Raw genomic sequence first — 72,089 nt, 5'->3', positions numbered from 1 at the left:
TGTATCTCACTTATTTTCATTTTTCTGTGTTTTTATAAGGTGTAGAATGTTGAGGTCCAAAACAGATGTTGAAAAGGGACAATCCTGAACGAGCCCCGGATAAAGTTAGGCTGACCAGGAGCAGGGAAATTTTTACTTCATAAAAGGGCTAACTGCCAACTACACAAAGAGCCTTTTGAATATCCCTAATAAGCCAATGGCAATCAGCTGTTTAGAGCTAGCCAATAGCTAACAGCTGCATCTGCTTCTGTTCAAAGCTTGCTTACATACCCCTATATAAGGACATAGCCGCCAGGGCTCGGCTCTCATCTGCAGCTCTCCTGAGCATAGTGTCCTCGGACACTCAGAGAGCTCGCCCCTGCACAGGTAAAACTTGGCCAATAAAGTAACATCTTGAAAATTCTGAAAGTCTTCGAACCTCTGTTTCTCGTGACGGCGGATGCAACATAGAAGTACAATCTCTTATAACATTTCATAAATGAACCAAAGGCAGAAGTCCCCTATTCTTCTTGTAACTATTTAGTTCTTTTTAAAAATTTATTTTTACTTTTGTATTTCACATTGATTTTATAATTTAATACAGTTACAACTAAGAAGATAGTACATTACACTATACTCTTTCTTTTGGCCAAAAAAAATGTGCATTACACTTCTTAAGTTGTGTCAGAAGAGAACTCTAGTATTTAGTACAGTACTGTTTTATCTTGTATAGTGCAAAATGTTAAAAAAAAAAACTTTGGATACTGTATGATTTGATTATGAGACAGTAACATTTTAGGTTATTTTAGACCACAAAGAAAACACATCTTCTAATATATTTAAATGCATGTATGCAATGCAATAATAAAATAGTTAAAGTTGTGAAAGATTCTGAATTTTTTTATGCTGTTGGTAGGAATGCAGACTGGAGCAGCCACTGTGGAAAACAGTATTTTACTAGTGAAAACTGCCACATGTACCACATTGAAATGACCATGGTGTCTTCTTGGGGCCAAAAAACATTCAGGTTCACAAAATGCCATAGGTCATGTTTGGCAGTAGGTTCACTTAGAAGAATTTAGGTCAGAAAGTGCAATTTTCCAGCAGGGAGGTGAAGCATATTCTACTCTCTGTTTGTCCTTGAAATACTCTGTATAGCGTCTTTGGTTCTTCAGATGACGGGTCATGGATGAGGGAACAAAAAGAGACACACTGGGGAGGTGTGGAAGTCACCTAAGACTTATACCCTGCAGGAACTAATATCTCTTGTAACAATTCTCCATCATTAGATCACGTGTTATGTATTGCTGAATTAGGACACCCTAATTCAAAGTTTAATCCTCATAAATACTTACCCCATCTGTATTTCAGCAATACTACTGAGACTCAATCAATGTCCATTACTGCAGTAAGCAACAAACTCTTATTTGCTGGATCGGCTGGTTATTTTGGTGTACTCTTTAGGAAGTCAACAGTTAGGAAAATGATGATAATACTAATAGTAACCTTTATGTTTTGTATAATAATTTATTTTCACTAGCCATTTGCAGATTTAATGGTTAAATTTTTTACCTTCCATTTTTACATCATAAATTGGGAGTTTTCATTTTATAGATTAAAAAACAACATGTTTCTTGAAGTTAATATCTTGAAGTTAATATCATGTAAATAAATGGCTGAGTTGAACCAAAATTCCTCTTTTTTACATTTTTTATCTAGTGCTGTATCTGTTTTGTTTTTTCTCATTATCTGTCCTCTGTCATAGGATATTTTCTATAGTCATTAATCATTAACCTTTTAAAAATAGTTAATGATTTAAAAGAATGAGATCAAAAAACCTGAAGACCACATAAAGCCATTTTAGACTTGGCAATATTATTTGAGCCTAGCAAATATGTGAAGCTATCACCAATTTGTAAGCCAACATAGTCACAGATATAAATTTAATTTATTCCCTTTATTCCTACAACATAAAAGCACTTCAAAATTTTGTCAGGGGAATGGGTCTTGGGGACCTCAAACTCTACCACTCAAAGCTTCACTGGTGATTCACTTTCACAAAATATTCCTTTTTTTCACAATTCTTGTTAAAAGAATATAGTTGTCTTTGTCAAGTACTCGAAAGAAACTTCATTCATAATAAGTATACCTAAAAAAGTTCACTTGCTTGTTATGTAAAAACTTTATATATGAAGAGTAGAAAACTTGTTATGCAAGACGCAAGGGTTACAAAGCGTTAAGGTGTTCTTGAAAGAACTAGTTACTCTGCACATATAAATATGAGAAGGTAATAAAATGTAGGACTATCCTCTTAAAAATGTACAGACATGCAGTTTCTGCTAAAATGTCTGCGTTGTTATAACCTCAATTACTGAGTAATTATTAGCCATGTAGAAAAAAGCATGCCAAATTTTGTCACGTAGTTTCCATGATAAAGCAACTAATGCATTTTACAAATTTTAATTAAAAATAATTGGCTCTATTTGTAGTATTTTTTCTGGTTCTTACAATAATTAATTCACCTGTATATGTAACTATCATAATTTGGGTCATGAATGAACTAAAATGAAGTGCTGAACTCTTCCACAATAACCCTTGTAGGAGAATGTTTAATGATGTAATGATTAAATAAAACATTTTACAGTAATGGTCAAATGTCAGTCCATTACCAGTTCATACTGTGAGGCAAGAAGAGAGCTTTTAATACACTTCTTTCTAACACTGCAGGATGAGAGAACTCAGCCATCTAAGAAGAAAATTGCAGATTTGGATGAAAAAATTAATAGGAATAATGCTCTGACTAGTTGAGAGTTGCAGATTTGGGTAGTTATTTCTGAGCTGTAGTTAACAAGGACAGTGGAAGAATTCCACAGAGCATTTCAAAATGGCAAGTGCCTAATCAAAGGCAGTCTTCTTAATACAATGCAATAAAGGTGGCAACCACCAGCCTAAGCAATCATCTCAACCCAAATCAGTTCCTTGAAAATAAGGAAGCACTTCAGGTTGTATTTGCAAAGATCCTAATCCTCACCTCACCTCTACCACCTCTGTGAGTCAGTAGTAGCATAAATCCTTTACTGAGACAGAATTGAAGTCGCACAACTAAAATTCACTATTCATGTATATTAATACTTATATATAAACTATATGTTCACATTATAGAAATTAAATTACTTATCAAATTAAAGTTTTGTCATGATAAATCTCTTACTCTAATTTTTCTTCATACAAAACAACAAAACCATGAACTGATATCTATGTCCTGCCCATTAGAAGTAAATTTCTAGTCCAAGAAAAACCAGAGAATTATCTTGTGGGATTCCTACATGAAGAGACTTATATTTTGCCTGCACATGGTATGAATTATAATGTAACTCTCAGATACATACTTACCACCTTAAAATAGTTTGTAACTATTACTGAATGATTTCATCATTAGCATTTTCACATTTGAAACTGTTTTATCCTCCAAAGTAAAATTTACCATTTTTTTCTGTATAAGCTTGCCATTTTTCTGTATAAGCTTGTCATTTTTTTCTGAAATTCAAGGGACTTTCAACAAATTCATGTCCTGCTATGAATACAACAGGTTGTTTTTTTTTACTGTATTTTATTCATTATACCATTACAGTTGCCCCATTTGTTAATCTCCTTTATTCCCTTCTTCCCTATACCCCTCCTCCCATCATTATCCACCACTCCTTAGTTCATGTACATGGGTCATACATGTAAGTTTTTTGGCTTCTCCATTTCCCATACTATTCTTAACTTCCTCCTGTCTATTTTGTACCTACAATTTAAGCTTCTTATTCCCTGTACCTTTTCCACCATTTACTCCCCACCCACTCCTGCTGGATAACCCTCCATGTGATCTCTATTTCTGTGAAAATGTTCCTGTTCTAGTTGTTTGCTTAGTTTGTTTTCATTTTTCTTTTTTAGATTCAGTTGTTGATGGCTGTGAGTTTGTTGTAATTTTACTGTTCATAGTTTTGATCTTATTTTTTTTTCCTGAATACGTCCCTTTAACATTTCATATAAGGGCTTGGTGATGAACTCCTTTAACTTGACCTTTTCTGGGAAGCAGTTTTTCTGCCCTTCCGTTCTAAATGAGAGTTTTGCTGGAGAGAGTAATTTTGGATATAGGTCCTGGCCTTTCATGACTTTGAATATGTCTTCCCAGCTCCTTCTTGTCTGCAAGGTTTCTTCTGAGAAATCAGGTGATAGCCTTATGGGCACTCTTTTGCAGGTAACTATCTCCTTTTGCCTTGCTGTTTTTAAGATTCCTTCCTTATCTTTAATCTTGGGTAATGTAATTATGATATGCCTTGGAGTGTGATTTCTTGGATCCAACTTTTTTGCAGGTCTATGACCTTCTGGGACTTCCTGGAGGTCTATTTCCTTTGCCAGATTGGGAAAGTTCTTCTTCATTATGTTTTCAAAGAAGTTTTCCATTTCTTGCTCTTCCTCTTCTCCTTCTGACTCCCCTATGATTTGGATGTTGGAATGTTTAAAGTTGTCCTGAAGGTTCTTAAGCCCCTCCTCATTTTTTTGAATTCTCGTTTCTTCATTGTGTTCTGGTCAAATGTTTATTTCTTCTTTCTGCTCCAAACCATTCATTTGAGTCCCCATTTTCTTCCCTTCACTCTTTGTTCCCTGTACATTTTCTCTTAATTCAGTTTTCATAGCCTTCATTCTTTCTTCTATTTTGTGTCCATACTCAACCAATTCTTTGGGCATCCTGATTACCAGTGTTTTGAACTGTGCATCTGATATGTTGGCTATCTCTTCGTCATTTAGGAATATTTTTTCTGGAGCTTTGATCTGTTCTTTCCTTTGAGCCATTTTTTGTCTCAGTGCACCTGTTACATAGTAATGGTTGGAGACTTAGGTGTTCACCAGGATGGAGCAAACCACATGGCTGCATTGTGGTGCTGTATGTGGGGGAGGGGTCCAAGAATGAATAATGCCACTTGCTTAGCTCTTGGATGGCTTTCAGTCACTTCCTCTCTGCTACCTGCAAGCAAATTGGGCCCTTCTGATGCTGATTCCTGGGTAGGCAGGTTTGTCTACATTCTAGGACTCTATGAGTCTCACCAATGAATTCTCCTGTGAGGCTGGGAGTTTTTCCCACTGCTTCAATACCCACAGGTTTTTTCAGCCAGAGGTTTTGAGGCTTTATTTCCCCACACTGGAACCCTGGGTTCTGCGTTCTGCCTCACTCCCCATTTGTTCCTCTTGCTTTATCACACACAAATGTGGAACTGGCTGCTTCTCCAGCTGCCACCTTTCCTACCCTGGTCCTCCAGCCACCACCTTGCTGTGAGTTCTTTGCACCCCAGCCGCCCCTCCTATCAGTTTGTATGAATGTTTCTTCTTTAACTCCCTGGTTGTTAGACTTCCATACATTTCAGTTTTCTGGTACTTCTGGTTATTTTTTTGTTTTTAAATTTGTTGTTGCCCTTCTTTTGGTTGTGTAAAGAGGCAAAGTGTATCTACCTATTTCTCCATCTTGGTCAGAAGACCACATGTCAGTTCTTGAAAAATGGTTTTGACTCAGTCTGCTCTCATTCCCTTTAGCCATCATAGTGTTTTATGGCCCATATTGTGTGAATTTAACTTTCTTTTGTTTTACATATTTTAAGTTCATTCTTTTCCAAAATCTCATATGTATTTCCAAGACAAGTGAATCAGTATGATTGTCATGGCTGTGTTATAATCTCTCTGCAGACATAGAATCTAGCATGTATGGAAAATAAAAATATCCTTTTAAATATTTGGATTGAGGCAAAAAATTAGCTAGGTAACCCCGGTTACCTTTCCCCTAATAACCACAGTTAATTGAAAAAGCTAAAATAGCAACAGAAGTGTATATAGTTAATGTCATACATAGTCTTGGTATCTTTCCTCTCCACACTTGAAAAAAAGATATTAAATGGTATTTAATATCTGAAGGGTTCCTTTCGCCTCTTTGTACTGGTTGATAATAGATCACTAAGTGAAAAGTACAATTGATCCATCACTACCTTCAACAGACTGGGAGGCTATATGATTTAATGCACTTAAGATGTTAACAACCTAGTGGTGGAAGCATACGGCCCCCTGATGTACAGTCAGAGTGGTGTAGGTGAAAGATGGAGAAATTGAAGCCCGAGAATGTTAAGTGACTTGATAAAATACCACCATTAATTAACAACTCAGAGAGAATAAAGTTCCATGTTTCTCCTCAATAACTACATCCAATACCAGAGACCCAAATCCGGAGGTCACCCTATGCTTTTTTCTTCAATATAATATTTCAGTAAGTCACTCTATAAACTCAGTTCCCCCAGATATGGAATCTGAGTGGAGGATTCTCATGCAAATGAAAACTTTATGGATATTCTATCAGGAGAAACTTGTGAGAAAAAATACAGAAGAGGATATATTAGTTATATACAGGTGACAGAGGATATACTGTCACCTGTAAGAAAATATCACAACTGGATGGCTTAATCAACCAAAATTTATTTTCCCACAGTCATATAGGCTAAAAATACAAGATCAAGGTGCCAGCCAATTCAGTTCCTGGTCAGACTGGCTTGCAGACAGCTGCTGTCTCCAGTGTACTCATGGAGCTTTTCCTCTGTCTGCTCAGAGAGTGAGTAATCTCTGATATCTCTTCATCCTTTTATAAGGACAGGAATTCTATCAGATTAAGGAATCACACTTATGACCTCATTCAACCTGAATTATCTCTTTCAAAGGCCCTATCTTCAAATATAATCACCTTGGGAAATAATACTTCAATATAAGAATTTCCAGGACACACAGTTCAGTTCATAACTGGAGGGAAAGGCAAACAGGGATGCAGTTTCAGGTGAAGTCTAGTCTTAGCTTGATTCAGAGGGAAGTATAAATTGCACAGAATTAATCTTGTTGAGGCTCGAGTACTAGGCTTGTGCACCAGTTCTCTCCCCACTCCTACCCCCAATAGTAACAAAGTGGTCAGTCTTATCAGTAGATTGTGGGGCAATAGACACTGCAAGATTGCGGGACTTAAGCAAGGACAGTACTTGGTAGAGTCGGCAGGTGGGAGTCACTGGCAGCCACAGAAGCAAAAGCTACCGAATGGGCAACCAGAGCAGTAAGAGGTCTCTGGGACTGTGGGCAGGGTCCAACAGGATCTGCAACGGCACTAAATCTTCATGGGCTTCACTTGTGTGAATGTCATTTCCTTAGTTCAGATCCCATCTTTTCTCATCTGTACACTATAGTAATCTCTTAATTTGTTTCCTGGCTTCTAATGTTTTCCTTCTCTATTTTATCCTTCTTGGTATTGTCAGAATTTATTTAAAACACAAATCTGACCATGTCACATCTTTCTAAAATCTTCTAGAGATATCCTTAAGGAAAACTTCAAATTCTTAATTCTACATCTAAGATTCTGTGTAACTAGTATTCCTTATTTTTCCATCTTCACACATTGCAATTTCTAGATCCACGTGTCAGGGGAAAAATATATTATTTTTTAATTCTCAGCTAACCTAAGTCTTGGGGACTATTCACATTCTATTTTTTCACTTGAATTGTGCAGTAGCACTTTTGTTCAATTGACTTTCTTGTACTTATTCTATAAACGTAGCTAAACTGTCACCTACTCCAGAATGTTATCCTTTCACCAAAACTCGGACAGGTTTAGTTGCTTGCAGGGCTATCTGAGCAACATGTACTTATTAGAGTCTTTTATGTTACATTATAATTAGTTTACATATCTAATTAGTGGTATAAATCACACGCATTAAAGCAGAAAAAAAGTATTTATGTCTGATAAAAACAAAATAAAGGGCATGTAGCTATGAGTTGATGCAGTTCTTTTTCCCCACTTTCTTTTTTTTAATATTTTAAAAAATCTTATTTATTTATTTTTAAAGAAAGGGGAAGGGAAGGAGAAAGAGTGGGAGAGAAACATCAGTGTGTGGTTGCCTCTCATGTGTCCCTTACTGGGGACCTGGCCTGCAACCCAGGCATGTGCCCTGACTGGGAATCAAACCATGATTGTTTGCTTCACAGGCCCGTGCTCAATCCACTGAGCTACACCAGCCAGGGTCTTTTTCCCCAGTTTCATTGAGCTATAATTGACAAATAGCACAATGAGTTTGGTTAATATCCATGATCTCATATAGGTACAAAAAATATTTAAAAAATTTTTTTTCTTAGCATGAGAACTTTTAGGATTTAGCTCTTAGCAACTTTCCAATATATCACATAGGCTCATGTTGGCAGAGACAGTTCTTCATCAGTCTGCTGGGCTTGATGTTATGGATGTGTAAACATATAATGTCCCTGTACAGCTGGAACTTACTGTCAGAGTCTATGTTAGGGGAACACCATTGCCCATGCTGTGAGATTGAGGCATAGACAACTGCTGGTGAGAAACACTGGGCAGGACTGCTTGCTTGGCTCCCTGCAGAAGCAAGGCTGTATTATGGGTTCTATGGTTTCTTGCCTTCTCTGGTCAGGCTCCTAGATTGAGCACTGTACTTACAGTAGTTGGAGCTATGAATTAGCTCCCCTGCTCTGGCAAGGCAGTAAAATCTGTTCAAAGCAAGAAATACTCATTTTGGGGGGAACTACATCAGGTTGCACTGTGCATTGAATTTCCTGGTCAGATAGGGCCACAGGTTTTGCCCTGCAGTTTTACTCCAGTGTCACTACAAATCAGGTTGTAGGATGGGCTACACAGCTCTTCAATGGTCAGGTGAGCTGAAGGTCATATTCAGTAGTGGGTGGGGCTATAGAATAGCTTTCCTATCTGGAGAATAGTCTCGGAGCAAGTGCCAAAGCACAAGACTCTTGTTTGGGACTATTGAGGCTTACCAGTGTATCAGTCTCTAGAGGCAGATGGAGTAGCTGGCTTGTCTCTTCAGATGGGCAGTCACCAGCTCATTTCTCTGCTTGAGGGCCACTGGCTAAGCCATTTCCCAGGTGCTTAGACTGGGCTTCCTGATCAGACCAATTGAGAAGCAAATGAATTATCCCCCCTTTCCACTCACGGTGGCAAAACTGGCTCTAAGACCATTAAGTTTCTTTAGTGTGGGAATTTGACTGAAGCAGAACCACACACCAAGCTTTCTAGACAAAATGGAGCATGTAGTTTACTCTGCTGACAGGCAGTGCTGTTGGCTGGCTCTCCATTGGGGTATAGCTGGGCTCCACAGCTTTCCACATGCTCAGGCCAGGATTCCTGGTTGGATGGGGCTGGGAGTTATGCTCAGTGGTGAGGAAGGCTATGAATTAGCTCCCCTGCCCCGGTGGCCTGGGAAGGCTGGCTCCAATTAGCTTCCTCGTTGTTCCAGTCAGGTCTTCTGGTCAGAGAGGTCTGAGAGCTATACACTCAGCGATGGGTAAGGTTGTTAATTAGCTCCCATGCCCAAGCAGAGTGGCAGAACCAGCTTCATGGTCAGCCAAACTGTTTGTGTTCCTGACACAAGCCAACTTGTGCCCCAAGCTCTCTAGCTAAAATGCGCTATTGGCTTTGCTTTGTAATTAATCAGTTGCCAGATTCTTTGCTTGAGACTTGATGGGTTAGAAATCATTTCTGGTTGGGTAGGGGTGATACTCAGCAGTGGACAGAGCTATGACTCAGCTCCCCTGCTTTTGCTGGGGGTGTAGGAGGGGTCAGGCAAACTCCAGAGTTGACAAGGCTTTTCATTTGAGATCCAAATTAAGTAGACCTGTGCCACAATCTTAGCTCAGCAGGTGAGCAGTTACTGGTTGTGACTAATACTTGAGTGCAGCAGGTAGGTCAGGTCCTCAGTGTGACAAAATCTCAGTGCCAATTGTTACAAATTCTTCCCCCCTTCTCTGTATCAATCAGATTCCCAGCAGTCAAGTCTCACAGATTACCTCATAATCCCATGGAGTAAAACTGGAGTGGGTAATCCCAAGAAGCAATCCACCAGGCTGGGGGAGCTGGATACCCATCCTGGGCTCTCTTTCTCCACTGAAACAACTGTAAACTGCCCTTCTTACCCTTGTAATGCAGTCCGTCTCAGTGGTACAGAGAAGTGCTTCAGTGTCACCCTGTTGCTCCAGGATTTTCTAAGTGGTATCCTGTCCATAATTGTTAGTTGTTCTTGTGAGCAGTAGTGAGGTCAGAAATAACTTATGTTACTAACTTGGTGGTGTCACTACTTAATGCAATTCTTAAATGCTGAGAGAACCTAGATTTAATCTGGTATGTAATAGGAAGCCAACACTGGTTATTGAGTGTTGAAAGTTTAGATATGCTTTACTTAAAGGAATTGCAAATTAAAATAATAATGAAATACCACTACACACTTATTAAGACCATAATCCAAAATACTGATGATACCAGTGCTGGTGAGGATATGGAGAAACAGGAACTCTTATTTATCCTGGTAGGAATGCAAAATGTAACCCACTTTGGGTGACAGTTTAGAAGTATCTTACAAAATAACATACTTTACCATATGATCCAGCAATGGTGTCTCTGGTACTTACCCAAATAAAATTGAAAAGTTATTTCCATATAAAACCTTTACACAGATGTGTATAACAACTTTGTTCATAATCGCCAAAACTTGGAAGGAACCAAAATGTCCATCAATAGATATATGGATAAATAAACTGATGTGTTCAGAAAATGAAAAAAGTTAAATGTATATTACTAGTAGAAGATACCAATCCGAACAGACTACCCACTGGTAATTTCAATGATATTCTGGAAAAGTACGGTGACAGTAAAAATATTAGTGGTTGCTTGTTGGTTGGCAAGCAAGGAAAGAATAAGCAGAGCCCAGAGGATTTTTACGTCACAGAAACTATTCTGTATGACACTACCATAGTGAATACATGCTCCTCTAAATCCAAACCTATAGAATGTGCAGCACTGAAAGTGAACCGAAATGCAAATTATGGACTGTGGGTGATAATGACATAGCAATGTAGATTCATCAATAGAAATGAACATAACGCTGTGGTATTGGGTGTCAGTAGCAAGGGAGAGTGTGCATGTGTGGGTACTAGAGTTATAGAAGAATTCTTTCTACTTCTCACTCAACAGTGACTCCAAACTGCTCTACACAATAAGGTTTATTGGTTATAAAAAGTTAAAAGATAAAGAGATATATATGATGCTAGCACTAATAAAGAGTTGGTATATTAAGTACAGAAAAAGTCAACTTCAAAACAAGAAAAATTATCAGCAATAAAAAAGAGGCATTCCACACTGATGATTTTCAAAAAAAAACATATCCTTGATATGTATATACCTAATCATAGAGTATTAAAACCATAGAGTATTAAAAAAAGAAAAATGTCATATCCACTCTTGGATATAACATTGATGTTTCAACTCCTCTTTTAGTACCTGAATGATCAGCAGGCAGAAATCAGTAAAAATAGATCCAACCTAAATAAGATCAGTAATCCTGACCTGATTGACATTTTTAGAACACTGCATCCAACAGCAGGAGAATAGTTTTAAGCTCCAACTGAACAGTTACCAAGATGAAACATAGTGGTCTACAAAACACTTGTTAATATATTTACCAAAAGAGAAATTTTATAAAGGATGTTCAAAGACAATAATGGAATTAAACTAGAAATCAATAAGACAAAGTATGCTCAAAATTCCCAAATATTTGAAATGTTAACATTTCTAAATAACACATAGGTCAAAGTCTCAAGAGAAATTAAAAATATATTAAACCAAATGAAAATGAAAAAAATTACTTGTGTACATTTATGGGATGCAATTGAATTTCTACTTAGAGAATAGTCGTAGCATTAAACACACATATAAAAATGACCTAAGATCAATAATCTCAGCCTTTACCTTAAGGTAACAAATAAAAAAGTAAGCCTAATTACAAAAAAGTAAGGCATACTAGAAAAACAAAAACCACTTATCAATAATTGTCATGAAAAAAGATGCAAAATGTCTCAATGAAAACGTTAGCAAGTCAAATCTAAGAATGTGTAAAAAGAATTAAACAACATGGCAAAGTGTATTTTATTACAGGTTTGCAAGGCTGGTTCAAAATTTTAAAATCAAATATAACTCAATACATCAACATATTAAAGAAAGATCATATGATCATATCAATAGATACAGAAAAAGCACTTGACAAAAATCTAATACCCATTCATGATAAAAAAAACTCTGAACAAGCTAGAAACTTCCTTAACTTAAACAACATTTCAAAAAAATGTATAGCTAAGCTTATACTTAGTTGTGAGAAACTGAACATGTTTTCCTTAAGATCTGCAAGGTTATCATTTTTAGTACTGCTATTTAAAATTGCACTGCAAGTCTAAGCTAGTGCAATAAGACAAGAAAAAGAAATAAAGGATTATAATAAGCCTGGCAGTGAAAGACAAATACCATATGATCTTACCTTTAACAGAAACCTAAACAACAAAACAAACAATCAAGCAAAATATAACCAAAGACACTGAAATACAAAACAAGCTGACAGGGACCAGAGGGAAGAGGGGAGGGAATTTCAGGGGAAAAGGGGAAGAAGGGTTTACAGGAAAAGTATAAAGGACACATGGACAAAAACTAAAGGGGATGAAAATGTGAGGGAGGTGGGGAGCACTAGAAAGGTGAGCTGGGATGGGAGTAAAAGACAGAAAACTCTACCTGAACAACAATTAAAATAAATAAATTTAAAAAATAAATAAAAGTCATTTGTATGTGCCAACAACAAAAGAAAAAAGAAAATAAAGCTATCTTTGTTAATAGATGACTTGATTCTTTATGAAGAAAATGCCAATAAGTCAACAGAAAAATTCTTCTGAGAATTATTGAGGACTTGCAAAGTTGTAGGATACAAGGATATTATATAAATTCAATTATTTTTCTGTATACCAGCAGAAAAAAACAATATGAGCCACCAAATAAAGTAGTATGGCATTGTAACCAGAAGCATAAAATAAATATTTATGAATCCATACTGATATAAGTGCATTTTTGTAAAATGGTTAGTTTGGAAGAAGAGACAAATCTCCCCTGTAGAAAAATTTCTAATAATTGGTGGAGCGTAACTCTGAAACTCTGAAGTGTAAATCATACCTAGTGACTTCCTTCTAATGAGTATAGTGTGGAAAGGAAGAAAAAAAAAAGAAATTTTAATATAGAAATCAGACAAATACTGCTCCAGTCAGGAAACCAGATCAGCATCTACAGTGTAGATGTTGTTCATATAAACTATTGATATGAAGTGATAAAATGGCATTTACTTTGGTATATTTCCTTCCCCCAAAAAACCATAATTCCATTTGATTACAAAATAAAATCAACAAATCCCAGGGCAAATCTAAAAAATATATATAAATATAATAATTTAAAAATCAATCATCCTGCCCTAGCCAGTGGAACTCTGTTAGAGCATCATCCTATAAACCACAAGGTCACAAGTTTTATTTCCAGAGAGGACACATGCCTAGGTTTCCGGTTCATCCCTGATCAGGGTGCATACAAGAGGAAACCAATCAACTGATCAATATTTCTCTCTCACAGTGATGTTTCTCTTGCTCTTTCTCTTTTTTCCTTCTCCTCTCTATAAAATCAATAAGGATATTCTTGGGTAAGGATTAAAAAAGTCAATTATCTTAATGTTTATATTTTAAAAACTCTAGTAAGTATGGATGATAAAAGTGGAAACCAAGGCTATGGGTTCCGTTGTAGACCGCTCTACCTGATTTTAGGAATTGTAGCTCTATGCCTTGTGGCTAAGGGTGAGAGACGACCTTTGGAATGCCAGCTGCAGGAGACAAAGCCTGTCTCTGATAGCAAATGCTGCCTCAGCTCCTCTCCCTGCCCCCAAAGCTTAGTCGAAAGTCAATGACAGGTAAGACCCCTCACAGCGGGGGGCAACATAAGCCAGACTCCATCACTTGGAAGGCCTTCATGGAAGGACGGGGGGGGGGGGGGGGGGTGGTGGTGGTGGTGCTGCAACAAAGAGCAATGAACTCTCACCCCCACCCCCAGCTTTGACAAAGCCCAAATCCCCATGTGCTCTGGGAGAAGTGCTTCCTGGCTCTAATCCCCTTAAGCCTGAATACCTGATGAGGAGAGGCGCAGCTCCTTGCGTGGCCAGAGCGTGCCCTGGAGAAAAATCTGGCACCACAAAGACTTGCTGATAAACCTGTGAAATCTGCTCTTCCAAGAGTGCTTTCATTCATATGATAAGAGTCTGAGAGGAAATGAGCATGTCTCCCAAAGTTTCTGCAACTCTCTTCCTGACAGACACTGACTCAGATTCTGAAGCCCTCAGATTTCTTTGAAATGTTGTCTACTGTTTGATCCTTGCTGCCTTGTATTCCTGTGTATTACAACCCAATAAAAGGCTATGGAAGAAGATTCTCAGGGCCTTTTCTTCTTGGAGAAACTGGCCACTGCTGGCCTTTCCTTGTGAAACTGGCCACAGCCCACTTCCTCCTCCCCAAACAGATCCAGCATGTCTCGATCATTATTCATTCACTCATGTCCGTGGCATTGGGGGGACTTGAGGAGAAGTCACCCCCACAGGTTCTATATTCATTTTATAAATATGTCCTTTATTATTGGAGGATTAATTGTTAAAATTTCCACAATAATCTACAATGAAAATGGACATTTTTTTCTACTCTATGCTAGTCATAATATATTTTTAAAGTTAAAAAGCTGTCAATATAGAACCCCAGTTGTAGCTATATTTTGATCGCTTAAATGCCTACACTAGAAAACTATTCCCTATAATACTATTCTCTAATAATAGAAGTATTCCCTTCAGGTTATACTTCTAGAGCATTATAATATGTTATAAGATAGTTTATGTTAAATTGAAATGGGATACAGTGCAAGACGGCCCCCAAATCTCCAAAGCCCTTGGTTGCAGGATGGGGGAGTGGACAATATAGCAGTTAAGATACTGTGCATATCTATGACAATAATAGCTGATAAATAGCTGTGCTGTCGCCTCAGGGCAAAAGGTACATAGTAACTTTCAGAATGTATCATGGCTCAAAGCCAGGGAGGCAGTTCCAGCTGAGTCACTCTTGCCCTGACTAAAGGTAGCAGCTGAGAGAATGTAAACAATATGGGAAACTGGCAGATATAGCTCGTTGTGGGAGAAGCAACATAAGAGGTCACACAGTGAGCTCCAGATCAGGATTTCAACTAAGGGCAGGCAGAGAGACAAGGCTAGCCCACCACGAACAGGAGGACCATGATGCAGCAGCCATGCCAGAGAGATTCAGCGATGCTGCCCACAGTGAGATAGAAGTCTCATGGGCTGTAGGAGCTGGTCTGCTGTAGCAGGAATGATATAGCAGCCGTGTGGGAGAGAGCCATGAGCAAACAGCTGTGCAGTTTGTAGTCAAGATTTGCTACAGGGTGCAACAAGAGGTGGACCCCAGAAAAAAGGGATTTGGAATGGCATCCAGAACTCAAGGTGTCTAGGAAATATTGGAGAGACATGTAAGATGTTCTCACCCCTTCGCCCACAGATGTGAGTTGGGGGAAGGGACACGTGGAGCCGGAACATGCAGGAATGTTTTGTACAGCCACAGCCTTGCAGTGAATCCATGGCATGGTTATATAATATATCTATAGCCTTTGGCTAGTTGTTTAAATATGTTAAATATCTGTGGAAATGCTTGGAGACGGGGGGATGGAAGTCACTCCCCCCAAGATGTAACTAGGGGGCATACAGCACCTGCATGGGAGCTTGGAGAAGATTGGCTCCATGACATGGGGCCATACCTGCCCAGACTCATGATGGCAGCCCAGTAAATTTGGAATAATATAGGGGTGCTGGCAGATGTAACTGACTGTAGGAGGATTCAGAAATGGGGGTACAGAGGAAAATTGGCACAGGGATTTAAACCCGGACACGGCAATCATTGAAGAGAATACCACGTGGCTTTGCCAGAGTGTGAACCGCTGAAGCCATGTAAGAAGAGAGAAAGCCACGCACTTCTGGTAGAGTGGGGATCCCCGCAGCTTTAGTAGAGAGAATCACCATGCGGATTTAGCAGAAAACTGCCACTCAGCGTTGCCAGAGTGGCGACCCTACCTTCTCTGCAGCTTTGTGGAGAAATCCACGCAGTTTGGCCAGAGTGCAGACCCCCACAGCTCTGGTGGAGAGAAGAACCATGTGGTTTTGGCCAGAGTGGGGACCCCTGCAGCTTTGGTAGAAGAGGACCACATGGCTTTGGGGTGTTCCCTTTGGCCGTGCAGACTGGGAAGCAGGAGAGACTTTGCATAGACTTTACCCATTTCAGGACTCTTGCCAGTAGACCATGAGAAGGTACCACACACATGGCTTTGAATTAATTAAAGATCCTGCCTGGATGGCAACACAGCTGATGGTGCCAGTGGCCTGACATATGGACATGTGCTTCTTTTCCTGAGTTATGGTACCCCGAATTAGGGCAGGGGAGAAGGAAGCACTATGGGCATCTGTGGTTATGCTAAAGGACTTTGATATTTTAATGGAGACATCGGATCACTACTTTAAGTCTGTATAGCATTAAATAAATATTTCCTTTCCTTTTCACAAATCTCTGGCATTGAGAGATGTCTTTTCTATTGGCGACAGACAATAGAGCCCAGTATGGGGTCCTTTTGGTAATAGTATATTGCCCGGGGCCATGCCGCCTGAGCTAGTCAGGAAGAACGGTGTGCTGCTGCTCTGATTGTGCCCGCTCCAGCTGACTCCAAAGCCATCAAGGACCCTGCCTTGTAAGACACTGATTCTTGGGACTTGGAACATATGGAAAGGCCACATTCTCGGGACTCGTGCCTCTCCTGTACTTCACCATGGCCCAGTGTAACACAGCACATGTATTCCTGGACTATAACATGGAGGCTGATGACAACACCCCAGATCTTGAAGGAGAGAGCTGCCGTAAGAGGATGGCAACTCTGAGACCCACAAGTGTCCTTTCCAGAGGGAATGGAGAACTGTTTGCGCAGCTGGTTTAAGCACATGTAAAGATATGGGGAAGTATTAGGCTTGACTTTGGCTTTTAGCCTTCTGGGAAGCAAAGGAAGTGCTCAGACTCAAGGGAGAACAGGTCTCTGACCTTCCCCAAGGTTGAAATGTTGTAAATAAAAACCTGTTTCTTCCAAAACTAATTGTTGAGGCAGACACCAAGGTGCCAAATGAATGGGCCCCTGTTTGCTTGGTTACAAAGTTACACAGACTTTTGAAGAATTTCACTTTTGTTTGCTAGAATTTAATTAACTCTGATTGTTTGGGTGGTGATGTGGGTACATTCTTGTTTGCCAGTTCTTTCTACTACATGAAACAATTTACTACTCTATTACACTGTATTTTAATTTCCTTTGCTGTTAAAAACAATGTGATTTTTTTCAGAGTAGTAAGACTCATTTCCTTTTATGCCAACATTTTTCCCCAAACAATTTAGAATAGTATACAGATTTCTGCTTTTAGTTAAGTTGCTCAGTTTTGTCATATTGTTTGTTACCAGACAGGTAACAGTCCCCTGAGTGGGACTGCCTAAGGCCAGCCAGTAATGTGTGGGTTCTTGATTTTGTGTAGGAAAGATCTCACAACATGAGTCCAGGTGACTATGAGGGCAAAATGATTAAAGCTGGGGACAGTAAAATAAGAAAGGACTTAGCATAGAGGAAGCAACAGGAGAGCCTAGGCCGAGCTGCCTTAGCTCACTGGGAAGTCCAAGAAAAGAGTGTTCTGGAGACAGGTTCAGGAGATTAGCCTGGGATAAACTGCCACTGCCCATTCTTTGCCTTAGAGTTTAGGAGATGCCTGCCTGTGGGGAAGGAAGTGGAGGGAAGGTATGGTGCAGGCATGGGGTCCTTTGTCTTGAGGCTTTTATCTCTCTCTGGCAAGCCCGAGTCCTATGGGAGGTCTCAGGGGAGGGTTTCAATACACCATTCTTTAGTTCTCCAGGTGTGTGCTTTCAGGGTCTTGTTCTCCACTGATTGGTCTATGACAGGACAGGAGTCTTCAGTCATTACAGCTAGTCCTGGCATTGCCCACCTGGCATTGCCGATTTTCTGGGCTTAGAGATTAAATACAACTGAAGCCTAGATATTATCTCTAGGGAGGTGACATTTATCTCTGGCTGTAAATTGCTGGGCCATTGTGTTCAGCTGTCTGTCTCAGCTTCCTTATTCCATTTGCCAAAGAATTTTCCTTGTTTCTTATATCCTGTCTCAATATGCATTTCTAAGAAAAAAAATTTTAAATAGTATTTTATAAAATGTATATTCCTTTGCTACATAATTTAAATACTGTTCTAACATTCCTAGAAATTGTTCTTTCTTTAAACTTCATTCGAGTGTTTATTTATACCATGTTATCACTTTTGAAGTGATATTTATAACACATTTTATTTCTGTGAGGTGATTAAAGATTGCATTCATTACCACTATATCATATTCAATTCTACTTTTATCCATATTTACCCAGATATGCAATGCTTTTATTCAGACATAACAATTTGTTTGAAAAATAAAAACAATTTAATGGACTTAGAAAATCCATTAGAATTTATCAGTGATGGATACTACTCCCACATTTTCTTTAAATTTCTCATCTATATGTTTAAAATTCATTGCCAAGACTTTACAGAGATTAGCAATGATGCCAATGAGCATGTTTATTCATGGAGTTAGGACTGTATTGCTGGTACTGTCCTGAATTGCTTAGGGTTTGAATTTAGCACTAAGCACTCCATAGTAAGATACTTCTGAAGATCCCACTTTTACTCAATATGGTCAACAGAAAAATCAGATCTTTAGGGGCTTAATATTACTTTTTGAAACACATTGGCTTGTATTCCATTTTTAAAAAAAGATTAAGAGAAAGATCTTTGCTCTACCCACTCGAAACCTATTAAGTCAATGATTTCATTCTCTTTGCTCTAATCAAATATTTAGTGGGGTCCAGGAAATGAATTTTTTGTTTTTTCTGGCTAATCTTCCCATGCCCAAAGTTTAAAACCAATTAAGTGACACCAATAAGCCATTCAAAAAATTTTACACAGAAAGAAACTCTATGTATATATATTTTTCCAACACAGAGAGTGGAGATTTTTAACCACCATTCAAAAAATACTCAGGAGCAATTCTGCCTCAAAGATACCTTAATGCCTAACCCACCCTTCAAAAATGTCCATTTTTTAAAATTCCTGGGAGCTGTAACTCTGTCATGTCACATTGTAAAGGGACTTTGCATGTATAATTAAGTTAAAATATTTAGTTGGGAAGATTATTCTGGATTATCTAAGTCAGTCCAATATAATCACATGGATTCTTAAAAGCTGAGAATGTTTTCTGATTGTGGTCAGACACTGTGACTATGGAAGAATGGCTAGTCATATAAAATCTTGCTGACTTTGAAGACAGAGTCAGGGTATTACCAGCCATGGAATATACTTGCTCTTTTAAAATCTGGAAAGAGCAAAGAAATGAGTTCTCTGCTAGAGCCTCCAGCAAGGACATGGCCAGGCCAACACCTTGACTTTAGCCCAGTGTAACTTATGTTGAACTTCTGACTAATAAGACTTTAAGATACTAAATTTGGGCTGTATTAAGCCATTAAGTGTATGGTGATTTGCTAAATTAGAAGTAAAAACTAATACACAATCCAAAATAGAATTTCTGGTTTCATCCTTAAAGCCTTTCATTTTACACTGTTCTTTTACTTATTAAGTGTATCCCTGTATCTTTGATTTAGTTTCTCCACTATATTATAAATTTATAAAGACTATACAAACTTGCTCATCATTTTTTCACCATCTTAGCTTAGGTAAATCATACAATAATGTATGAGCCTAATATATTGCCTTATCATAACTGTGCAATATATCTTAACTGTTTAAAGGCAATGGCTTGAGAAGAAACATTTATTGGAGTTTTTCTAAAGCCTAAGATATTTGTTTACCTGTTAGGAAAATTTAATGAGGTAAGAATATGCGTTTCAGTATTTCTCTCTATTCCCTACTCCTTACTTCCAAGAATATACCCCGGACACTTGCATGTTTTACTTCAGGTAATTTTTGTGGAGCAGAAATCGTTAGCTGGAGCCTTCTTTCTGACTTTTGTAGAAGTCTAAACTTATTGAGTGGGCTCTGGGTTCCGATCGCACTATTCTTGAGGCCATGGAAGGAAGAAAGACTAATATTTTCTGAAGACTATGAAGAGTCCTGTAGTGGGGGGTTGGGGATGGAGAAGAGATACATCCGCAAATTGGTGGCACTTCTTTGGTGGGGATAGGAGTTGAAGGGGGTGACGGTGCTCTGTGCTTTCAGAAGCTGCACTATGGGCACTGAGGTCCAGAAGCTGGGCTGAGAGCAACAGAGCTAATAGCCTGGAGGATTTTACAGACTATAAAGATGGTGCGCTGTTCTTCCCTGACACCGTGGCTCTATGTAAAATACTAAGCACTAGGACCATGGGACAATTCTCAGGTAACTGATTAAATATCTCACTCCTCTGGCAGAAAAAAGGACTTGAAATGGGAATTAAGCCGTCATCAAGAAAATAAAAATATGCCTAAGAAACATGACCAATTATATTAAAATCTAACATGTTCAATTACACAAGCATTTTATATTCCCTTCGAGTGCAGGATTCAGCACTCCGCTTACACGTCTATAAATGACAACTCTGTTGCAATACACGCAAACGGTCTCATTTCCTTCAAGATCTGTGACTACAATATATCTGAGGATCCAGTAAATTAAAGAAAGAGATTGTAGAAACTATTTTATGCAGTAAGTATCAATAGTTAAAGAAATGAGAATTTGAATAAGCAGGATGCTGGAGTCAGGTAAGCTTGTGAAAGTAGCTGAGAGACGTGAAAGACATAAAACCCTTCCTAAGTGAGGGAATGACAGAGATGGTGATAGTAGTACCTGTGTCTCGGGTTCACACTTGAGGGCAGGAGTCTGGGTTAGCTGGATTGCGTTACATATTTTGAAGAAGATTTAATTGACAAGATATAAATCAAGTTCTTAGGAAGGTGGAGGAAATAAATAAAAGAGAGTTGCAGGATGAGACACTTATAGAGAAGTATTGCTACTCTCCAAAGATTTCAGAAACACTGAATTTAGGCGAGAAAAAATTTTGTGGTAGTATATATTTTATTTATTACAGGTGAAGGTAAATGACCACAGGAGAAAATATTGGGCAATTTTTATCACAGAAAAAAATGGCCACTTTTCCCAATCCATACAAGATTTTTTAAATAAAAATAGATAAAATGTCTTAAAACCAAATAGAATTAAAACAGAGAGTATTAATAAAGTACCACAAAATTCCTAAGTACATGTTAAAAGTACTTAATATGACTTTAATATAAGAAAATACATATCAGAATTTTATTTAATTATCATTTAAAAACTTTTTTATGTTGGCAGAGATCAAGAAGCTTGATAACACTTCTCTATTGAGTTTGTATAGGAAGAGTCACTCTCAAATATTATTATTTGATATATAAATTAATATGATGTCATTGTAGGGCATTTTGGAAAATCAACCCAAATTGTAACTGTAGAGTTTCTACAGTCAAGTTTCCTGGAATTTTTTTATTCTCTACTCATTATAATATTATTTATAATATCTAAAGACTGAAAGCCATATAAATGTTTCCCAACAATGGTTTAGTTACAGAAATTAGAAACTGAAATTATGAGTTATGCAAAATGAAAAAGTTTTATGTATTTGTATTACATCATTTTTTATTGCTGTTTAGGTACACTTTTCTCCATTTTCCCCTCACCACTCCCCCACACCTGACCCTTTTCCACCTCCCACCCTCAATTTTTCCTCCCTTTGTCTTTGTCCATGTGTCCTTTATATATGTTCTTTGATGACTCTTCCCCCTTTTTTCCTCCATTATCCCCTTCCTCTTCCTCTCTGGTTATTGTCAGTTTGTTCTTTATTTCAATGTCTCTAGTTATATTGTGTTTGCTTGTTTGTTTTGTTGGTTAGGTCCCACTTATAGGTGAGATCGTATGGTATTTGTCTTTCACCGCCTGGCTTATTTCACTCAGCATAATGGTCTCCAGTTCCATCCATGCTGTCAGTAAGGATAGGAGCTCCTTCTTTCTTCTGCTGCATAGTATTCCATTGTGTAAATGTACCATCATTTTTTTATACACTTATTTACGATGGTCACTTGGTTTGCTTCTAACATTTGGCTATTGTAAATTGTGCTGCTATGAACATTGGGGTGCTTAGGTTCTTTTGGATTGGTGTTTCAGGGTTCTTAGGGTACAATGCCAGCAGTCAAAAGGCAGGTTCCATTTTTAGTTTTTGAGGAAATTCCATACCATTTTCCATAGTGGCTGCACCAGTCTGCATTCCTACTGAAGAGTGCACAAGGGTTTCCTTTCAGGTATATGGCACTATAATTTTGGTAAAATAATGACAAGAGCATTAACCAGGGCAGATTTTCCTCTGATTACCTGCTCCTTAAAATGAAGTCCAGAATATACTCCAACTTTTGCTGAATATACCCTTAAGACATTCTTCCTCACAGAGCTTCATAAAATTTGCATTTAACAATGAAAATATTTGGCTGCTTCTGCATTTACTCCTTCTTTGGTTGCAAAGACAACAGTGATTGTAGTCTAATTGCTTTCATTATAAATGGTCATATGTTTCCCTATGGGCAACTGGTGACTGACAGCTTTATTAAGATAAAGTGCCTGCTCATGCCTGAGGTCTCCTGTAGAGCTTTTTGGTGAAACATCAAATCACCTAGGTGACTGAGCTTCCCTATAGCCCAGATTTGGTGCCCTGCAACTTCCGGCTTTTCCCAAAACTAAAATCACCTTTGAAAGAAAAGAGATTTCAGACGTTTAATGAGATTCAGGAAAATATGATGGGGCAGCTGATAGCAACTGGGGAGAACTAGGTAAAGTCTCAAGCTGCCTATATTGAAGGGGACTGAGGCATCATTGTCCTATCTACAATGTTTTGTGTATCTAGTATTTTGTATATCTTGTATCTTCTTCAGTAAATGTCTCTCTTTTTTTATAGCATATGGCTGGATACTTTCTAGACAAACTTCGTATTTAAGAAACCTCTGGTATTGTGATAGCATGTTTTTCATTTAATTTTGTTTGTTTAAAATATATATAATCCTAATCGTCCAGGAATAATATAAAAGATAAAATAGTTTCTTAGTAAATACAACATAATTGGAAGAAAATTAAAATATGAGTAGCATAAGTATATCAAAGACACAGAGGTAATAAAAATATTCTTAGTCAAAAAATTTGGCTAAATATATAAATACAAATGAGTATAATTTGATATTATGACACTATTCATGTTTTATGTTTACTCCATATTTTAAAATCATTAATGTTTATACAAGTCTATATCTACACTTGTCATTTTTCTATGTTCTTCAGTCTTTGGAGTTTAAAAAATGTGGACACAAGTTCTGTCTTCTTCACTCTACATTTTATTTCACTCACACTATAACATTTATGAACTTCCTATTACCAGTCACAAAGAAATGCAATAAATGTGATTCCCCTTTTAGCACACTATGGGACAGAAACGGTTTCTTTTTCTGGAGGGGCTCTCCCTGTTTAGTGCACTGAGTTTTTTAACTTTGTTTTTATTGCTGACACTATTACTGATGGCCTCCTTTCCCTGCCACCCTTTACCAACCTCTACCAAGCCTCCTCCCTCCACGACCGCACTGTGGTCTATGGGCGATGCACGGCATATATGATCTTTGACTAAGCCATTCACCTGCTGTCATCCAGTGCCCCTTCTCCAATTTGGTCCAACATTGGCTGTCGAAGATCATTTTGTTGGATTTGTGGGTGAGTATTTACATTTGAGAGCATTTGGAGAACATTATGTATTTTTAATGATACTTTATTTATTATTCTCTTAGAGTTGTCCCAGTTTTTCCCCTTTTGTCCCCCCAAACCCAGCACATCTTACTCCTTCAGGCAAGCCCTATATCTTTGTTCATGTTCCCTGGTTGTGCCTATAAGTCCTTTGGCTACTCCATTTCCTCTACTGTACTTTATATCCCCCTGGCTATTCTGTAACTACCAATTTGTACTTCTTAATCCCCTCAAGTCTTTAAACATTGTCCCAAACACCCTTTCCACCTGCTAATTGTAAAACCATTCTCCCTATGCATGATTCTGTCTCTCTTCTTCTTGTCTGCTTAGTGTAGATTCAATTATTGATAAATTTGAGTTTATTGCAATTTTATTGATTATAATTTTGATCTTCTTTTTCTTATCAAGATGGAGACATTGATAAACATAGCTCCTTACACAACCACATCAAAATTACAAGTAAACTACAGAACAACCATCACTCAGAACCATCAGAAATTGAATTGAATGAAAGTCTGACAACTATGGAAGTAAAGAAACCACATCCATCCAGACTAGTAGGAGGAGCAGAGACCTGGAATGAGCTGGTGCCACATTCACTCATGGTAGATTAAAAAATTGGAAGGATATCTCAGGAGCAAGGAGTCCTAGCTCCACACCTGGTCCCCCAGCCCAGGATTCTAGTGCCAGAAAGCAAATTCTCCATAAATTCTGACTGCAAAAACCATCAAGGATTGAATCAGTGGAAAAACTGCTGGAGTCTAAGCAGTTCCTCTTTAAAAACCTGTATACAGATTTCCTCAGACTCACTTCCTCTAAACCCCATCACTGAGGCAGCAGCTTGAAAGGCACCAGTGGTATTTGGGGAGGAACTGAAGTATCTGGCATCAAGGTCAGAGCTTGGAGACAGCTTTCTTCCAGACAGAAAGGCAGGGAAAGCCCACTGTATCTTTTCTGAGTCCTTCCCAACAGATCCAGAGAGCTGACACATATCTGAGACACTATCAATCTGGCTAACACTCCTTGCACTGTCCTGGAGGTTGCTTGAGGCTCCCCTCACCCAACTCACAGGCCCATTCAAGCTATTAACAGTGGCTTTTCCAAATGAATGACTGGTCTTGGTTCATGATTCACATCTTCCTAAATTCTCTCAAATAAGCAGCAGTCGTCCTTAGTGAACCCCTAGCCTCCATACCTCTTGTTAAGTGGTCCCAGCCCCAGCACTAGCAGCAGCCAGCCTAGGTTCACAGCTTGGTTACTTCAGGGAACCTCCAAGCCCAGCAGAATTAGCAGCCATCCACAGATTGCTTTGTAGCTCATGCACAGTGGCCCTGGGTAGAACACAGATGGGGACTTGCCCTGCCCTGCACCACTGTGAAAACCCCACAGCCTATGCACCCACTGGACAGCTACAGATCACATCAGAGCACCACCACCCTGCCCCCACACAGCTTATCCTCCATGGAAGGTGGAGGTTGGTGGTCAGTGGTTATAGCCAGTCCTTGCAGCTGACTGGCCTGACTAAATCCCTCCCATTGGCCTGCCAACAGCAGTCAGGGCTCAACTATAAGAAAAGGGTGTTATCAGCCCACATAGAGGGCACACCTCAAGTACCCAGCTTGAGTAATAATAGGGAGGCTGTACCAGTGGACCCTGCAGGACACTTACTACATTAGGCCACACTAGCAAGACAGGGAGTCACAGCATCTACCCAATACATAGACACAAACACAGGGAGCTGCTGAAATGGGTAGATAAAGAAACATGGCCCTAATGAATGAACAGATCAAAACACCAGAAAAAGAGCCAAACAAAATGGAGATAAGCAATCTGTCAGATGCAGAGTTCAAAACACTGGTTATGAGGATGCTCAAAGAAAACATTTCAAGATTATTTTAAAATTGTTTTGTTTTTGAAACTTGTAATTGTTTATTTCCAAAGATCTGTAAATAAGATAAATGTCAGTATATTCAATAATAATATACTCCATACAGACTTTATATTGTTTTTCTTGCCTTGTGTTCCCAGAGAAAATTATATTACAGGGTCAAAACATTATAAAGTTACCGTTAGCTTGATAATTTTGAATATTTTTTATTGATTTCATGTCAATTAGATAAATATCATTTTTAACTTCATAATGTAACTGGCAAAGATTCTTATCATGAGTTGAAAATTCAGCTTTACAATTTTACTTATTTTTGGTTTTGTTATTGACTCTTGCTTCCTGGTTTCCGGTCTAAGACCACACCTCTACTGTGGCTTTCCGATGGCCTATAGGCAGCAGGGACATTCACCTTTTCTTTGATTCTTTTCAGTGCTTGAAATTATTTAGACATTTCATTATTCAAACAGAGAAACAAATATATTGGAGAAAAAGCAGTTTGAACTACAAAACTAAAGCTCAAGAAACAGTTTCTCATTCAAAGATTTAGTGAGTCAACATTGTCAAAATAAAATTGTACCCTTATAATGTCATTTTTGAGACAAATTTGTATATTTTTCTGATTTTAATAGGCACAATTTTGTCTGCCAACACCTCATTTTTGCTAAGGAATGAGGGCAGCTACCTTCTTTTTCTGCTTTACTTGCTGCTGTGATGGTTTGTTTATTTAGTTGTTTGTTTTCCAGAATGAAGACCTGTGATATTCATGCCTTTGAAGTCAACCTGACTGTCAGACCACATACTAGTTCTGTAATGTAGGTAAATTCATTCAGTTTCTCCTAACTTGTTTTTTTATTCCAATCTGTTAAATGAGTATGCTCAGAGAGCATAAATTGATGTTTTAGATCAATTTCATAGAATATCTTTCAATGCACATAGTAAGTAGTAGGCATTACAAGATAAAAACTTGTTTTTCAAATACGTTATTTGCTTAGAAGCAGATCAATTTCAAAGAACCTATGCACCACAATGTTCATAGCAGCACAATTTACAATAGCCAAGAGTTGGAAGCAACCTAGGTGCCTGTCAGTAAATGAATGGATCAAAAAATTGTGGTACATATACACAATGGAATTCTATGCAGCAGAGAGAAAGAAGGAGCTACTACCCTTTGCAACATCATGGATGGAACTGGAAAGCATTATGCTGAGTGAAATAAGTCAGATGTTGAAAGACAAATACCACATGATCTCACCTTTAACAGGAAGCTAAACAACAAAACAAACAAGCAAGCAAAATATAACCAAAGACACTGAAATAGAGAACAAGGGGACAGTGACCAGAGGGGAGAGGGGAGGGAATTTAAGGGGAAAAAATGGGAGGGATTTAGAGGAATAAGTATAAAGGACACAAGGACAAGAACTAAGGGGGGTGGAAATGGGAGGGAGGTGGGGAGCACAGGGCGGGGTGGGGTGGGATGGGAGAAATAGAAAACTATACTTGAAAATAACTAAATAAAATTTTAAAAAAGAAAGATATTCTATACAATTTTTATGTGATGAATATTTTTGGAACAATAATCAACCACTAGATTTAATAATTATGATTGTTGGAAAAATGAAGTTTTAATAATAAGTATCAACAACACCAATAATATATTTTACGTGTTTTTAAAATGTATCCTCACAGCTTATGACCAATTTCCCATTATGTAGATAAAAAATAATTAATACATAGAACTTTACAAACCAATATATTATGAAATTTGAAACTGAGAGCTATACATCTACAGAAAATTAGGACTTTTTATGTAACAGGTATTCATAAATAAGGTAGTAGTATTATCAGGCTTCCTTTTATAGGTTAAATATCTCCAACTTTCATTGATAGACATAAGAAATTAATATGTATATATAGCAGTGTATATTCTCTAAAGACATCTAAGTAATATGCCGAAGCACAAACATTCAAGTTCAGTGCAGTTAACAGTACAGTAACCTCTATCTAGATCAGGAAACTAAAGTCAACAGCTGTGAACCACTTGAATGGACAGTGATTGATTTTGCTTGCTTTAGCCTATAGGGGAATGATTGATCTAAGCTTTATTTTGGAGTAGCCTTTTCTGATGCCAAGGCTAATGAGGCTTAATGGGTGAAGAGAAGATGGAAACAATAGAAATAGAGTGTGTTTGTATGGGGCCAGCCAACAACATGGTGCTGAAATAAAAATATTGATCCAGCCAGCTATTTGGTGTCTTTTAACCTATACTCTCAAATTTCCAGAAACTTTCCCCCTCAATATTAGTCTTCTTCTTATTATTTATTATTATTATTACATTTCAGTAGTTAATTTGTCTTCAGTTAAACAAATAGCTACTGAGTAACTTTTTTAAACTGGCAGGAGGGGCTTAGAAGAAATATTTTATTTCATATATTTTATAGAAATGCCATTATAATGGAAGATTCTGTTTCCAGGATATAGAATAAATATTCTTGACTTTCTGCTATAAATAACACATGATAAGAATCAATCTTGTTGAAAAATATTTGTTTTGATGGTTTTATTAAAGAGTTTAAAAGTAATTGATATGTAAAAAATCATGGAATATAGTGATTTTAAGACTTCATTTGGCTCATAGAGGCTCTCAAACCATCAGCTTATGATACATAAGATTTCAAATTTAAAACTAGATAAGTATATTTAAATAGTTTCATGGAGATGGTAGTTAAGATGTAAATAAAAGATGTTTCTTGGAAGGAAAAATATATTAAATGTAATTGGTCACAATAAAGAAAGAAAGATTTGATGTGGCTAATAAAAACTGTTGTACTTGTCTCTGGAGTGTAGTTTTATAGTCATAAATGACAGTAGTTTATTCATTCAATAAACATTTATTATGTTCCCTCTTACTTCACTTAATTAATTTGTACTCAGTCTTCAGAATTCACATTATATAACATTCCCTCAAAGCAGTTTTCCAAACCTTCAGACAACATCAGGTCCATACTGCTTTATATCCCTATAGTCCTCTTTCTCTTTTGTATTTGTCATTCCAGTAAAGATAAATACCTGTGTAGTTAGTTTTCCCATATATATGTATAGTGAATGAGGGCAAAAACAATTTTACTTTTTTACATCTATATCTTTAGCACCTAGCCTGGGCATTTTACTTAATAAACAATAAATTAAAACTATTTAATCAGTAATTGCATTAATCTGTCAATATATCTGTAGGCACTACTGTGCAAGTTAGAGAGTCTAATCAGGCCTGGAGTATGTCCTTGGAAAGACTAGTTATTAGGAAAGCACAACAAGTAAATGAACTCTTTCCTTCTTTATTGTTGTTCAAGTACAGTTGCCTTCATTTTCCCCCAACCCCGGCTATTCCCACCTCCCTTCCCTGATTTCACCCCCCTTGGTTTTCTCCATGTGTCCTTTATAGTTGTTCCTGAAAACCCTTCTTCCCTTTCCTCCCATCACCCCCGCTCACTTCCCCTTTGTTACTGTCAAATTATTCTTTTTTTTTTTAGATTTATTTATTTATTTATTTATCTTTAGAGGGGAAGGGAGGGAGAGAGGGAGAGAAACATCAATGTATGGTTGCCTTTCATGCATCCCCTGCTGGGAACTGGCCTGCAGGGAACTGGCCTGCAACCCCAGTATGTGCCCTGACTGGGAATCGAACCGCGATTGTCTGGTTTGCAGGCCCGCGCTCAATCCACTGAGCTACACCAGCCAGGGCTTCAAATTATTCTTAATTTCAATGTCTCTGGTTATATCTTGCTTGCTTGTTTGTTTTGTTGACTAGATTCCACTTAAAGGTGAGATCATATTGTATTTGCCTTTCACTGCCTGGCTTATTTCACTCAGCATAATGCTCTTCAGTTCTATTCATTGCTGTCACAAAGGGTAGGAGATCCTTCTTTCTTTCTGCTGCTTAGTATTCTATTGTGTAAATGTACCATAGTTTTCTGATCCACTCATTCACCAATGGGCATTTAAGTTACTTCCAGCACTTGGCTATTGTAAATTATGCTGCTACAAACATTGGGGTGCATAGGTTCTTATGGATTGGTGCTTCAGGGTTCTTAGAGTACAATCCCAGCAGTGGAATTGCCGGGTCAAAAGGCGGTTTTATTTTTAGTTTTCTGAGGAAATTCCATACTGTTTTCCACAGTGGCTGCAACAGTCTGCATTTCCACCAACAGTGCACTAGGGCTCCCTTTTCTCCACAACCTCTCCAACATTTTTTATTTGTTGATTTGTTTATGATGGCCATTCTGACTGGTGTGAAGTGGTATCTCATTGTGGTTTTAATTTGCCTCTCTCTGGTGGCTATTAATGCTGAGCATCTTTTCATATGTCTCTGTACCCTCTGTATGTCCTCTCTTACATGTTCAATGAGAGAAAACATGAAGGTGAAAAAAGGAGCCGTTGCACTTCAGTTTAAAAGGAAAGTCTCAGTGAACAAGATAAAACTCTATGAAAAAAGGCAGTGAGTAGGTATTCTTAGCTGAAGGACACCTTGTACAGTATAGGGCCTATGAATCTTGTAGTAGTAGGTTCCTCTGGGTAATGAAAATTGAGGGGGAGTTAAGAGTACAAACAGTCTGTTGGAGAGTTAGACTTGTGGAAGGAAAGGAGGGATTTAGGATCCAGCAGGGGGAATTGACTGCAACACCAGCCTGACAAAATCTCGGACAGCCCAACATGGAGCTCTGGAGCAAAGATTCCTAGTTAGAGAGCCCTGCATTAGGTAGAAGTGAGCAGGCCCTAGTACCATAGTCTTGCTGAGTCACCATAGGCTGCCCACACTCGTAACAGCTGGGCTGTGAGTCTTCCCTTGAAGGGATTGCCTGTTTGCTATAAGCTTTAATGGCATGGTGTATGCAGAAGCTGTCTCTGTTCCATTGGTACACAGAGCATTCCTGCTAGGACAAGAGTGAAGCACGTGGTTGGTGACAAGGCCAGAACTAGGACTTGAAAGTCCTTGTGCATCTCTCTAGGAAGTTTGAATTTTATCCCATAGGCACTGGGGACCATGGAAAGTTTTAAGTAAGGAATCAAAGGGATTAATTTGTACTCTAAATCTCCTCTACAGCATTAAACATGAAATCCTAATTCAGGTTACTGGTGGCACACTGTTAGAGAAGCCCCTGTGAAAGCATGAACAGAGAGCTTGCAATGGGAATGGGAAGACAGGTAAATTAGACTGAGAAGGAAGGCTCTTCAGGATGTGATGACTGATTAAATGTGAGGAATAAGTAAGAACCAAGAGTTGGGGCCACCTCCTAATTGTCTATGATATATAAATGTTCCATATGCTTTGAGGATAAGCTTTAAAAGAAATAATAAAAAATGAAGCTTACTGCAAACTTCTACCACTCAAAATGTAAATTGTCCAATTATTGCAGCCAGATCCTTGATCATCTCCCTATAATCTAGCTCTTGCTGTGATTACACAGCACTGTTTCTCAGGCCTGTACCCAGGTCACACAAAGAAATATCGAGTATGAAACTTGATAGGAAGCATGGGAGGATCTCAGTCTAAAAGGGAGTCTGAGACAGGCAGACAGAGAAAGTAAATGTAGAAAAGTTCATTATTAAAGATAATAAAAACAAAAGAGAAAAGCAATCTCCTCCTTCACATACACTCACATCAAACGGAGTGCTAAATGGGATATTACCTGTTTCTGATTTTGAAAGACAATAAAATGCCACATTTGTATTGGGTTATGTTGTTGTTATTTCAACTAAATATTTAATCAAATTGCATACATAAAGTATACGGCTGAATTAAATATGGCCATTGGCCATTTACGCTCTAATCCCAGGATATTTATCCAGTGTCATTATAAAAAATATGTATATTCACATCACTCCTTTTGCTTATATACTGTGGTGCCTTCTCTACTCCCCTTTGTCTTTGAATTTCTATTCATTTAACAACATCCGGCTCAAATTTCGCCTTTTCTGGGTGTTTGTCTCTCATGTTCTCCCGTGAAATGAATCAATTGCTCATTCATCTCTGCTTCCATGAACATTTACACATAAGGATATGGATGTAAATATATACACATAAGGATATGAATGTAAATATATACATATAGATATCTAAACATTTTCAAAAGATTCACAGTTGTATTTCCTGAGTCTAACAGTATGTTTAAAAATAATACTTACTGAATAATTTCAATTAAACTGATCCTTTTGAGACTGTCACTTAATCATCTTAAGTAGTATGAAAACTATGAATGAAATTGAAATGTAAGTAGAGATAGAGGAAAAAGTAAGAATATAAGAATAGAGATTTCACCATTTTTATTATCAAGTTTGGAAATTACCCCTGAATTAACATGTCTTACTAACCACTTAAAAAAAAGAAATGAAAGTAAAGTTTCTTTCCAAAGTTTTTGTAGATACTTACTTAGATTTAAATAATTATTTGAGCTTCTATATAATTTCAGTGTTCTTCCTTAATAACTATAATTTTATCTTTATTACTTATTTATATTCCTATAAATGTGTGTCTGTATATGTAAGATCTATAACATAAGTAAATTATACATGGTATGTATTAGATAAGTAAAATATAATAATTACATATGTATAAGTCTTTTAACTTATTAGATTAGACTACAAGCTCTCTGAAAGCAGGTTTCTTATAGAACTGATTCTCTTGTTCCCAGTAGCACCTAGTACAATGGGCTATGACACAAATCAGTATTATATGTTTGGTAAATAAATGCATTAATGAAATATAACATTCTCTATTCACATATGTTGTAATGTAAAATAACGTCTTAACCAAGGTTTTCCAGCCCTAGCACTGTTGACATTTCGAGCTTTGCTGAATTTCTCATCAAGCATTTGGGTGTTACTGTGGGCCATCCTGTGAGTGGCAGGATGGATGTCTGCAACACCTCTGGCCTCCCCACTAGAGCCCAGTAGCTCCGGGCTCCCTCCCCTAGTTGTGACAACCAGAAATGTCTCCATACATTGTCAAATGTCCTTTGGTTTGGAGTGGGGGTTGTCAAAATGGTTTGGAGACATTGATTAAAAAGATGAAACTTGTAGGGGGAACTCAGAGTTGCAACGTGGCTCCAGGAATAAAGGTGTTAGGAAATGTTGGATTCCCTGTTTAACCTTCTGAAACTATTTAACTCTCTGTAGCCTCCAACTTGGCTGACTACCCAAAAACCAGGACACCACCCAGAGGTTAACGTCATGCCCCCAGAAAGGAGGTTAAGGAATGTATAGAGTGTGGATAACTGCCTGATGTTGCCTGCTAACTTAGACATGCATTGTACTTTTTGATGGTCTATGGGCTACCTACCATATGGTTTTACTATTAACCCTTTATTAAGAAGGGACCCTGTCTTGCGACCTGGATGAATAATTCCTGGCTAGCCACCACTGGGAACCAGCCAGGAGTTATTTTAATTCTTATTCTTATTCGTAATGAATTAGAATAAAGCTACATGTCAGTTCTTCAGAATCCATCAAGAAGTTAGATTTTTGAAGCAAAATTATAATTGTATAATCACCTTTAACTTAGGCAATAATTACTCATTGAGCCTTGTATCCTGTAAGGGGCAGGTAGATAATGAGAGGGGTCCATGAAATTACCAGTTTGTGTTTACATAGAAAATGAAAAAAACATGAAGAAAATGGAAATTCAGAATTTGTAAACATTGCCACTGCATTCTTTTCATAATAAACATTTTTGATAGTGATATAAACTGACACAGCAAATATTTTAGGGTCAGGTGAATACTTTTGTGACAAGTTTTACTTATGTTGAAGAAAGTGAAATGTACCCCCGAACTATACAAAACCATCAGGCAATGTGAAAATACATAAGCTTAAGTACTCAGCACTAGAGCATAATATTTTGAATATGCATTGTATTTTTATATTTATACAGATATTACTAAAATGTTGGGAGTCACCACTTTGTTTTATACCTTGCTATAAAAATTGGTTGATTTTTGCTTTTAGTTATCTGCATGATTTATCCTATTTATCAAATACTTAGTAAGCAATACTTTTTTTAGAAGTTCTGTTAGTAACATACAACTGAGTGGACATAACTATAGCTTTCAAGGAACTTATATTTAGTGGGAATAAGGTAGCCTATAAAATAAAGTAACAATATAATGCAGTTGGTTCTATGATACAGATGAAAATATTGTGGAGGTATAAAAAAAGGCACTCTTAGCTCAGTCTCAGAGGCAATACAGGAGTCGCCTGATCATTTTTAAGTAGACGAGTAATATAGTTAGAAATGCTTTGGCGATAAAGCAGCAGGACTAGAGGCAAAGAAATCACTTCAAAGTATTTTACAATAACCTAGATAAGATAATGTTAAGTTGAAATAGCAAGCAGTAGAAGCCTGGAGGAAAAATACAAGACAAACTTAAGAAATACTTGAATACAAATATTATTAGAATTCCATGAATGAGGTAAAGTTTTGGGACTCAGAGGATTTAAATCGCCTCCTCAGATTCTAGCTATAGGTGACTGGGTAGGTAAGTCTACCATGGAGTTAAGAATAACAAGAGGAAATGCTTTTAGGATAATGGACCTTGGATTCCCTTGTTTTCCATTGGCAACAGTGCACATAACTGAGGCATTTAATCTGATTTGAGATTAGGAAATTTAGAAGTAGGAAAGACAAGTATTAAGACTGATTGAAGGTGTATAGATTAGCAGATATAAAAACTTTCATGGGGATGTATAAAGTACAGCATAGGGAATATATTCAATACTATTATAATAACTATGTATGGGGTACTAAATTTATCAGGGTGACCACTTCATAAATTATGTAAATGTCTAATCACTGTTGTATACCTTAAATAATAGTTATGTCCAAAAATGGAGATAATTTTTTAAAAACTTTAAAGATTGATTCCAGGTAGCATAGCTCCTTTATTTTTATTTTTTAATTTTATATTTTTTTCAAATATTTTAATCGACTTTATTTATTTATTTATTTATTTATTTATTTATTTATTTATTTTTAGACAGAGGGGAAAGGAGGGAGAAAGAGAAGGAGAGAAACATCAGTGTGTGGTTGCCTCTCATGCACCCCCTACTGGGGACCTGACCTACCCCACAACCTAGGCACGTGCCCTGACTGGGAATTGAACCAGTGACCCTTTGGTTAGCAGGCAGTGCTCAATGCACTGAGCCACACCAGCCAGGGCTTATTTTTTTATTTGTTGTTGCTCAGTTATAGTTGTCCTGCCTTTTGTCCATTGCTCACCCCTTTTTTCTTTTCTTTTCTTCTCTCTCTCTCTCAACCCCCTAAACTCCCCACCCCAGTTAGATGGGTATAGCAGAAGGGACAGAGGAGAGGTTTGAACATGATGAGTGAGATCGTGCTTGTGCTTCAGGTGGTAAATCACAGGTCTTAAGCAATCTAGAAAACTGAAATAAGAAAGTCCCTCTTATACCCTGAGAAGATAATAGGATCAATGAAATGAAGATGTACAGAATTTCATGTGGTGGTTGTATTGTATGTTATAGTATGAGAAGTCTGGATGGGAAAACAGTTTTCAGCAAGTGGGGAGCTGAAACTTAAGACTTCTGATTTATAGTCATACTAGAGGGTAACCAGGTTAGGCTTACCACCATAGGTGTAATTCGTGGAGTCAAAGTAATTAGGAAGTAGTTAGAAAATAGTGATTAGACTTCCAGCCAAGATGGAGGCATAGGTGGAAAAACTGTACCTCCTTGCACAACCAAAATGAAGGACAACAAAGATTTAGAAACGAAAACACAACCAAAACAGACAGAAAATTGAACTGTACACAAATCCGACAACCATTCAACTAGACTGGTAAGAGGGGAGGCTGGCAGACAGGGATCGCAGCAGGAAAAGGCAGTGGTTGGAGGATCCGGGAGTGCAGGTGGTGTGGGGCTGACCCTGGTCACACATTTGCATGCAGATAAACTAGGCAAAAACAGGCAGGGAGACAGACCACACAACCCAGGGCTTCAGAGCCAAGAAATAAAGCCTTAAAGCACCAATTGAAAAGGTGCAGGGAGAGGTTCCTAGCCTCATAGGAGAGTTTGTTGGAGAGACTGACAGGGTCCTAGAATGTACACAAGCCTACCCATCCGGGAACCAGCACCAATAGAGCCCAATTTGCTTGTGGGAAGCGGCAGAGAATACTGAAATCTGAGAGAGAGAGCGGAGCAAGCACCATTGTTCTCTCTCTAACTCTGCCCCCACATACAGCGTCACAATCCAGCCACTGGGTTGCCCCACCCTGGTGAACACCTAAGGTTTTGCCCCTCATATGTAACAGATGGGACCTGTCCAAAAAATTACGGCTCGAATAGAAGAAGAAAACAAAGCCCCAGAGCCAATACTTTTAAGCGACCAATAGATAGCCAACCTATCAGATGCACAGTTCAAAACACTGGTGATCAGGATGCTCCCAAAACTGGTTGAATTTGGTCAAAAATTAGATAAAAAAATGAAGGCTACACTAAGTGAAATGAAGGAAAATGCACAGGGAACCAAAAGTGATGGAAACAAAACTGGGACTAAAATCAATAGAGTGGACCAGAAGGAAGAAAGAAACAACCAAGGAGAAGAGAATGAAGAAACAAGAATTCAAAAAAATGAGGAGAGACTTAGGAACCTCCAGAACATCTTTAAATGTTCCAACATCCGAATTATAGGGGCACCAGAAGGGGAAGAGGAAGAGCAACAAATGGAAAACTTATCTGAACAAATAATAAAGGAGAACTTGCCCAATCTGGGAAAGGAAATAGACTTCCAGGAAATCCAGGAAGCTCAGAGAGTCCCAAAGAAGGTAGACTCAAAGAGGAACATACCAAGGCACATCATAATTACATTAGCCAAGATTAAAATGAAGGAGAGAATCCTAGAAGCAGCAAGAGATAAGGGGACAGTCAGCTACAAGGGAGTTCCCATCAGACTGTCAGCTGATTTCTCAAAAGAGACCTTACAGGCAAGAAGGGGCTGGAAAGAAGTATTCCAAGTCATGAAATCCAAAGACCTACAACCAAGATTGATCTATCCAGCAAAGCTTTTATTTAGAATGGAAGGGCAGATAAAGTGCTTCTCAGATAAGGTCAAGTTAAAGGAGTTCATCATCACCAAGCCCTTATTATATGAAATGTTAAAGGGACTTATCTTAGAAAAAGAAGATAACAAAGATGAACAAGCAAAGAACAGCATACTAATGGTAATTAACAACCACACCTAAGCAGACAGCTAAAACAGGAGAGGAGCCACAGAAATTGAGATCATGTGGAGGGTTAGCAACAGGGGAGTGGGAAGAGGAGAGAGGAGGAGAAGGTACAGAGAATAAGTAGCATAGACAGTGGGGAGAAAATAGACGGGGGGGGGCAAGAGTAGTGTGGGAAATGTAGAAGCTGAAGAACTTATGACACATGGACATGACCTAAAGGGAGGAAATGTGGACGTGAGGGAGTGTGCAGCATGGGGGAGAATGAAAGGGGGAAATGGGACAACTGTAATGGCATAAACAATAAAACATATTATTCAAAAAATAAAATAGTGATTAAAATAAAACATCCACATGATATTTACAGGAAGCTAATGTTATGACAGGATATAAAGAAACAATATTTAACATTAATGTTTTCAATGCCTGACAAGATCCTGAACGTTAAATAGTAGAAAAAATATGGAGATGATTTTCAAAGACAACAAGAGTTGTTTTAGACCTTGTATTCAGCACTTGGGAGGCAGTCAGGGATTATGGAAGGGAAATATATGTCTTCCTCTCAAAATAAAAAAAGACAACCTTAATCATGGGCCGAAAAAATGTGTGGGAAGAATCAAAGCTGAAATAATACTTGCTCACTGATAGGAACTAACAATGATTTTACTATTTCACATTCACTTTAATGCTCTTTGGAAGCTTCTCTATAAAAAGCTTAAGTCCAAATGTTCTTTCAAATAAGACTAAAACTTGGAGATCACTATAAAATCCAATTTGTTATGATCAAAAAACAAAACTGATTTAGAGAGAAAATTTTTCATAAACAGTAGAGAAGAGTACCCAAGTTTCATGGTACAATTTTCTCATAAAGTATTTAAGTTCCTTAAGACATATAAAAATCATCAAAACTCCATTTGAGCGGGCTTTCCTGTACAATGTTGGGATGCTTCTCTGGAAATAAATTGGCTTTAAGATCCTTGGGTCCCATACGCAGTTGAAATGTTGGAAATATTTCAAGGCATGGTAATCAACATGAAAATACTGACTAGAGGAAACATTGAAGGAATTTATTGAATGTGTGCAGAAAAGCAAGTGAGAACAGAGTATAATAGACTTTGTAACTGTTATAGTTCCCACTTACTTATAGGGAATATATCCCAAGATTTGCAGCAGATGCCTGCAACCACAGACAGCATTGAACCCTTCATACACTACACAGTTTCCTATATATACAGATACTTTATGGCTTTGGCATAGCTGAATTTCCAGCATCACCCCTCTTGCACATTGAGGCTATTATTAAGTAAAATAAGGGTCCCTTGAACGCAAGCACTGAGATACCAAGACAGTTCATCTGATAATCATGATGGCTAGTAAATAACTAATGGGAGTGTTGTGACATGAGATTTCATCAGGTTACTCAAAGTGGTGTGTGATTTAAAACTTATAAACTGTTTATTTCTGAAATACTCCATTTAATATTTTTGGACCTTGCTTGACCACAGAAAACACCATAGATAAGAAAAGTCTGCTATGTACAGAAGACTGTACTTATGACTACAAAGTGTTCTAATAACAAAAGTTATTGTTGGGTTGCTAAATGCAATTGAATTACTGCTGCTGTGAAAATATAATGCAGTGCAACATAAGGCATGTTTTACACTAATTTGCAGAGAGTGTATGATCCCGGCATATTCTCCAAAACCCAAAAATGGTGCCCCAAACCCAGTTGCTATAAATAGTCATAGCTGTTGTAGACCGCTCTGCCTGGTTCTAGGAATTGTATCTCCACCCCTTGTGGCTAAGGACGAGGGACAACCTTTGGAATGCAAGCCGCAGGAGACAATGCTTATCTCCGGTAGCAAATGCTGCTTCAGTTTCCTCTCCCTGTCCCCAAAGCTTGGTTGGAAGTCAATGACGGGTAAGACCCCTCATAGCGGGGGGCAACCTAAGTCAGACTCAATCACTTGGGAGGCCTTCATGGAAGGACTGTGGGGGGTCCTGCAACAAAGAGCAATGGGCTCTTGCCGCCCCCCGCTTTGACATAGCCTGAGTCCCCATGTTCTCTGGGAGAAGTACTTCCTGGCTCTAATCCCCTTAAGCCTGAATACCTGATGGGAAGAGGTATAGCTCCTTGCCTTGCTAGAGCGTGTTCTGGGGAAAAATCTGGCATCACAAAGATTTCCTGATAAACCTGTGAAATCTGCTCTGCTAAGAGTGTTTTCATTCATATGTTGAGGGTTCAAGCAGGAAACCCTAAAATTCTGTTCCTGATTGACTCTGACTCATACTAAGCCCTCAGACTTCTTTGAAATGTTATCTACTGTTTGATCCTTGCCTGTGTATATTCCTGTGTGCCACAACCCAATAAAAGGCCCTGGAGGAAGAAACTCAAGGCCTTTTTCTCCTCAGAGAAACTGGCTGCTGCTGGCCTTTTTCCCCTGAGAAACTGGCCACTGCTCATGGCCTTTTTCCTCTGGGAAAATGGCCACTTCTCCCCAGGCAGCTCACATCATGTCTCAGTCGTGATTACTCTCATCCATGATACTAGGGGGGACTTGTGAGGAAAGTTGCCCCCACACATAGTTTTACAACTTTCTTTTCTTTTTCTTTCTCTTCTTTACTCTTTCTTTCCTTCTCTCCCTCCTCTCTTCCTTTAATGCTGCCAAAAATCCCATAAAATAGAGCAACATTCCCATTGTATAGCATAAAAAACAAAAGTGTCAAAGAATTTCTATGCTTTTTACAAGGCTACACAATTAGAAATTCTAAAGTTTGATCCAGATGTCATTGTTTCAGATGCTTAGAGATGAATAGTTCTTTGCAGTTATCATTTTACCAGTTCAATTTTTCACTCTTCACATCCACATTATTACTATGAAGTGACAGGTAGTGATAGTGTGGCTCATCACATTAAGAACAAGGCGATGATGATTAGGAAAGTAAGCTAATAAATTCAGCTATTAAAAGAAGACCTCACTGCAGAGTAGTCTATAGATGCTTCACTCACAAAAAGGGGATATAGTTTTATTGAAGAATTCATTCAGGATTTCATAATCTCTAAGTGCTCTGTCAGGAGGACAAGGTTCTACCCTCAAAATATTTTGAAGTCTTTTTCCTTATGCAATCCATTCTTTCACTTAACAAATATTTATTGAGCACCTACTATATGCCAGATAGTAAACATGGCATTGAAGAAACAAAATTTTCTTACATTCACTTTTTAAAAGGAAATATACTTAAATAAAATGAATGAGTAAAAGGTATATTATATATGAGCTAGTGATGATGAAGGATAATAAAGGAAAAAGAATCAGCAGAGTTGAAGCGAGGCATTGCAATTTTAATAAAGACAAATCTTAATGATAATGTAGCATTTACATAAAGATCAAGAGAATTTGGGGTCATAAATCCCAAGAGTGACGAAGATTCCAGGCAAAGAAAACAGCAAACCCTAGGGTTCTGAGGAGGGTACTGTCCAGATATGTCCAGAGGAGAAGAGAACAGAATGGTGGAATTCAGTGAACAGAGAGTTGAACAGAAGGGATGACTTTGAACCAAGAGCGGTTGATTCCCGTCAGGGCACACACCTGGGTGCTGGAGAGAGAGCTTTGGGCGGGGGGGGGGGGGGGGCAATAAGCCATATCATCTAGGGCCTCATAACCAATTTTATGAATTTGGCTGAGTGAGATAAGACATCATCTGAAGGTTTTGATCTGAAGTAACATTATCTGATATATTTTTAAAAGCTTCCATGGTTTAGAATAGACTGAAGGGGACAAGGTCTGAAACAGAGAAACAGTGACAGATGGCTGCAGAATCCAAGCAAGTCATGCTGGAGTTGGGGATCAGAGTAGTGACAGTGGAGATGAAGAGCAGATGGATTCCACATTCGTTGTGAAGACAAAGTTACAGGATCGGATAAGACATGGCATTCAAGTTCTGAGAGAAAGATCAGAGTTAAATATCACTCCAAGTTTTTTGTCCTGAAGAATTATAAGGATGAAGCTACTAATAAATGAGGTAGTTAGCTGGTCTTTTTGTGTCTTGACATTTGGTTTTCTTATTGTTGTTTCAGTTCCAAGTTATATCAAACCATCTCATGTGTTATGATTATTAATCATATATATCTCCATTCTATTCACATTTCTTCAGCATGATCATATAATAAATGAATCATGATATCTTAACTCCTGTTTGTTTATGCATTTTGAAAAGGCTCAGGTCATTTTAGTCTCACCAGGGAATCAGCTCCTCTCGACGATAACTGGTCTCTTTATTTTACCCATCGATTTAGCAATTTTTAGACTACCGAAATATTAAGTTGCCAATTCTAGGTTTCCTTAACTTTCTAAGCAAAAAGATGCATAGAGTAATACAGATAGCTCTTCAGTAGGTTAAACTATATCCAACTTTTTATTTTGCATTCATAAAAGGACAATGGTAAGCATTGGAAATAAGAGATTTTTTTAATGACTCTAGTCATAAACCAGGAGGAAGCAAATGACATAAATAACCAAAGACATTGAGCTTAAGTTATCCTCTATCCAGTTAGTGAATAACTGAGTCCTTTTGTATAGTCACATATTCTAGTTGATTCTCAACTTTCATAATTATACCATGTAATTATTGTACTTTTTGAAAAATTATACAAAATATCTAAAGACACCTGAAAAATATGAAGTGCTAAACTAATGTTAGCTGAAAATTCCCACAGCTTCAAGAACCTAGACCTAACAAATGGAAAAAAATTTAGACCACTGAAAATAAAATAGATGGTGCATCCCATAGCCTCAAGTGTGAACCAATTGTAGTTTACTTCTCTTCCTTTATGCTTCTTTATTTATGTTTCGTGAAAGTTATTCACTTCTCTGTTACAAACCATTTCACTGATGTCATTTTTACATGTTTAGAGGCAAGACTCTTGCATCTACAAAGTTCAGCCCAATTATTTGGCTATGAGTGATCATAAAAATGAAGTGAATGGAAGAGAATGTTCTCTACCAATTACTCTCATTATGCTGAACAAACACAGATACTTTATTTTCACATTCTTAGTTTTTCTGACTTAATTTTTCTGTATTATAAAAATTAACTATGTAAAGAGTACAGGCAAATTGAAGAAACCACACAAATGTTTGTGCAGCACTGTACTTATAGTTTTAATGATTAAAGTTAGAACAAAAGCATTGTAGTAGATACAGTTACTGTTAAACAGAGACCACTCAGAGAATTAAATAGACTTTTATAGCTTTACCAAATCAGAGCGAAAATTGCCAATATAAAATTTAGAAAACAAATATGTTTCTATTTCAGTGACTAATTTAATATTTTAGTTTGGACAAACACAGAAATGAAATCTGTTACATCAATGTTAAGTTATAGGTAGGTGTTAGAGAACCATTTGTGAAATATGATAAAATTATTTCATTTTTCAGATTGGCCTGTATATTATTTTCTACAAAATATAGTGCTAATAGCTAAGTCATTTACATCTCAGTAACACTGCTGTTAAAAAGTTTGATAAAGCAGCCCTGGCTGGTGTAGCTCAGTGGATTGAGCGCGGGCCTGCGAAACAGGCAATCACGGTTCGATTCCCAGTCAGGGCACATGCCTGGGTTGCCAGCTGGTTCCCTGCAGGCCAGTTCCCAGCAGGGGATGCATGAAAGGCAACCATACATTAATGTTTCTCTCCCTCTCTCCTTCCCTTCCCCAATAAAGATTTAAAAAAAAAAGTTTGATAAAGCACCTTTGATAAAATCAATCCAAAAGACATTGTTGCAGGATTTTCCATTTATTTCTTTTAGCCACGAAATTTTTAGTAATAACATTAATTTTTAAATGCTCCCCCAAATACATTGCAAAATGTACATTGTTACATCAAATTTAAATCAGAAATTTAAATTTGTAATAAATCAGTAATAAATTACTCTACAACTCAAATTCTATCCCTGTTAGTTTTGAAAATTGGACAAAAATTTAACTTAACTTTGAAATCTATGTAATCATTATCAAATTTTGTTAACAATAAATATGAATACAAATATTCAAGAAAGATCAATTATTACTCATTTATCCTGTTTGTGCTCATTTTTTCACAGCAAAAATGATTTAAATGACACACAGACATCTTTTCTCCAAAACTACATTCTTCACAAACAATCAGAATGCCTTCACAATCCAACATTTAATTCATGTTTTAGGTTAGCGGCTATTTGTTATTAAAAGGCAAAATATACCTTGGTGAAATGATACACTGCTATTACTGATTTACATATTTGGACAACTCAGTTAATTTTTTTCACTTTTAACTCACCATGTCATTAAAAACAAATTATTTTAAATAGAAAATGAAATACAGAGAACATGAGAGACCTGCACAGTAATAAGTACAGAAAGATTCTTAAGAGGAAAATGAGCAAACATGAAAGACAAATTCTTCTATTTTAAAACTTTGCCTGGATATAGCTGTGCCTTTTTCCCTTCTAACATCAGAGGGATTTGCAATCATATGTTTTCTTTCCTAGATACCCCTATCACAATGTCTAAGACAAAAGCATGTTTGTAAAGAAATGTGGGGCTGGAGGAGGGACACAGAGAAGAAGCTAATGCATGGTTCATTATCGAGTTAGCCATCATGATCTATGTGACTAATTCTCAGTACTGCTGGGGCCTGCTCAGGAGCATTAGGAAAAGTATCTCAGAACCATGCCCTCCAAAGATGGGGAAGGGAAACATTTATTTGTCTCTCTCTCCCTTCATGGAATAAAAGATTGTTCCGTTAGACATCAGCTCTTTAAGACTTTCAAATTGAACACATGTGACAAGCATGAGGTTCCTACAAGTTCTCATGTCAAAGGATCCAAGACAAAATATGGCAAAAATCAGAGGTGCAGAGTATGTGCTAGACGTGAGAAACTCTCAGGTATATTACCCACAGTTATGCCAGTATATTAGATGAAGCCAAAAAGATTTGAAATGTTTTCCTTTATTTTTAATAATTTTTAAATTAACTTTGAATATAGTTGTCTACATTTTCTCACCACCACTTTCCCCAGTCCCACCCACCCCCACATCCCACCCTCAATCCTACCCACCTTTTGGCTTTGTCCATGAGTCCTTTATACATGTTCCTTGATGACTCTTTCCTTTCTTTCCCCATTATTCCCCTTTCCCACCCCTCTGGTTCCTGTCAGTTTGTTCTTTATTTCAGTATCTCTGGTTATATTTTGCTTGCTTATTCATTTTGTTGATTAAGTTCTAGTTAAAAATGAGATCATATGGTATTTGTCTTTCACTGCCTGGCTTATTTCACTTAGCATAATGTTTCCAGGTTCATCCATGCTGTCCCAAAGGGTAAGAGTTCCTTCTTTATTTTGGTGCAGTATTCCACTGTGTAAATGTACCAGTTTTTCATCCACTCATTTACTGATGGGCTTTAAAGAAGTATTCTACATAATTCATCTGAGCCCCACTCAGATATAGAGATATATGTATATTTGTCATTAACTCTAATCTATACTATAGTTCCCTCCAGCTTGATCCAAAATGTATGGTTTCATAAAAGATAATTATTAAGACTAATTATAGTTCCTGCTCCTCCATCTTACCCTGAGTAGTTAACTGATATTTACCATTTTCTTCCTATCTTTCCCTACCATGCATTCCAGATTTCTTGATCCCCTATTGTATGGTCATGTTTTTTTTTGTTTTGTTTTTGTCTGGTGTTGTAACTGAAAATGTCACCCTGCAAGCATTCCCTCAATTTCCTTGCCCTTTGGGGGCTACAGTTGTTGTAAGTGTGGGTCAATAGAAGTCAGGATTTATGGGGCCCATCTTACTCCCACTTCTTGGTTCCCAGCTGAGCAGAGATGGTTCCCAACATCTCTGCCATATCTTGGATAATAGAACTCCAGCCCTCAGTAGTAGTCTCTGAGCTGGCACCTTAGCTGAAACTTTAAAGAAAAATCTATTGCTCCATTGGTTTAGAGTTTCTGAATGGCAAGATATGTGGGAAAACTAGTAGGTCCTGTAGTCTTGTGTATATTATAGACCCTCTTTTATTATAATTTAGACACCTGTTTTAGAATTATGTAAACTCTCATATGGTGGTGCTGTCATACTAATTACTTAAAATTAGTAATATGCCCCTGTTGGCAGATAACTAATAAGTAACACAGCCCCCATATTCTATCTTGTGAGTATGCTTTCTAGGGCTACTTACTGTACAAACTCTCTCACCAAAAGCAGAGCCTAAAACCAAGATCTAGAATCAGGTAATTTATTTTGGAATGCCAAGGAGTTTGAGTGAGGAAAAGAGCAAAAACTAATATAAGGGTGGTTTTGACAATGGCTACAGCTGGGAATGACTCAGCACTCAATGCACCAAACTTTTCTGAGAAACGTTATAAAATGTACATCCGAATTATTCACCCAGGGGACAAATAAAGAAAGCATTTATCTGTTGGCCTCTATTTCCCATAAAGTGTTGCTCGGTGGAGCATTAACTCTCTCACACTTCCAAGTGGCGCATTCATAAGAATCAAGGGATTCCTGCTGGCTTCCCAGCTGGCTCCCTGTGCTGTGTCTTCAGAGAAGCCCTGGGACATGAAGTGAAAGGTGCAGGGATGAAATTCAGGCAAGGTGCATTCAGTTTATTCTGTGCAAAGCTTGCTGAAAACTGCACAGAACCAAAGCAGCATGACTGAATTAGGGAATAAGAGAAAGAGACCATGACCTTGGCCCAAGAGCTCTCTAGAGGTGATTATTAAGGTGGAAACAGTAAAAATGAATTCTCATTCTGTAGTTACTCTATTAATATTTCTTTTTATTCCTCCAAGGTGGATCAAGTTGTCTCCAATATATTACCCTATATATATGTATATATCCAGAATTGTATAGCTACAATCTAATAAGGCATGAACTGAAATACTACTTTGAGAAGATAAATAGCAATTACAATAGATGTCTGTAACATATTAATTTTGAATTATTTCTTTAGCCAATGTGAGGATTTGTTTCAATAAAAGTTAGATAAGATACATCCCATAAAAATAATATTAACTAAGCCATGAAAATTGGGTATTCTCCCACATGAATACGTTAGGGAGAGTTTCAAAGCAAACAATAGGGGGTTGGCAACTCACTTAAAGGAAATTTATATCTTCCAATGCTTTTGCATCAGTGGTTTGATGAAACAATTGTTATTCTTATTGTTTTCTCTTTCAGAAGAAAATTAGATAAATTAAAGACACTAATGATTACACTATTTTGATTTCATAGAATTTTTGCCATAATTATTGGGTGAGCTAAAACAATTTCAAACTAGTTACTTGATTTTTGCTATCCCATAGGCTTTTTCTTTATCCTGATGTAGTCAAGACACCAGGTGGCTATATTTCATTTATTATAAAGAGATGTTGTTCACTCTTCCATGATGTACCTAGAGCACTGAGCTTTGGAATAAGGTTTGTGAACTGAATTAAGTCACAATAAAACTTTTCTCCAGTACACCTTATTAAGAGTATTATAATTTATTTTCAAGGCTAAAAGTGCTGCTACTCTATCACCACTTTTATCCCATTAATAAGTCTTTGCATATTTAAAAATAAATATAACTTCTGTAAAAATATGGATTTTTATAGTCATATAGATTATAAACTAGTTTTCTATGTTGAATATACCACATTCTGGAAATATGAGGCTATGATGGGGTATAGAAGTACTTCCCCAAGACCACATTTTGGTCGATCAGCTTGGTCCTGAGGGATTTATCTTGAGAGATAACAACTGATAGGCAACATTTTGTTTTTTAGTCCAGAAAAGGTTTTCTTTATCCTAGCACTGGTTCTCTCCTCCACTAAAAGTTGAGGACTAACTTTACATATTCTGTGAGCCTAAAATCCTTTGAATTCAGGCCCAGCAGAGTTCCTCTGTCTCGCCCTTGCCTGCAGCCAATTTAAAAAATTATTTGATAAGTGCATTATTAAAAACTGCACAGTCTGTACATAACTTCATATAAAAGGCTAAATAAAGCCATCTAGTATATAAAAACTATACATAAACTAAATTCAGTATAACAAAAACTATAATAAAGTAATCAGATTAAATGGAGAATTGTTGGGGACCACTCTGCGTGGTTTCAGAGACTGTAGCCCCAAGCGAGCAGACCTTGAAAGAGGCAGGGAAGTCGCACTGGAAAATCAGGAAATGCAGGTGGCAGGCACGACCTGATACTGACATTGAGGGTTCCCGTGGAAAATCAAACCTGATAAATACATTGTACCCTTTGAAGCTTGTTTTACTTTGTATAACCCTGTTGATAAACTGGATGTTTAAGTTCAAGGCATAAGGAGTAAACTCCTTATCTCATGAAACATCTTAAAGACCATCTGGCATCAACACGTCTCACAGACCCTGACCTAGGACAAATCTCTGTGTTCCTTCAATTGTTATCTATAGATAACATGTGTTTTTGAATGACTATAGCCTTTTAACATTGGTTGATAAGCTATGCCTGTATGCAGTATACACCTCCACATACTATTCCCAATAAAGGCTGTTTGGGAGAAGGGCTCAGGGCATTCCCCACTAGAGGGAATCACCACCCCCTTTCCTGCCAGAACAGCAAGATTGTGTCTGGGATGATTTGTTCTCATCCATGGTGGCTGGGAGAGCTCTGCGGGATGGAGTTCTCCCACAGAGAATAACTGTTGAAACCTCGACATATGTTTATCTCTCAAACCTAGGATAAGCTGTAGAAATATTATGCATAAGTGTTAGCATAGTAGTTAGGTATTAACAAAAGAGAAGGGAGCTAAACTGCCTGTGCCTGATTAATTCTGGAAGCTACAGCTTCATAGCCACTTGAGGGGACAGCCACATCCTCTGCCCAAGGGACACTAATCCCCAAGCAGGCACAAAAGACCACCTTTCCAATAACCAGCCAGCTCCCCCAGATTAACAGTGGGGAGGGGAGAAATAAAGAGTGAAGGGGAAATTCCTCTGCTGCAGCACAGGCAGTAGAAAACAGGTGATGAGGCCAACTGTTGAGGCATTTGCAATGAAAGCCAAAATGGCAACCATAAGGGGGAGGAGTCTAGCCTGGGAAAATCTGGGAAAAGGATGGATAGGATAAAGACATAGAACTGCCCAGAAGATCCAGGAAAGTAACTAGATAAATGGATGGCCCTGCACAAACCTGTGAAAAATTAGGAAGATTGGTTAGTCTGAAAAAAAAAACCTTACCCCTTCACAAACCCAGGGAGATGTAATCGAAGCTTAATAAATGCCCCAGGACTGTTTTCTCCGTAGGAGATGCAGGTCTGGGAATGGCAGCTGGTGGGCTACAGTGCAGCACTGAAAGTGCTCAGGAGGGGAACAGAGGCCAAGCTAGACTACTGAAGCTTCGGATGCTGATACCGTAGTAATAATAGCACACCATCTGTGGGCCTGGGCCCTGGCCCTCACCCTCCTCCTCAGCTTGGTGGGGACAAGTGCAGACCTGTGGTCCCAGATGTCGCTGGACATCTTCAGCGAGTCGGAGCCAATAGATGTGGCTGTGGATGAGGCAGTGTGGCAGCTTCTGCAGAAGCATCTGTGCCCTGCACATCCCTCCAATAAATCTGGCCACTATGCCTCAAATCTTCCTATAGTGAGTCCCCAAAAGTCTTTTTTTAAATAATATTTTAAAGATTTATTTATTTATTTTTAGAGAGAGAACGAGAGGGAGAGAAACATCAATGTGTGATTGCCTCTCATGCACCCCCAACAGGGGATCTAGCCCATAACCCAGGTATGTGCCCTGACTGGTAATTGAACCAGTGACCCTTTGGTTCACAGGACCGAGCTCAATCCACTGAGCCAGACCAGCCAGGGCAAGTCCCAAAAATTCTTTTCTCACAACTTTACAAGAACCCATTTCAGACCAGTCTGGAAGACCCATCTTTGTCCCAGTCTATGTCCAACAATATAACTATTTGGGAAAATTAATTCTCTGAATTATTTTATGTGTAATTAATTTCAATCAGTTTCTTATTTTATACTAATCATTTCTGTTATGATTTCTCAATCATTTTTATTGTGATGAAATTTGGGTTATGTAAGGTAGTAATACTTATCTTCCAGGTCATTATCAGATTCATTGTGATGCTTTAAACATTTTTACAAGACTAGATAATCTAATGAACAGTCTCTACAACACCAAACAAATGCATACAGATAAAAGGATAAAAATAACCTTTATGCTGGGTGCTAAAAATAAATATAAGAATATTTGATGAGTGAATTATTAAAGAACTACACGGTATGTACATAACTATATAACAAGCTAATACTATTAACTCTTCATTTCTCTCCACCAAAAAGTTACATATTTTCTGTAACTGTTTTCTCTGAGACAACAGTACACATGATAATTTTAACATAGGACATCTTAAAATTTTTGTCATCTAGATGGGATTTCTGAACACAAATTTCCTGGTTAATAGTTTGAAAGAAACAAAGATTCCTTAAAAGAAATTAAATAAGCAGCTACAAAATGTAAGTATAAAAGAGGTTGACATGCCTTTTCATTCATGAATCTGTCAAGAAGCCTGTCTGTCCCATTATAGTTGTTTAGTTTTTCTCACTCTGTATATGTACAAAGCCACATCTTTACATTTATGAAATAGAATTTTAAAATTAAAAATGCTGGCAATTTAACAGCATCCAGAAAATAAGGCTTGAAATATTATCTTTGATCCCTTCCTATGACCAATTGTTTAAACTTATATATTTCTTTGTAGTTCTGCTCAAGGTTGCTCATGCAATATTGCTTGCAGATAAAGGCAGGCAGAGAAAATGCAAAGTAGATGGAACTGCATCAATGCAACTATAGGAAAAACATAGCTATGTATGTATATATACACACTGGTCCTGTCACGTATATTTCAGATACAGTTCACTAGTTACCATTAGTCCTGGCAGATATTTATTCAAGGTATTTGAAAAGCCTATTTTTTTTTTAAAGAATAAGAATCAGAAGTTCAAGTCATGTCAGATTAAAAGGCAAAATGACCCAAAAGACTCTTCAGCTCTCTCTGTGGGTGGTTGGAAGTCAATCATATGTTGGGTTAGTAAGGTCAACTCAGATTGGTATAGAACATTAAATAGCAACCAGCCAAAAAAGCAGATATCTGGGTAAGCATGACTGTCAGCATTTACAGCAGATAAGAGTCAGCTGGAAGACTGACCAGGAAAAAGCAGGGCAAGCACAGATGTAATAGAAATTCTAAAAATAGAAAGATGATGCCACATAGGAGGATTAAGCACCAGGGTTGTCCATGACAATGACTGATGGGACAGGAATGTCTAAAGGATGTGAAGAGACACATAAAAGACATGCGAGCATATGAATATCAAGTACGCATGATTCCACGAGGCAGTTTTCTGCTTCCTGCTCCCACTCAATGGTCATAAGAACCGCTAGGATATGACCAGCCAACAATGTAATCCAGATGAAAAGGACCAGGTGAAGTTTGAAAGGTCTATTTAAGTTGTACTTGCCTTAGCTGAATGCTTGATTAATTCATTAAAATGTGTATTTAATTAAACAATGTTAATTCTCTTTGATACTAATGTGGTTGATATAAATAAGAGTAATCTTGGCTCTTTAGTATTTTAATTACTTAACCAAAAATTTTAAAAATAGATTTTATATGTTCCTATACTTAGTAGAAATATTTCTTTGTTCAGTGCTGCAGAGGGTATGCCAGCTTCTCACTGAGCCGATGTGGCCATTCTTCTCTTTTTCCTACGCACGTAGCAAGATCACATAGCTTAGCTTTCTTTCAATTTGATATGTCCAGGTTACTGAGCCCCAGGCAATCAATTGCAAGTGTAATTTATGTGTGTCTTTTCCAGATCAAGGCTTTTATAAGTGGCTATGTGTCCTACAGATTCTCTTGCTCCCTCTTCCACCAAGATGCAGAGAGCAACAACAGGACTTCAGATTTACACTCTCCAATATAATAGCTACTACCAGTACATGGTTATTTATATTTTAATTAAAGTTAAATACAATTAGAATTCAATTACTCATCCAGACTAGCCACATTGCAGGTGCTCAAATGCTGCATAACTGTAGGCAACTACCATTATAAAATATATCTATCATTACAGAAAGTTTTGTAGTAAAGTGTTGCCCTAGACAATAGCAAAGTAAAAGTCCAGAGATAGACTGAGTTCCTGAGTCAGCACAAGGAAAACCATGCAAAATCTGCCACCATTCACCTGTGACTATTATGTGAGTGGAAACGAAACTTGCACTGTTTGGAGTGTTCTATACTTTGGAGTCTATATTGTTATAGCAGCTAGTTACTCTAACTAGTATTGTACAATCAGTATGAAATATTCACAAAAATGAAGTTCCAGTTAACTCAAAAGATGGTACATTACCAGCCAAGTTTAGATTAGCATCAGGTAATTAAGATAGTATTTTATTTCTATGTCAGACAATATATGATACTTAGGTAATACTTAGGTAAAGTCCTTTGTAACCAGTGCAATTTCATCATCCATGTGGGGCATATATGATTAAGTCAAGACAATTCCAAGTTTAAGTGCATGTGGAAAATGGGCTTATTTTCTAACCAACCTCATTCCCATTACACAATACAAGAGATTCTCATAACTAACCATGGGAAATGGCTGGTTCATACAGCTGGTCTACTCAAGGACAGGAAGGAACCGAGGCTATGCAAAGTCTTCAAGACAGCAAGCAATAGCAGATTTACCCTCACACATCTTGGAAAGGTTAAAGAAAGGAAATCTAAACATTCACTTAGAATAAAAACAACATTAAATTGATGAAAGGACTTAGAAAAAGGTCTTGATTTTTTATGAGGAAATCTCTATGACCTTTATAAAGGGAGCACATTTTATGTTGTCATTCTTTGTCTAGCATTGTGAAAGCTGATTGTTGTACATGAAGTAAAAATACACAGAGAAAAAGTACCCCTTATTTCTATTCTTACAAAAAAATTGTGCCTAGAAAAACAGTTAAGAGAATGTTGTGAGATAAAAAGTGCATCTTTTCTCCTGTACTGAAAGAAAAAAATTCACTTGAAGTATAAATCTTCAGATGATAAAAAATAACAGATTCCATTCAAAGTGAAGTTTGTTTCTTTTATTTCCTAGAGTTTACTGCAAAAAAGTAATAAACAATGTGAAAAAGCTTTCAGGTGATCCTATAAAGTAGTAAAAACTATTATCACTCTTGAACAACTATGCAGTGTTATGTAGTAGAGTAATGGACTCTATCAGCCTTTTACTTAGGGCCAGCAGGTACACTTGTGATAACTGCTTAATTTTAACCTCAGGATTTTACAGGGCATGAACTTATCATTGGCATTAAGGAACAACATAGGCAAGGTAAAATATTAATCAACCTAGACATCCTGGGTTTTTCAGAAAAATTAATGTGTTTTCTGGATGAGACTTTATTACAGTGCCTTGAGGATTAACTGCTCTAATGGTGAGTCTTGATTGATTGAGAAAAATTAAAAAAATGTTTTGTATGTGATGGTATGAGAAATTACCACACTATATCAAGTCATCTCCAAATTCCATTATGTTTTGTTTTTCCCCATTATCATCCCTTAAGCAGTGAGTAATGAATAAGACTGTAGATTGGCAATAGAAATTAGAAACTTTGGGGAAAAATCCAGTTCATTAGCAAAGTAATTAACTGTTTCTTAACACAGATAATACTGTAATGAAGTGTAATTAATGGTGTTATACTTATTGCAACCAAGAAATATAATTTTCTGAAAATAATACATATGCTAAGAATCTAATCTCATTCTTTCTTATGGAGGAGCTACCTATAATGGGTAGCCACTCTATCACTAACCCTGATTGCCCATGTCCGAGTAAAGATTAGATACAGGACATTAGATCAGCAGTTCATTATGTAATAACCTCAGTACCAAATAAGCATAACTGTTTGGCAAAGTCAATGAGTAGCAGAAATTGAGCAGCTTTTGCCCTTCTATGGTCATATATCTTTCTATACCATGTGCCTGACAATGTGACTATATTTTTGCTATGAATGCTGAAGAAACAGAATTGGACTGCAGCTATAAGCCTGTGGAAATACTAAATGATCCGTGTTACATAACTATACTTTTAAATAGAATTCTTCCCTCTAGCCATAAAGGTGCAGCGACACTCAATGATTCATGTCACCCAGAATCTTAGCCAGTTTGGGCTGCTATAAAAATTACCGAAGCTTATAAACAACAGAAATTTATATCTTACAGTTCTGGAGGCTAGATGTCCAAGATCTGTGCTGCTGAGGTCAGGGTCTAGTGAGAACCCTCTTCCAGTTCATGGACTCCCACCTTCTCCTTGTACCCTCACAGGGCAGGAAAAGTGCTGGAAAGCTCTCTGAGGCCTCTTTTACAAAAGACACTAATCCCATCCATGAGGGGCCAACCCTCATAGCCTAATCACCTCCCAAAGGCCCCACCTCCTAGTATTATTGCACTGGGAGTTAGGATTTCAAAATATGCACTTTCAAAGATGCAAATCTTCAGTCCATAGTGCTCTGCTATGCTTACTGTGGCAAGAGTGTGACTAAAGCGTATGTCCTACCATGCTGCCTGCTGGAGTCTGAGGGTCCTTTTGTAACGAGCATGTTCAACAGATGTGGGCCATCAGAGGTGGATGGCAAAAGTGTGCAAAGACCTGAAAATTTGTACAGGAACAAAGTGGAGCACAAAGCAATGTTTTGGGACACTTTGTATTATAAAATTTCATTTTGATTTTAGAAATGAAGCTCAGTGGTTATGTTAGGTAGCAACTAGGAATGAGGAACCAGAGGAAAAATAAAGGCAGAGCCTTCACCATTACAAACTCCATTACAATCTAACAAATAATACAGGAGTTTAGAATCAAAAGGAACACATCTCACCAGTTAAGTCAGCAGTCCTGAGCTCCGTTTGATGAGATTGCCAGGGGTCCTAAGCAGTACAAGCAAACTAGCGCAGGAAAAGGGAGAATCCTCAACACTGTGCTGAGAGAAGGTGCTTTGGTAACAACCTCACTGAGATTGCTGGGTGTTCTGAACATCACAGAGGGGGTTGCACAGGAGGGAGATGGAAAATATTAAATATTTAATATTTTATTAAAATATTGTTATGAAAAATATTAAATATAAACATTTTTATATTTAAAAATATAAAATATTTTTAAAAGACACACCCTTCTATGTTTCCTAAATGTGTGTGTGTATATACACACACATACACATATATGAGTGATATTTTCAATATCTTTTCTAAATCTATTAAAATTACACTATAGCTTTTCCCTTTAATCTAATAATATATTAGAGTAATTTTCTAAGGGTACCATACCTGTATTCCTAGTATCTAATTTGGATATGATATATCTTCTTCATAGGATGATGGATTGTGCCCTATAATTTAAGATTTGTCCTATAATTTTATTGCCTTAGTATTTTGAAATTAAACTTGAATAGTCTCACACAATTATTTAAGAAAAAGTGTTTTATTTCTATCTTCAAGAACAAAAATCAAGATTAAAGACATTATTTCCCTAAAAACATAGTTAAAAACATTTCTATCTGGAGGGTTTATTTTTTCTTAATTAATCAAAAGCCAGATAAAGACCTTAGAAGAGAAGAAAGCTACTAATAATTATCTCATTAACATAGAATAAAAACTTCTTATGAAATATTAGCAACTTGAGTCTTGAAAAGAATTATACACCACCGCCCAGGGGGATTTATTCCAGGCATGTAAACCTGGTTAAACATTTAATTGTAAATTAATATAAACCATCATTTTTTAAAAGCTAAAAAAGAAAAACTGTTTTATTATATCAATAGATGCAGAAAATGAATTGGACAAAATGCAACACACTTTTATGATAAAACTCTTGGCAAATTAGGAATACCAAAAAAGTTTCTCAAGTTTCTGAGTTCTTAAAAATATAGAAAAGTCCTACAATGAACATTATATTTCATAATGAAAAACTGTATTCTTTTCCTTAATTCAGTAAATGAAGTAATAATATCTCCTTTCACCTCTCCTATTCACTTTTGTATTAGGAGTCTATGTAATGTATAAATAAGAAAAATAAAAGAAATACAGTTTAAAAACAAATAAATAAAATTGTCTTTATTCATAGATAAGATGATTATCCATGGAGAAAATCCCAAAGAACCGAGGAAAAAACTTCCTTAAATTTTATAAGCAGTTATTACGAGGTTGCATGATATGAAGTTAATATACAAAAGTCAGTTGTTTTCCTATATATCAATCATTATCTATTTGAATTTGAAACTTAAAACACAATAATATATATATTAGTATCAAGAAAGTGAAGTATTTAGGTATAACTAATAAAAAATATACAGTACCTATATAAAAAAACTCTAACATTATGATGAAAAAAACATAGCAGGGAAGTGCAATGGGGAAAAGGTGTGGCGACTGCAACTGAACAACAACAAAAAATCTAAGAAGATATAAATAAATGGGGAACTATTACATGTTCATAGATAGGAAGACTCAGTATTTTGAAGATGTCAATTCTTCCTTGTTTGATATATATACACACTTAAACTCCTAACGAGTTATATCAATCTTAACAAACTGTTTCTAAGGTTTACATCCAAAGGTAAAAGACTCAAAGTACCCAAATACCACTGAAAAAGAACAACTTTCGAGGACTGGCAAAACCAATTACAAAGCTTAATGTAAAAGTATCGCGATGAACATAGATAGCATCACAGTAAGTATAAGCCTATAAATCTCACAACTTACATAAGTCAAACAATTATGCTGTACTTCTTAAAGTTATTATAGTGTTGTATGCCATTATCTCAATAAAACTAGAAACAAAATAAAATATTTACTTCCCAAAAAGTTGAGATGGGCCAATTAAATGAAATAGAGAGCTCCAAAATAGTCCCATGCAAGTAAAATCAATTTATCTTCCATAAAGGAACAAAGAAATCTCAGTGGGAAAAATAGGCTTAAAACAAGTGGTACTGAAAACAATTGGATGTCTAAATACCCCAAAATACTAACCTAGACATAGAACTTAGACCTACTGGGGAAAGTCATCAAGAAGACCACCCACTTACTTACCTGTGAGCTGGACCAGGCAACTGGAAGTTTCCTAATCCCTCCCTTGTGCTTTGGATACATGCTCTACTCCTCTTCCCCATGACAGAAGCTGCCCAAGGACAGAACTGAGATACAATAATGTAGTGATGAGACCATGGTGACTGGGTATGTGATTGAAACCAGTTAAAGCTTCTATATAAACTTTTAAGATTTGGCAGGTGGATGTGAAAAACTGTTTGTCTTGTGGCTACCCAAGACAAGCCTCATAAGTAAGTTCTCTTACTTATTAAGGCTGCTACCTACCAAGCTGAAGCATTCTATTTTTATTTGGTGCCTCTCTGCACTTTAAATGTGGAGGCCAAGCCAATTTCAGGTTCTACCAAGGGAGTTCCAGAGGAGGCTGTGACCCAATAACACCTTTTCCAAAAATTAACTCAAAAATGGATCACAGGCTATGTGTAAAATGCAAAGCTACTGAACTTCTAGAAGATAACACTGGAGTCAATATAGGTGACCTTAAGTTTGCTGGCTAGTTTTAAGATATAATACCAAAGGAAAATCCATGAAAAATACAAGTTGACAAGTTAGACTTGATTAAAATTAAGGATGCATGTCCTGAAAAAGATACCTGTAAGGAAATAGAAAGGCAAGCCAAAAACTGGGAGAAAATATTTGCAAACCCATGTCTAATGAAGGACTTACATCTAAAATATACAATGAACTGATTAAATGCAACGATTTAAAAATATATATAGGCAAAAGATTTTAATAGATGCTTCATCAAAGAAGATATACAGATGTCCAATATCCATATGAAAAGATATTGAACATCATAGATTATTAGTAAAATGCAAATTAAAATAATAATAAGATACCAATAAGTACTCATCAGAATAACAAAAAAAAATTTTTAAATAGCTAATAATACCAAATGATGGTGAGAATGTGGAGCAACAGATTTATTGCTAATGAGAATGTTTATGACATAGCCACTTTGAAAATAGTTTGACAGTTTTTCATAAAGCTAAGCAATTTTTGCCATATAATTTAGCAATATTTTTCTACATATTTATGCAAATGAGTTGAAAAGCTGTATCCAAAAGACTGAACAAAATACAGCGGCTTTACTCATAATCGTGGAAAATCAGAAGCCAATAAGATGGCCAATAGGTGAATGGATAAACAAACTTTGATATTTGTATAATAGAACATTATTCCACAATGAAAGGAAATGATCTCTCAAGCTGAAAGAGATATGAAAGATTCGTAAATAGATATTTATAAGTGAAAGAAGACAGTCTGCAAAGAATTATTATTCCCACCAAATGGTATTCTGGAAAAGACAAAACTATGGAGACAGTAAAAAGAATAATGTTTGACATGATTTCCTGGATGGGGAAAAGGGATGATGAATACGTTGAGTACAGAGTACTTTATGGCCATGAAATTATTCTGTACGATGCTGGAGTGGCGGACACATTATACTATGCATTTGTCAGAACCCATAGAACCATTCAATACAAAGAGTGAACCTTATGGAAACCATGGTTATTAGTCAATAATATATCAAATGGGTTTATTAATTATAACAAAAGTATCACACTAATACAAGATGATAATAATGGGAAATCATTGTGTAAGAAAGTTAAGAAAGTTAAAAACTTGCTACACTATCTTTTTTTCTGTAAATCTGAAACTGTTCAAAAATAAAGTCTGTTAATTAAAAAGGTTAGAAAACTTGAGATTAATTTTTTTTGCCAGCATAATAAGATTGTCCATTCTGTATGTGTGAAATAGTCTTGGAACATAAGGTGCTTTCTCTGAAGTGACTCAACACATAGTTTTTAAGCCCTGTCAATATCCTACATCAATAAAAATTAGCACAACACTAGATAAATTAATTTTTTATTTTATTGGAGAGAATAATTATATAATTAAAGTCTTTCTTTTTTTAATTTTTATTTGTTTATCTTTTGAGGGGAAGAGAAGGAGAGAGGGAGAGAAATATCAATGTATGGTTGCCTCTCATGTGTCCCCTGATGGGACCTGGCCTGCAACCCAGGCATGTGCCCTGACTGGGACTCAAACCGTGAGCCTTTGATTCACAGGCCCACACTCAATCCACCGAGCTACACCAGCCAGGGCTAATTAAAGTCTTTCTACTGAGGTTTCTCATTAGATTAAGTCACAGTGCTATAACATTTGATGACTAGTGACATATCTATATCTAGACAAAATAGTTGCTTCCTTGGCAATTCATCAATAATTTTCTTAATTAAAAATTTTCAGTCCCAATAGGCCACATTCTCTACATTCATTAATGTAATTCTCTATCACCATATTTACTTTGTGTGTGAATTACTTCAATAAAAATATTATTTAAGTTTATACAGGTGAAAAACTGACTTCCATTGGCTTGTATAATCCAGAAGTTGTATATGATGTTTTCATTTTAAATACTTTCTTCTAGAAACTTCTCTAAGCATCTCACGGATTGTCATTTTTACTTTCATAGAAAAGAAAATTTAATCTCAAAGAAGTAAAGGTAGGAAGTGGTAACATTGAGCTTTATATCAAGTTCCCTCAGAAACAAACAAACAAAAATAATCTCGAACATTTTCATTGCATTGTGGTACCCTCTTCTTGAAAGGTGGGGAGAGCCCTGGCTGGTGTAGCTCAGTGGATTGAGCACAGGCCTGAGAACCAAAAGATTGCAGTTCGCTTTCCCATCAGGGCACATGCCTGGGTTGCAGGCCAGTTCCCAGCAGGGGAAGCATGAGAAGCAACCATACATTGCTATTTCTCTCCCTCTCTTCTTCCCTTCTCTTCTAAAGATAAATAAATAATTTTTTTTTAAAAAGGTGGAGAGAAATCTGCACAATTATAGTACTTCTCAGATTAAATTTTATAATGTGATTCAAGACAGCTGAAAATATCTCCAAAAAGCAATTCTGATGGCATTATCTAAAATGACCTCCATGAGAAAAATAAGATACCTAGAAAAATTGACTCATTTGCACAAAATACTCTTCAATCTTTTCATACTTTAAACAGTCTTCTACAATAGACAAATAGGAAACTTGATAATAAAAAGTAATAAAAGTAGGTAAAATGGAGCTGAAAAAATGATGTGAAGGCTAAAAACCCGAATAAATAGAGCTCGTGAATACATTACTATTATAAAAGAAGAAAGAGAAACAAGTGAGGGAAAAGATTGTTATGTACGTTGAATTGTTGGGAAAGACCTGCTCTCTTTTTAATCTAAAAAGTACTAACTAAACAGCAATAATGATTAATAATAATAATAACTATCAAAAACCAGTGCTAGGTAGGAATATTACAGGCAACCCTCCCACCGGAACTGGGGGAGGGGCAGGCAAGCGCCCAGGACCGCACATGAGCAGCAGCCGCGCGGTGTGGCTGCCAAACCAAAGTACATTGACCAGACAACCAGAAGAATGACCACAGCTATTGACGGCATACGGGGGATTCTGCAGGCATCCTTTAAAAGCAGAGTGGGAAGAAACACTACTCTTTTCCTCCCCTTTCCCCACGGCGGGACTGGTGTTCCTGGGCCTTGGGCCTTGAGGACCTTGTGGTACCAGAACATTCTCAGAGTGCTCCAGGGCCTGTCTGAAGTGCAATGAGAGCCAGTCTGGTAAGGAGGCGGGTGAGGTCTGGGAGCAGCACAGGCAGGTGAAAAGCCACATGCTTTGGAACAAGAAGCCATAGCAGCTGTTAGCAGCTGTCATCATAATAGCCGCTGCCCACTACCTGCGTGTTCCTCTGGGGGGTGTGGGGAGAGGCAGTCAGCCACAGCAGTTCCTGCTGTTGCTGCTGCTCCACCCATTCTAGCCAGAGCAGGTACTTGCACACACCACACCAACAAGTGGGACCGAGTTTAGTGGACCTGTTGGTGCTGGTCTTGGAAGCCATGTAGCCAGATGACTAGCCCCATGCTTTTCCCTTGCATGGGGAAGTCACAGTGCCACGGGCCACTGGGACTGTGCTGCATGGATCCTGCCTGGCCAAGCACACAGGTGCACCGGAGAGCACCACCAGCAGACGGAGAGTTCAGCTCACTATGAGTAGTACACCTGGAGGCACAGATTACAGAGGATACTTGAACCAGATGGCTACAGGAAAAGGCCAAGCCACCTACATTTCTTAAAGAATGGTGCTTTTGAGAGGGAAAAGAGGTTCCTGGTGCAACCTTCAACTGAGCTGGCAGAGGGGGCCAGGGTTATGTGGGGGAGATGTCTTAGAGGAAATGGACTTTGAGGGAGAAACCTGCCATTATTTCAAACTGCATATATTTTAAATAAAAGATTCCTTTCTCTTTATACCGAACTCTGTCTCCATAGTTTTTGCCTATTGGCAGTGAGCAGTAGGATCCCATTGGTTGTTTGGTTACAATAATGGCGTCCAACATGGGGCACTAGCTGCTCCAGGAAGCTTGACCTCCTCCCCTCACCCCTGCCAGCCCCACCCTCAAGCAGTTGGACTGTGGAGCTTCCTGGTTGCTGGGATTTTTTTCTCTGCACAACCACTAGAGGTGTTAATCATGCACACACGCCGAGCAAGTGGAAAGAGAAGTGGTCTGGAAAGGCAACAGACTGCAGGAAGGAAAAAGGATCACCTAAACTTTAGGGCTATAAACCAGGGTCCAGGAGAGAGCTGGCCAAGTTTTGGGGAGGCCATTTCTTGTGGATCACTATGAGATTGATTGGCAGGACACTTGCCAGTGAGCACTAGTTTAGAATAATGGAGTTGATGCTATATATTCCCAGTTTATATATTCCCAGTTTGCCTGGGGCCTCATTGTGCTCAGGTCTGCACATCCAGACAACCAAGAGCTGTTATGCTTTGGCTCCTGGAAGGATCCCACAGGGTCAGATTTTACAGAAATTGATTTATTTTGCAACAGTGTTTGGCTAATGTATATTTTAGATTGCGGGGCAAAACGGCCCCTAAATGTTTCCCTGGATTATTGAACCATCATGCAATTGAACCTACATTGCCAAAAGTTAACCAAATGGGTCAAGATCCTTATATTAAGGTATTAATTTTGTTGCATAATAAGTTTTCACCAGAGACAGGGAATTTCTTGATGGTGCAGAGAAGGGAAGTGGCCTCAAACGCCCCCTTCTAATAGTAAGACAAGGGACCGTCACAGCAATGCTCTGAACCCAGAGGATACAAGATTGTAGCAGGAAGACGTTTTCCCTGGCCTCCTGTGAGGCTGGGCTGGTGGCTCTAGGGCGAGGCTGCAGAGCTCCAGCAGGACAATGTGGCTGGAGCAGCTGATCACCACAGCTAGAGCAGACAAATGCTGTTAAATTAGCTGGAAGAAATCCTGGGCTTTCGGGACTCTTCTTCCCTTCATGAAGCTCTGAAGGTGCTCAATGGTGACATCACTCTGACAGTCAGTCTTCTCACTAATAATAGAATTAAGGAGCCCAGTCAAGACACTATTGGCTATAGAACCACCTGAAGTAGAAGCGAGTGCTGCCAATAAAAAAGTATTAGCAGAAGTAATAGGCCTTGCACATCAACACAATGATCATCAGGCTGTCATTGCTATGAGTCTACTGAAGTCCTCCAAATTGTAGACTGGTGGGGGAAACATGAATAGAATACACAAGGCAACCCCTGCAGAAACCGAACATTCAAAAAGAAACACTGGGAAGTCTGGGGAGAAAATCCCAATCCCAATGACTGAAGGTGAGTTTATGGTTGGCCAGTTGGGATGAAAAATTTTGGCAATACATGTTGGTTTAGTGCTGCCATTCAGTCTCTCTTTCGAATGTCTGAACCTCAAAAACTTCACCTCAGTTTTAGTCTGCCACAGAATGTATTTGAGAGTTGTCCAAGGCACACACAAAAACATATTATGTTTATATGGGAGGTTAAATATTTGTTTGTTCGGATGAGGGGATCAAATCACAGATTTGTTGACCTTTCAGCAGCCTGGGTCTCATAAAAGGAGCATTCCAATCACCTAAGGAACAGCTGCAAGATGTGAGTGAATTTACACAAAAGCTCCTGGATTGGCTAGAGGACATGTTTCAGCTGGCTGTTTGTGCTAACAGCAATCACAGGAACAAATCTAAAAATCCGATGGCGTGGCTATTCTATGGTACTTTCCTCACTGAAGGGGTTTATGAAGGAAAGTCCTTTTTTTAATGGTAAGACCTTTGGCTAGCATCCCCTTCATGTAAACAGTTATTGAAACTTAGACAAATGTTTGAAGGAGCCATGGTGGAAGATGACATTGAGCTGCTTCCTTCCAGTCATTCAATGAAGTATGGACAGGAGTGTTGGTTTACAAAACTACCCCCGGTGTTGAATTTTGAACTCTCAAGATTTGAGAATAATCAATCCCTTGGTCAGCCAGAAAAAAATTCCTAATAAGCTGGAATTTTCTCAGATCATTTATATGGACATGTACAGAAAGGAAGAGTTTGCTCAAAGTAAAAGAGTGAATTTGAAAGTTGAAGGAGGAAGTGAAAGTCCTATAGCAAAATCTGGAAAGGTATGTAACTGAATTTGCTGGTGCAAAATCTGCCCCAGAAAGCTCTAAGTCTCAAAGTGGTGCATGCATGACATTACCGCTTTCTTCAGTATGCTGACCTGACCTGACGTCTAAGGAAAGTACAACTAAAGAAAGCTCCTCTCAGGATGTTGAAAGTATCTTTTCACAGCAATGAATTAGCCACTTACATCCTCCCAGTCGTCTATGGAAATGTCTGCACACCCCACTCCTCACACAGTTATAGATGAGGTGATAAACTTCATTTAAGAACTATCTTCAGAGGCAGAGGAATGAGATTGAACAAGATATACAAGATTTAAAGAATTGTATTGCAAGCACTACCCAAATCATTAACCCTGTGGAGGTCACAGTCAAAAAATTTACAGCATAGGTTGCGTGTATCCAAGAGATACATGCATTATTAGTATGAGCTGAAATACAAACAAAATTTTAAATTTTCAAATTTACATTTATTATGTTTATATAATATACATGATTTTTATTTGTTTTCAGTTATATTAAATTATTAAACAGAACTATGAAAACATAAAGAATAACAATTTTTCTTTTTCAATAATGGAAACATGAATATTGCTAAAAAATACTTCCAAATGTCTTTAACATTAGTTAATCAGAATCTTCAATAGTTGGATTTGCAAAACATTTGTAACAGCCATCACAAACAACACTTGCAAAAATATTTTTGTAAGTGTTTTGTTTTGGATGCATAGGATCTAACACATCTTTTTCTTTTTCTGCTTGTCAAGGGAGCTGTATCTGTGTCATCGTTAGATTTTCTTTCAATTTGTGTTTGAAACTGTTGAAGTTTCAGGTGTGATGGCTCATATACACCTGTAGAGATTTCTTAATATCTTTTATCTGTTCTGACACTGAGTTATGAGATTTCTAATAAGTATTCTGCACTTTATTTTTACATTGCTGTTCATCATATGAATAGTCTTAGCATTTATCCTGAAATATTCATAATCATATGGAATGTAACCACAGGCCATCTTCTGCTGTTCCTGGGCACATTACATGTACCAGTCATTCAGCCCAGTGTCCACCCCTGACTTCATTTGGTTGTAATAGTCTATGATGTCAGGCTTTTGTGAATCTAAATTTATAGCATCATCAAAATGCATACTTGAAACATAAATTATGTTTGTTCCCATTTTTTGGTATATGAGATATAAGTGTGTAATCTGCATCAAAAGAATATAAATTGGATTTTTAGGCATATTTTAGAAGATACAAATTCAGGAGATAGTTGGGGTTTATTCTTACAAACTGTACCTGCACATGAAAGTCACTTCTTTTTCAAGTCAAAAAAGGTTTATATCGGTGAACCAGTTATCTGCTGTAATATTATATTCTTATGAGTAAATGTTCTGTAAGTCTCTTAATTACATCTGCTGGTTATTACTAACCAAGGAAGGGCTGCTTACCAGCATATATTTCAAGATTTTCTATATAAAATACTTCTGAATCAACCACAGCAAAAATTGTTGTACCATATTTACTGGGCTTGGATGGAATATATTGTCTAAACTCACATTTGCCTCTAAACCCAGGTAACATTTTGTCTGTTATTACATTCTGTCACATAGAGTAATGTAATTTACAACTTTTTACAGATGCTGAGAAAATGACTTTCACAGATGCTAATTTGTCTACTTTCCAGTGTTCTAAGCAGGTAAGTTTCTCACCAAACCTGATACAATTATGAAAAATCTAAATCTCCATAAAGATATTATAATTCTAAAAGTTCAATCCCACTACCATTTGTAGCCCATAAATTCTGCAAATTTAGCCAATTGCTGCAATACAAACTAGCTAGAGTTGAGGCCTAAAAATGCTTTCAATGCAGTTTTATCAATTTGTTTGGCATGTCTTTTTCATGAAAACCAGCTTGAGATAGAATTGATGTATATTCTAAGGTTATATTTGAAATATCATTTGTGTTAAAGTAGTTCCAAGTTTCAAGTTCTGCTTTGGCACTGTTTGCATTGGGCCAAACTAATGGAAGTTCACACAAAATAGTCTGCAGCTGTTTTCTAATTTGTTGTCTTATTGGATTTTCCCTCCATTTTTATTCTTTATTCTTTCCAAAAATACACTCTTCACTCATCTCTCATTCATTTTCACTCTCATCACTAAAAAATATCTTGCTCGGTGTCTGAGTCTTCTGAACAAACTTCCATTAATCTTCATATTCTAAATCACTTTTTTACATAAATAAATGTACTCTATATCTAAAAGGCAGTAACACTCTTTCGATTCTCATTTCTTCTTTTCCTCATAATGTGCAGCAACAGGGAGAAAGATCTTTTCAAGTTTTCTCCAAAGCCCATGGGAGTGAATATAATATTCTAGTAGAATATTCACTGCTGATGGGGACCCTGACTGGTCCCCCTGAGTGAGAGTGATGCTCTTACTCAGCCTGGTCACCTCTGTACCACTCACTCATTTGTAGTCTGGTTGATGGCAGCCAGGTGTAGAGCAAAGCACAGGAAGCCTGCCAGGAGGAAGCTCAGCACCATGACAAGGCCCAGCAAAAAGGCAATTCTTGGGAATATCAGGAACCAGTACTGAGTAAGAACGACAGTGTCAATAACCTGAGAGTGTCCAAGGTCACCAACATAAGTCTCCAGGCACAGGTCTGACAACATCACCAACCAGACCAGAAACACAGTGCTCCTAATGGCTATAGTGGCAGCTGACAGTGTCAATATCAGGAGGTAGATGAGGAAATACCTGGCATTTCAGGCCCCAGTGCAGTTGTTCACCCAAACACAGTGATGGCCAAAATAGTGTACACATTGGTTACACGCTGCAATGTTCAGATAGTGCTAGTTTCCTTAAGTCACAAGCAGAGCATATCAATTTCTTTAGGAACATGACTTCACTGAATTCATAAGCTGGACTAATGATTTGTTTGCTTTTGTTATGGTACCAGGGTCAGTTACACAACTTATGGTGAAAAACACCAGGTTTACAATCAGCAGCAGATAGGACAGAAGAAGGTAAGAAAAGAAGATGTCCAGCTCTTGACAGTAGCCAAATAGTTCCCAGATGCATTCAGTATAAACCATTCCTTTCAAGATGAGGTGCAAGATAATAAAAGCATTGTTCTGTGTGTGAAAGAGATAATGAAGCAAACTTAGCACGGCTCTCTGAAAGCATTCTGGAGTTACATAGGAAAATATCTGTGCACCTCCCCTGCCCAGGCCTCTCAGGTAGTGGGTTTTTGAGCAGATGTAAATTGTGCCACCACCAACCAGCACTAAAGCCAAGTAGAACAAGAAGAGAACCAGAAAATCCATTTTAGGGATATTTCTCTTTCTTCGGATAATTTTAGGCAGGCAGCTTTGTCATTTCTCCTGCCAGCATTCACGAGGAATTCCAACCACATCTTCTCTCATGTAGAGGCATGCACCTGAAACAACAGGTGACAGCCAAGGCTGCAGGAGACACAGTTCTTCCAGGAGGCTGAATCTGGCTCCAAGGGCTATCAATAGCCAGATGCATCACACCGGTGCCTCCAGCTAAATCACTTTTATTTTCACATTTGACTCTATCATTTTCATCATTGGACTTGAGTGGCATTCACTGAAGTTCTCCAATATCTCTTGGATTGTCAAATCAATATATTTTTCTAGTTATTTTAAATGGTAAGTGGAAAAAAAACACAATACTGACTTCAAAGTTTGAGGGGCAAAAAATAAACTATACCAAAACTGACTTCAGAGTTTGTGGTATCTCCCAGATACAATTTACTGTCAACTATCACACACCCTTATGAAACATTTGTTATAACCAAACTACCATCTTAAATGTTATGGCTTAACATTAGTCATGTACAAACATTCAGCTAATCATAGCCTTGAACCTATGGTCCTGATATATATAACAATATTTAACAAAAGAGTTGTTTGTATCTCTCAGATCAATCATAACCTCTGGTTATGCAGAGGTTAACCAACCAACCTCTGGGTAGTTAAGCAGATGTACTGTGATCCTCTCCTTTGTCAAGTGCCTTATCACTTGTGTGAAGTTCTTGTTCATGAAGGACAAGAAAATGCTAGACACTACTGGACCTATTTCAGTAATCAATCCTGACAAGTCTGGCTCAAGTACAATAACATATCTGTTACTGAATCTTTCTGGGAAGAACCTAAAGGAGATTCTATACAAGCTGGAGAAGTATTATTGCTTAATGTCTAATATACATTAACAACAAGCTACCCCACTTCAGTGCAGAGGCAACCCTAAGTGAATCAGTAGGAGAATTGTAAGCCTCATCTGGTGAACTCAAGCTTTACATTCAGTAAAATAATGGAGATTTGAACAGGAAGTAGAGGAGTGGGAAGAAGAGCAGTCTTGTAAGATTCTCCAGTGGAATCTTCCACCAACTCAACATCACAGGATTTCTCTACATCACAAGGGCCTTCTGTAGCTCTTCTCATGGGGTTCACTGCTAGTCATCTGGACATGCTGTGATTGTTAAAGAGCAGACTGCCCAGGCCACTGCAAATGCAACATGTGCCTATGGGAAGAGTGGTGTGGAGGCAGTTGGAGTGAGGTTTCCATGGAAAATACTCCAGGCTCTATTGGCAAAAAATGGGACCAAAGAGCCTGTGTTTCAAGAAGTTAAAGCTGGTGTGAGTATTTTCAAAGTTTTTACATATGTTTTTATGTATTGTTATATATGTGTTAGTTCCTTAACAGTATTTCCAATCCATCCACTTTCTTACTTGAACCTGAAAAATGGGAGCATGTTGTCTTACACTTATTGGTTGTTCATATATTTGTAGATTATTTTCAAATTGTAAACAAATTTAAATGTTTGTATGGCAAAAAAGTAAAGTAAGTTTATGTAGGGGAATGCATTTGCAGATTTGAGGACTTTTAGCTGCCCGATATTGGGTTTGATTGTGGTCCTTTTCATTTTTTAAAAAGACAGGGATTAAAAGAATATTATGGTTATTCATTTCTGCCTAAATAGTTTGGGCAGAATATGTCCAAAAGTGTTAGAGGGGGGATCTCAGGATAATTCCTCAACCTCATTTGAGGTGAATATAATGGGCAATAGGGCTTTTCAGACAGGTGTGGCACATCTCACACACCTCCCTCAAAGGAAACTACTCTTTCTTCATCAAAAACACTGTAGAATTAGTCCCTATCTTTGTTATTTTGTTGTTATAGTTTTAATTGTGCCTTCAAAACCTCTTGCCAAATTTGTTGCCTCCAGAATGCAACAAGAATGCCAATTCATCTGTAATGCCATCCTTTAAACATCACACATGCCACTTTCTTGGGACATCTAACTGACCTGAACATTGCAAGGTCCTTCTGCCTCACGTAAAGATTTCCCCTCTACTACAGACTCCTTTCTGTTAGGGACCTCTGGACAAGGGGATAGGTAGGACTATGCATCTTAGCCAGCAGGAAGTAGTTACAGAAAAATGAGACCTTTGTCCATTTGCCCTTATAAAATTCCAAGAGTGTTAAAGGGGGATTTTAATTGGGAGTCCCTCCCCCCAGAAATGAGGAAGGGGTAGGGAAGTACCAAGGATGACATGAGTGGCAACAGCGGTGTGGCTATCAAACCAGAGTACTTTGCCCTGAAAACCAGGGTGATGTTGCAGCTATTTCCTAAACATAGGGAATATTGGGGGCAGCCTTTATAAGGGGAGCATGCAAAAATCCTATGTTCTGTGTTTTTCTTTCTTTCCTGTCCACCAGGGGCTGGAGTTCTTGGGCCTTGGACTTTGAATACCACATGGTCCAGGAACATTCCCAGTGATGCTCCCCAAGCACTCTGGGGCCTACCTGGAGCAGAGCAGACACTAGGCCAGTAAAAGGAGAGGAGAAGAGGCTTGCGATGGTGGGGCCTAGTAGCTTGCAGCTGGGTGACAAGCCCTAGGTCCTCCCTCATATAGAAGCCCTCCCTCATATAGAAGCTGTGGCAGCTCTCATCACAGCAGCAGCCTGCTCATCACCCGTACACTCTCAAGTGGGGGGCCTCAACAGGAGCAACTCAGACTGAGGCAGCTACCCCCTGCCAACTGTTTCCCGCTGTTGCTGCAGCTCTACCCATTCCAGCCAGGGCAGTGCCTCAACCCACCACACTAATGTGGAAGACACAGCTTAGTGAACTGGTCAGTACCAGTTCAGAAGCCATGTAGCCAGGCAATGAGACCAGCACGTCTCTCCTGCATAGGAAGCTGCAGTGGTTCTGATGACCTGAGCTGTGCTGTGTGGTTCCTGCCTAACTGGACACACTGGACACACAGATGCACTGGAGGAAAGTGAAGAGAAAAGTGTGCCATGAGTAGGATGCCTGGATGTACAGACACTGAAGGACGTCCGAAGCCAAACAGTGACTGAAAACCAGCAAGCCACATACATTTCTTTTTTTTAAGGTTTTATTTATTTACCTTTAGAGGGGAAGGGAAGGAGAGGGGAAAGAAAGGAGAGAGGGAGAGAAATATGAATATGGTTGCCTTTTGTGTGTCCCCTGATGGGAACTGGCCTGCAACCCAGGCATGTGCCCTGACTGGGAATCGAACCATAATCCTTTGATTCAGAGGCCTGTGCTCAATCCACTGAGCTACACCAGCCAGGGCCCACATACATTGCTTAAAGGACAATGTCTTAGGGCAGGAGACAAGATTCCTGGCACAATCTTGAACTGAGCTGGCAGAGGGTAGAAGGGTGATTTTTGGGGGGTGTCTTAGAGGAAATGAGCTTTGAGGCAGAAACCTGCCATTATTTCAAACTGTATATATTTCAAATAAAAGATTCCTTTCCTTTCCATCAAAATCTGTCTCTAGAGTTTTTGTCTACTGGCAGTGAGTGGTAGGAACCCACTGGATATTTAGTTACAGAAGAATTATAAAAATAATATGAACAAATTAAAGTTAAGTTTAACTTAAAATATCTTGGTCTGAGTGTACTATTGAATGATCTAGATAATAAAAATTATAGAATTTGTACCCTTTAATAAATTTGGTGGAAAGTGAGAGGTGATGAGAAACTAAAGACTAAGTGCAGTTGTTCCAAATTTTTAAAAATTAAAATAAATGAATTTTAAAAATTAGAAATAAGCAAGTTTGGCATCCATTCAAGGCAGATCTGCCTAAAAAGATCTCTTAGAAATTTGTGAGTTAGAAATATGAGTTTGTACAGTGGTAGGACATGATAATAGAGTTTAAAATAACAGAATGTTTCAATATTTATGTGAAAAAGTCAATATTTCTTACCTCATAAGGTCTCTATAACACAACTCCTGATAAATATCAAAAAAGGAGGGAAAAGAGAGAAAAAGTGCTTTATTATACAGATTGAAAAATTTCAATAATCTCAGTACTTAATCATGTTAATCTGTAGACCATAAACTAATAAGACACACCCATAAAACTATGCATTTACATAATGGAATACTACGCAGAAGAAAGAAAGAAAGAACTCCTACCTTTTAGTGACAGCAAGGATGGAACTGGAGAATATTATGCTAAGTGAAATAAGTCAGTTGGTGAAAGACAAGTACCATATGACCTCCACTATAAGAGGAATCTAATGAACAAAATAAACTAATGAACAAAATAGAACCACAGGCATGGCAACATGGAACAGACTGAAAGTGACCAGAGTGGGGGGAGGGAAATAACAGTGGAAAGAAGGGGAAGGGAGTAGTCAAAAGACATATATGAAAGACCCATGGACATGGACAATAATGTGGAAATTGACTATGGGATTGGGGAGTAGGATGGGCAAAGGAGGGCAAAAGGGGGAAAATTGGGATGATTGTATTAGAATAAAAATTAAAAAATGATAAAAAATACACACCCAAAGCCCCAACTGTGGCCCTGGCTGGTGTAGCTCAGTGGACTGAGGACGGGCCTACAAACCAAATGATCACAGTTCGATTCCCAGTCAGGGCACGTGCCTGGGTTGCAGGCCAGTTCCCAGCAGGGGATACACAAGAGGCAACCATGCATTGATATTTCTCTCCCTCTCTCCTTCCCTTCCCCTGTAAAAATAAATAAATAAAATCTTAAAAGAAATAAAATACAATAAAAGCCCCAATTGTGTTTCCTTGTTTTGTTTTTTAATTATTAAACACAAATGGACAATCAAGATTCATCACATATTTTTTAAAAACACAGCCATATAAAACAGAAAAGGAAATAAGCAAATAAAATGTGTCAAGAAATAAACAAATATAAGTAAAGGAACACCAACGAGACTTTACAGAACACGGAACCTCACCAAACTACCTTCAGGCAGTAAGCATAGAACAACAAAAGAGGATTCATTCATAGAGCAGCAAGAAAAAGACCAGAAAATATTAAAACTAAATAATACAGAAAGATAGAAAATTAGTTAAGAAACTCTAGTAAGTCAATTTGGATGGCTCAACAGCTCATAGAAATTCCAAAGTCAAAAAGTAAAAACTATAAAATGAAGAAAGAATTTTTTAAATCATGTAATAAAATTCTACAGAAATGAAGGGTATGTTTCCTGATTGAAATGGCCTGTGAGCTACCCCTTGACAAAATAAGAATGATGAAAATTGGAATGTCACAAAGTCAACTTATAACAAGTTTATGAGGAAATGAAAGGCCATTTCATTTATTAAACAGTGTGATATTTTATACACAAAGGAGAAGAGACAATTGCTGCAAGAGAATACAACAGGGTGCCTATAGTAAAATGCAACCAGGTTGACGAGTTTTCCTTCAGCAATGATAATTAGTAAAAGCACTGTAGAAATTGCTCAAACTTGACTGAAAATGTAGTATTTTTGTATAAAACTGCTCTTTCTATTCTGAGATCCCATCTGCTGGATAGTAAGGATGACTTAGATTTCATTCATTCATTTTACAAGTGACCTTTACTAAACTTTAATGTACACATAGAGTGTGTATTATGATGTATATACCACAAAATAAAGTGAAGAATTTTCTAGTCAATTTTCTTCAGCCTCTAATAATCTTGACAAATTGGAATATGAGAAAATGATTTTTCCTTCCATTTACAAATCTAGATGCAATCATTCTACATAACATATTAGATTGTGACAACTAGTAGAATAAAATTAAAATAAAATAAATTTGGATTCAATTAGCAAGATAATTGTTTACAAATTTTGTGTCAAACTTACTGAGAGACAGTGCTCTGTAGTATTCTTTTCTTGTGACATCTTGTCTGCTTTTGGTATCAGGTTGCTGTGGTTGCACAGATAAAGGAGGGAAGTGTTACATGTTCACCAAGTTTTGTCAACAACTCAGAGAATTAGTATTACTTCTAACTTAATCATTTGAATAAATTTATCTGTGACAACTTATATTTTACATTTAAGTTTATTAAGTTCTTCTTTTTCACATTATCTAATTTCAATTTTAAAAAAATATGTGCACCCTGGCTGGCATAGCTCAGTGGATTGAGTG

General features: G+C 37.6%; 2 pseudogenes; one reads left to right on the top strand and one right to left on the bottom strand.

The window, feature by feature from the left end:
- The first annotated feature begins 48,472 nt into the window (after positions 1-48,472).
- Positions 48,473-67,299, top strand: LOC119051877 (ubiquitin carboxyl-terminal hydrolase 28-like; annotated as a pseudogene).
- Positions 65,066-65,957, bottom strand: LOC119051871 (palmitoyltransferase ZDHHC4-like; annotated as a pseudogene).
- Positions 67,300-72,089: the final 4,790 nt, after the last annotated feature.

Source organism: Artibeus jamaicensis, unplaced genomic scaffold (assembly GCF_021234435.1).
Source record: "Artibeus jamaicensis isolate MK-2021 breed Jamaican fruit bat unplaced genomic scaffold, CSHL_Jam_final scaffold_286, whole genome shotgun sequence".
Classification (NCBI taxonomy): domain Eukaryota; kingdom Metazoa; phylum Chordata; class Mammalia; order Chiroptera; family Phyllostomidae; genus Artibeus; species Artibeus jamaicensis.
Note: the sequence above shows the minus strand (reverse complement) of the source record. Positions and strands in the feature narration are given on the sequence as shown.